Source organism: Rhopalosiphum maidis, chromosome 3 (genome assembly GCF_003676215.2).
Source record: "Rhopalosiphum maidis isolate BTI-1 chromosome 3, ASM367621v3, whole genome shotgun sequence".
Taxonomy (NCBI): Eukaryota; Metazoa; Arthropoda; class Insecta; order Hemiptera; family Aphididae; genus Rhopalosiphum; species Rhopalosiphum maidis.
In genome coordinates, this window is record NC_040879.1 from 43,519,119 (window position 1) to 43,591,207 (window position 72,089).

The 72,089-nt window shown below is 26.9% G+C and overlaps 7 protein-coding genes and 1 non-coding gene across 12 annotated transcripts; 3 read left to right on the forward strand and 5 right to left on the reverse strand.

Moving 5' to 3' along the window:
- The first annotated feature begins 4,330 nt into the window (after positions 1–4,330).
- LOC113558152 lies at positions 4,331–6,831 on the forward strand. Its single transcript, XM_026963659.1, has 2 exons — positions 4,331–4,559; positions 5,762–6,831. Exons 1-2 carry the CDS (start codon positions 4,548–4,550, stop codon positions 6,431–6,433), a joined length of 684 nt encoding a protein of 227 aa, XP_026819460.1. The 5' UTR covers positions 4,331–4,547; the 3' UTR covers positions 6,434–6,831.
- A 2,891-nt stretch (positions 6,832–9,722) lies between these two features.
- LOC113557238 (tubulin polyglutamylase TTLL4-like) lies at positions 9,723–18,747 on the reverse strand. Its single transcript, XM_026962648.1, has 17 exons — positions 18,387–18,747; positions 17,594–17,814; positions 17,110–17,525; positions 17,005–17,042; positions 16,820–16,930; positions 16,639–16,743; positions 16,460–16,570; positions 15,920–16,188; positions 15,641–15,848; positions 15,456–15,582; positions 15,140–15,359; positions 14,946–15,071; positions 14,728–14,856; positions 14,581–14,666; positions 14,366–14,487; positions 14,197–14,273; positions 9,723–9,842 (listed from the first exon to the last, which is right to left on the reverse strand). The coding sequence occupies exons 1-17, from the start codon at positions 18,745–18,747 to the stop codon at positions 9,741–9,743; spliced, it is 2,829 nt and encodes a 942-aa protein (XP_026818449.1). The 3' UTR covers positions 9,723–9,740.
- A 4,718-nt stretch (positions 18,748–23,465) lies between these two features.
- Positions 23,466–31,083, reverse strand: LOC113556270. The gene is made up of 3 exons (XM_026961119.2): positions 30,776–31,083; positions 24,928–24,993; positions 23,466–24,838 (listed from the first exon to the last, which is right to left on the reverse strand). The coding sequence occupies exon 3, from the start codon at positions 24,813–24,815 to the stop codon at positions 23,628–23,630; it is 1,188 nt and encodes a 395-aa protein (XP_026816920.1). The 5' UTR covers positions 24,816–24,838; positions 24,928–24,993; positions 30,776–31,083; the 3' UTR covers positions 23,466–23,627.
- A 2,278-nt stretch (positions 31,084–33,361) lies between these two features.
- LOC113557494 lies at positions 33,362–40,580 on the reverse strand. 2 transcript variants are annotated; one of them, XM_026963048.1, is made up of 14 exons: positions 40,419–40,580; positions 39,130–39,181; positions 38,923–39,026; positions 37,909–38,100; positions 37,555–37,704; positions 37,301–37,495; positions 36,977–37,205; positions 36,629–36,905; positions 35,772–35,965; positions 35,360–35,467; positions 35,160–35,292; positions 33,884–34,114; positions 33,643–33,807; positions 33,362–33,563 (listed from the first exon to the last, which is right to left on the reverse strand). In XM_026963048.1, exons 1-14 carry the CDS (start codon positions 40,424–40,426, stop codon positions 33,418–33,420), a joined length of 2,184 nt encoding a protein of 727 aa, XP_026818849.1. In that variant the 5' UTR covers positions 40,427–40,580; the 3' UTR covers positions 33,362–33,417. The 2 variants fall into 2 exon arrangements, with proteins under 2 accessions (XP_026818849.1, XP_026818850.1); XM_026963049.1 differs by lacking the exons at positions 39,130–39,181; positions 40,419–40,580 and having other exon boundaries at positions 33,418–33,563; positions 37,909–38,047; positions 38,923–38,982.
- A 3,964-nt stretch (positions 40,581–44,544) lies between these two features.
- Positions 44,545–45,039, forward strand: LOC113555731. The gene is made up of 2 exons (XM_026960252.1): positions 44,545–44,928; positions 45,012–45,039. The coding sequence occupies exon 1, from the start codon at positions 44,545–44,547 to the stop codon at positions 44,875–44,877; it is 333 nt and encodes a 110-aa protein (XP_026816053.1). The 3' UTR covers positions 44,878–44,928; positions 45,012–45,039.
- A 1,895-nt stretch (positions 45,040–46,934) lies between these two features.
- LOC113558501 (cysteine protease ATG4B-like) lies at positions 46,935–59,182 on the reverse strand. Of its 4 annotated transcripts, none has more exons than XM_026963982.1 (10): positions 58,927–59,182; positions 54,704–54,884; positions 53,722–53,886; positions 52,770–52,947; positions 52,623–52,702; positions 52,409–52,533; positions 51,819–51,897; positions 51,341–51,495; positions 47,852–48,041; positions 47,532–47,593 (listed from the first exon to the last, which is right to left on the reverse strand). In XM_026963982.1, exons 2-10 carry the CDS (start codon positions 54,876–54,878, stop codon positions 47,532–47,534), a joined length of 1,209 nt encoding a protein of 402 aa, XP_026819783.1. In that variant the 5' UTR covers positions 54,879–54,884; positions 58,927–59,182. The 4 variants fall into 4 exon arrangements, with proteins under 4 accessions (XP_026819779.1, XP_026819783.1, XP_026819782.1 ...); XM_026963981.2 differs by having other exon boundaries at positions 58,938–59,181; XM_026963979.1 differs by having other exon boundaries at positions 58,705–59,181.
- Positions 59,183–64,966: 5,784 nt separating this feature from the next.
- Positions 64,967–65,866, forward strand: LOC113555727 (salivary glue protein Sgs-3-like). The gene has a single exon (XM_026960249.1). The coding sequence runs from the start codon at positions 64,967–64,969 to the stop codon at positions 65,864–65,866; it is 900 nt and encodes a 299-aa protein (XP_026816050.1).
- Positions 65,867–67,100: 1,234 nt separating this feature from the next.
- Positions 67,101–67,219, reverse strand: LOC113559478. Its single transcript, XR_003405980.1, has one exon. It is a non-coding gene; the product is annotated as a 5S ribosomal RNA (ribosomal RNA).
- Positions 67,220–72,089: the final 4,870 nt, after the last annotated feature.

Genomic DNA, 72,089 nt, shown 5'->3' on the forward strand with positions numbered 1-72,089 from the left:
ACATACTGTTAAATTTTATCGTTCAAATTGAACTTAAAATATCTATAAGAAATAATCATCTTTATATATTTTTTAAATTTTGTCATATAATGAAAATGATAAATATAAATATTTAAGGAAAATTACAAATATATATACATTTTTTTTTTTTAATACAATAAAATATCAAAAATATCTTTTAAGAAGAAATAATTATTTTACGAATGAATATCCAATAGTGAATACCGTAAAAATTTGAATTTCAAATACTCGTAAAAAATTAATTTGACTCTCCGGTAGAACTTTTTGTTTATCCTCGAGTTACACCAAAAACACAAAATCAATTTCGTAAAAAATGGGATTTGTGCAAAACTTGTTTTTCATTAATTTTTTTTTTTGTTTTGTTTTTCCCGAATATTTTGAAAAATATTAGGAATAATTTTCAATTTTGATTTCTCAAAAGTACAAACTAGATCCTATTTTCTTTTATCCAAAATCACCTTCAGAATTGAAAATCGAAGCATTTTATAAGCTATACTTACCGTGTACACAGACACAAAAAAACATACATTATAAGATCAATACATTCATTGATCCGATCAGAATATAAAATGATTTGTTGTAGATTCACACCGGAAACGTTAAAACGAGATCTACCTGTATTCATACATATTAATATATTTATTAGATATTATTAGAAAAATACCTAACTCATAAGAATATACCTATAAGTACATATTAACTCTATGCTTTCGTAGGTTTCATACTATATACTCGTATATTTTATTACGTGCAGCGACGTAATACCATCTATTCTTCGAAAACTGTCAAGAATAATAAAATTATAATACATATAATTTTATAATATGATTACGGAAATTATGATTTTTATGCTCTGACGATTCAACGTCGTCCGGTTATAATAGATGTTTGGTACAGCGGTGAATGTGAACGATAATATAATAACAACTGCGTGTGGATACCTAGGTAATAAGTGTTTTAGTGCTTATAATTTAAACATAATAATCATAATACTATAATTAAAACAATAATAAGGTATTATGCCATTATGGTCGTTATATATTTGCCGTTAATGTTATCACTATGATATACTACACCGTTTTAATGATGTAAAAACACGTGTTTAATGTTTAATCCGTGAACTGCAATTAATATACAGGTTTGTTTACTCGCCGCACGCATTGCTCTCAAAGTGCATATCCGTCCGCCGGATAAGTATATACAATATACATACCTATAATATTATATCTTCCATTATTTAACTATACAGACGCACTGCAAATAAAGGTAAATCTTTAAATGAGAGAAAGGGACACCTGCGTCTTGCACACATAATATGCACTCATAGAAGATAAATATTATTTAATTCCCGTACTCTTTAAAACAATTAATAAGAGCTGGAATTATATGCAAAAAAAATGCCTGCATTAATTATGCACTTATTATTATGCTATAAATACATTACATAAAAATATTCATGTAAATTTGGTTATATACACTATTGAAATTAATTAATTTTAATTACCTGTAGTCTGCAACTAGTGTTTGATAACGAATATTATGTTGAACTGTTTTGTAATTTAACTGTATTCGTTCATCAAAAATAAACAAATAAATCTGAAGTTGGATTGAGATGGTATAGCCAATAAAAAAAATACTAAATTATAAACAAATTATTATTCATACATACTTTTAATTTTTATATCTTAATAATAATATAATAATTATAATTGTAGTTTTATTACAAACGTTTAACATTTTTTCATACATATTTTACCTAATTCAATAGTTGAATATGACTAAGAGCTTTTCCTGCAAAACCATGAATGATCTAGTTATAAAGTGATAATTTTCTGATTTTAATGAGATAAAATTTTTCTTCACTATTCTATTTTGTTTTAAATGATTACCATTTTCAAAAAAATAAATGTACTTTTTATCTTTCTTCATTTTTCTTATTTTTTGTGCTATAAATTAGAATCATATCTACTTCCTCCAAATACTAAAATATTAAAATAATACGAGTATAATATTAAATATAATAATTAATTTATGTTAGTAACATTATATATTTGATATATTTCCAATATTTAAGTCGCTAACGTCGGCCTTAACTGTTTATTTAGCCTTAATTGTATAAAATTTTCAACAAACAACATTTTTCTAAAAATTAAGTTATATAATATAGTCAAGTTTATACTAGTATGTCCACATAAATTTTTTTTTAATATTTTAAATTAGTTATTAAATTTCAAAAAGGGGTGAGCCTTGAATACGAGTACGAAGCCCTCAGGGGTTGGATAATAAAACGAACTTGGAGCAAAACTACCTAATTTTAAATAAAAAAAACTTCTAATGCATACAATAAAAGTTATTTCATATATATCATATGTCAGATCTTTGTGTTACATCCGCGATCCACGTATTTGTATAAATAAATTGCTGATATTTGTTTTCTTTATAAAATATGTGTAAGGAATTATTAATTTGTAGTTATAATTACAAAAAAAATATTAAATACATATATCGGAAAAAATAATTTAAAATTTAAAATATTCTAAAAAGACATATTAAATCAAAAATTTCAAGATAAAAGTTTTAAAACTATATTCATTAGCACCTGTACCTATATAATTCTATCTGTGTTAAGAAAGCTATGTTTTACATTTACAAACGCACATACCTATATGGCCATATGGGTTATATGCATATTGTATAATTAATATTGACAGTACTAAATCAAATACTATAAGTAATCTAATTATTTGCTGTCGTAATATGATGATTATTTTTATAATACATTTTTGTTAATTATATTATGCAAAATGCAATCGCGGTGAAAAATGTATTTTGTTTTTATGCGAGTACTCACGTGATCATTGCATTTGTACACTAAGCTTATATGCTATTACATTTGAAAACAATACTAGCAAAAACGTCTTTACTCTTTTCACAAAAATACATTTTTGCTAAAAAAGAAACTTACCTTTTTTGTTGTCGGCAGACAACAGTAAAGAGCTAAGCGTAAAACAGGATAAAAAATAAAATCATATACTTATAATATTATTTATTATTATAAAAATATAAGTACCACTCAACATTATTATATAATCATTAGTAAAATGTTTTTATGTTTTATATTTTTTAAATATAATGCTTTGGTTTCGACTCAGTAAAACGAACGATATAAACGATAATGCACATAATAGCAGATGATTTTATAGGCGTTTATATAAGTCTACATATTATGACGAACATTTCATGTATCAGTCCGTTGTGAAGCTTTCATGCAATGCTTTCTGTCTGCTACATATTACGTATAGGTACTTAATAAAAATAATGTGCAATATCGATTTATTTATTTTATTTTTATGGGAATAATTTTTTAAGCTAAATGTTGATCAATAATGTTATCTATTCATATAGAATATAGGTACGAAAATATGTTAAGTTATTTGATAGAATAAAATATAATAAAATATGTAAATATTTCGTGAATGTTGTGATCAAAAAAGAATGGTTTAGCCGGTTTAGGGGAAAAATGTAATTTGCATTTAAATCCACGCTCTATAGTCAATAGTCATGGTCCAGCTGACTGCTGTAAGTGCGTCCATATAACATGCTTGACATTACGTGCACGTACATGTATACACAGACATAAGTACTATAATAACAGATTAAGCGGGCATTGTTCTAAAGATTTCTCCTTTGCACCCAAAGTGAGGAAAACAATTGTCATAGGTCCATCAACTATATAGGATCGACAATTTTGGGTTGGTAAAACCGACTATCCTTAGCCCCCTAACAATTATGGCCGTATCTATGGTTCGTCAAGTCAACCATCCATTTGAAACCATTTTCCAATAGGTACTGACCGTTGGAATGAAGTGCCCATGAAGTCATAAGATTGTCCGATGTATAATATCATAATATATCTGCGGTGATGGTGACGAAGCGGATGTAATTAATTAATTTTTCCGTCATACGGTGCACGCGCAGCGTAACATAATATAAACTAAAAAAACCACGTAGGCCGGTTACTGTCCGTGTGGCCCGCAGTATTATAACAGTAATATTATAATAATAGCCGCGTTGTTATAGACGTTATAGACGAGTGACTAACTAACGATATTATAATGACATGATATTATTATTACATATATAGCGGTCGACTTGGAGCGCGCGATTGCCGCTACGGCGTGTGCCCGCCGTCATCATCTCGTCTGCGGAAAAAAATACATCTTCTCCGATCCGGTTACGTCGACATGTGGTATGTGCCCGCAGATGGGGATTTGCATTCGCTGCCGTATAAATGGCACGCCGAGCTGAAGACCTCCGTCAGATCACAACACCGACCCTCAGTTGCAACTGCTGAATCGAAGTCGACCGGATCGCAATGTACACATAATACCACTAAAATAATAATACAGCAAATAGTATCACAAAAGTAATAGGTATAATCATTGTTATTGCAGTGCGAAGTCCGAATAAGAATAATTTCGTAAAATTATATTCAGAAAGAAAACCCACTTACACGAGACATCGTCATGGCTGCTGAGGTGAGTAGGATTCAGCTGTATACTTATATCAACATGAACGTATAATAATATCATATGTACGATGTACCTCTGTCGACAGAGCTGTGAATTTTACAAATCATTGGTGATATTTTAATAACCTACCTAAGAAAACTTAAAAATTATATATAATCTAATAAGACGTAACAGTTAAAAACTAAATTAAGTCCATGTAAACTTGATTTTATCTATATTGGTTTATAATATATATTTTTTAAAACGTGTAAATAACCTATAGATAGTTTGAAATAAAAGCCAGGTACCATTATGGTTTCAAAAATAATATATACGTACTGAACAGTTCTGGATAACTGCAAGAATAATTCAATTTAAGAAACATATTTTTAATTCCCTATTGTGTAGGCATTATATATAATGTTATAATTATAGCCATTGTATTATATTTAATAATATCTAAGTATACCTATGTGTAAATATACATAGCTTGGATTTGATTGAAACTTTCTCGTTATGTTTGTTAAGTTAATACAATTAAATGCAAAAAGTTAAATCTATCAAGAGTAAAACTTAACTTAACTTTAACTTTTTAATTCGTTTATTTAAATACGTTTTATTTTATACTCAACGTTGGGCCTTGATGCATTTTCTTGTCTTTTTTTCCTGTTCTTTATTCTATTTTTCCTATATTATTATGTATTGGACTTAAATTAAATCGAAAGTTGTTTATATTTTTAAAATTACTCGCATGGATCTATGATACAAATGATACAATATAAATATTGGCTATAGTCCATAAGCGCAAAAACAAAATACCTTTTTAACAAACCATAAACGCAAATAAATTTTACCAAAATAAAGTGTATTTTATCAAAATCATATATATATAGTTATATTAATTAAGCGTTTACACTTTATAGTGATATTAATAAATAAGTTAGACACCACAATATAAGTATATCTCGATACAGTGGCTATAAAAATAAAAATCTATCCAGGTAAATCGTTCTCACACCGTATTTTTTTGAATTCTTACCACAAAATGTCTATTATGGGTATATTCCTACAGTGCATCTTATACATACTTTCGACGCACAGTCACGCGAATCCGTTCGGCGTCCGTAGTCGAATCACTGCAGGATTTCACTTTTTGATTTAACTCCGCCAAAAACGACTATAAATTAATTTCTTGATTGTCTGATATCGTCTATATTATAATATTATAGCGGCTGTTTTACGTGGCGATGGTGGCCGCGTGCTGTGCAATGACTTCGGGCAGGCCGTCCGCAACGCCGTTTCCCTACGCTCCGCCACCGTCCCCGTCGGAATTCGTGGTCACCGCGTCGGAAGCGCCTCTGCGCGGACACGACTTTGCACTCGACGACCACTTTGGTCATCACGTGAATCAACTGCAGCAGCAGTCATCCGAACAGGACAACGACCATCACTTCGGTAATCACGAGGACGACCGGAAGCAGCAGACCACGGACGATGTTCCGCCAGCGGTTGGTTCATCGTATCACTTCGCGTACGCGGTTGAAGACCCGCTGACCGGGGACGTGAAGAGCCAGAACGAAGTAAGCGATGGCCGCGGCACGGTCCGGGGCACGTACAGCCTGATCGAACCGGACGGTTCCACTCGGGTGGTCGAGTACTCGGCCGACGACGAGCACGGGTTCAACGCCGAAGTGAAGAGGATCGCGCCGCAGCACAGGTACGCGGCGATGACGTCCGTCGACTCTTCCGAAAGCCGACCGTCGCCCGACTCGGGATTCGGCCGACACGTCGACGGCGGTGCAGGCGGTGACTCGTCGGTGGAGATAATACGATCCACCAATCAGCAAAACATGCACTTCTACATACCCCAAGAATACGTCATCACATCGGTGCGACGATAAATTTTTCTCATTTTCTGTTTTTTCTATTTCTGGTCGCGATCGATTCCTCAGAAAGTGCCGTGACTGTATTGTATATACATATAGTAGGGAATACAATATTATGTTAATACACGACAATTATATGATATTATTAATATACTTATTATAGCATAGGATTTATTGTATTTTCTATAAATGTATAGGCGTCACAAATCGGGGGCACCTACTCTGCATTAAATTACAGGGTAGAAAACTCAGCGATGAGACTTAAACACCTATTTATTTTATTTTAAACTATAACTGCAACAATTATATAAGTAGGTGTATACTCATATGACCATCAAAGGCTTTGGAGTTCCTTCTCCACATGACTTAATATGACAATTTGTAGATTATTTAACATAATAAATGATTGTAGCCATAAACATAGTTTTTATTATTCTTTTATTGTAAATTATGACGATAATATATAATAATAAAATTACGTACCTACGCGAAAAAAATTGGTATGGTAAATAGTTGGATAATTTCTAGTTGATGTGATAAATATTTAAGTTGTGTCAAACAATGTGCTTAATTAAAAGTACTAAAATGAATTGGTTAACAATTATAGTCACAGGGCCGGCGAAAGCTATGGGCTACCTGTGCGACTGCCCAGGGCGCCAGTATGGAAGGGGCGCCAAACTGAAAATTATTTTTATATTATTTATCTTTTAATACACATTAACAATATATACAATTTGAAATATTCTAATGTTGTTTTAATTGAAGATGCAATTATCTCATATTTGATATTTATATAGTTCTAATAATTATTTTCATATAATATTTATCCATCATTTATAAATAAATTCATATAATTAACTAGACGATTACGTCTAGATTCGTTACGTAATGCAGTAATTTTATACGCTAATAAAATATTATGTATAACCTTATTACAATATTCTATGATTAGGTTCAGGTAATAAAGTTTAAAGTTATATGATATAAACTGCATACTAATTTTATTTAATTTTACTACTACTCAAACTAGGGGGAGGGGTTATTAAGGGCGCCAAAACATGGTTTTGCCCAGGGTGCCAATACTTCTTACGCCGACCATGTACAGTCAAACCAACTTACCTACTTCATAGTAAGTTATTGCAACTAAACAAACTAGTATGTAATTCAAATATAACTATATGAATTGGTTGATGTACAAATATTAAACAGTCATAGAAATCATAACGTCTGTAACCATGGCGCAACTGTCCCGTCTAATTCATAAGTAATATGAATTGTAAATTATCAAATGATTAAAATCTGGTTTAAATACAATTTATTAAAAACATATAGACACATCGGATAACTTTAGTCACATTATACGCACGATAACTAGTTCAAAGAAGGATATAGTCTACATACACCCAGTGGCGTATATAGGAGGGGTTTAGGAGTTTAAACCTCCACCGAAATGTATGATTTGTACGGGCATTGATTTTGATTGCATAATTAATTGGAAATTAAGAAAGGAAATTTTTTTTAACCCCACTTAAAATTAATTTCTATATACTCCACGGTGTGTACCTCGTACATAAAGTTAAACCTGGCATATAATATTAATTTGCACTTATAATGTTTTGTATGTTATATAATTCCAATTAAACAATATTCGCGAAAAGAGTTAATCGTTTACACGTGCGGATAATATGATCTCAAATAATTTAGCTGAGTACTCGCTATTAAATCAAATTCCATGATTTTACATTATTCCCAATAATTGAGATTTTTGGGTTTGTATAAACATAAATGACGTGTTTAAAAATATTCCAAGACATATCTACATTAGTACATTATTATAAATTTATAACTTATAATATAAGCATTCTTGTTTTAAGTTTACAATATTGTCATCGTCATATTCGTTAGCGACCTGTGTCTGCGTCTGCAATTCTGCATCTGCTTTTGCGATCTGATGCATAATTTGTTTTTTTCGTCTATATTCTATAATAAGTATATTAGTAATTTTAATCATTGTTATCAATTTAATATATATATCACCCCACCCATCCTATGTATTATTTATTAAACCTTGCAAATCACATTAACATTATGAGGAAAATGAAAATATATAGTATTAAAAAATAATTAATCGTGTGATTCTGCATATAGCAACCGCTTTCATCACCAACATACTCATACCATCGACCTGCCAATCTTCCGGACGCTAATTGTTTTATTTCTTTAACTTGTATTTGGTACTAATGGCAAATACTTGATACTAGTGGCAAGTACTATTGGTGCTGGTAGTTAGTTAATCAATGTTATAGGTCGAATAAAAATCCACACTAGACAGTGGACTGTTCTTACAAACTTCCAAACTTTCAAACATATTGGAGCTATAATAATTATAGTGTCGTATTGTAGAGGCAATATCAGTGGTATACTAGCTGGTATATCTATTAAACGATATAATTATTTTAAAGTATTGAAATAATTTTTTCCCCTAGTATCTAGGTACATACTATAAGCCATAGGCATAATCTTAAGTAAATTATTAGGAGGGTGACACTATTTCCCATACTTAGACATCTGAGGGGGCAGACAGAAATGTTACAGACATATAAAAATATACAAAATATACTGAAACACCAAGATAATTATACGACAAATAAGGCACTAAACCAAGGTATATTGATACACTTTTCACCGAACTATTTCAACTTTGAAATGATTACCTAGGTTTAAAAATATTTTAATACCTACCTACTTATATAAACAATGTTTATAAATTAAATAACCTATACTGACATACTGTACCTATATTATCAAAACAAGCAGGCACCTACTGAATAATTTTCTAACACAATTTTTAATTAACAAATATATATAAATCTACAGATATAAATAATAATTTATTGACATAAATAGTTAATTCGTAGACAAATTTAATGAATAAAAAATTAATTCACATCATAACATTTATATTATATAATACTATAAAAGTAGTGTGAGATGGGTGTTGTTGGTATTGAAAAATCAATTATTCATTCAGAAATACTTTTTAGTTTTGAATTAGTATTCTTATTACTGAAAACTACATTAAAAAAATTTTAATTGTTGAATAACTAACAAACAAAAGACATATGAAATTTACGAGTTACCTTTATTTACAAAGTCCAAAAATCTAAAATATGAATATAAAAGGTGTATGTAAATCAAATAAGTAATAAAAATAAACAATTAAATAAATTTGTATGGTATTAATAATATTTTTGAACATAATAGTTATAAAAACCAAAATAAAATAATATATTTAAGTATACCTACGAGACCAGTTATCAGATTACCTAATAGCTGTTTGATGACGGTCACTTATTTTATCAACACATGATTTTCCCAACATTTTTTCAACTTCAATTTGTGCATTTTGGTGGATGCTGCAAATCTAACAAATGAAAAAAAGTACATAAAATTTAATATTTATACAAAATATTAACTAAAATACTGTATACATCAGAAATAATATAATAAAATATATTATTAAAATATTAATAATTTAGTAATTTATTTATCAACTTATACTCAATCAATTATTGTGATATTAGTTATAAAATAATTACAATTATTAAATAAATAAAATTAATTTTACTATGAAATCAATATTTATTCAATACCTACCGCCTAAAAATTGATTAAACAACATTAAAATCAACTAACTTAATAACTTAACTAAAAAACTAAAATGATATTTATAGATTATTTAAGAGTTAACAAGTACTTAAAAAAATTCATTGTTTTGAATTTTAAATGTAAATTATATTACTAAGAATTGAAATAATTAAAAAAAAATTAAGACTCATATCACTAACATGTATTTGTATTTACTGTCTGATTTTGTATAAGTAGAATTTATTATAACAATAATCATAATATTTTATGAATAAATAAGACTTAAATCAATCTAATAAGAAACTTAATATTAAATTATACAACATTAAAAATAATTAAAGCATTTAAATATATTGAAATAGCTTAATTATATGATAATTGATACATGATATTATAAAAATATACTTAAAATAATACTGGAAATGAAAACATTTGTTTGAATTATAACTACTAATAGCTTGAACTTTATAAAATAAAAAAAATATATGATTAAAATACTACCCATATCTTTAGTGCACACTCAAAAATTAAAATTGTAATATTTTATTTTATTTTATTTAAATCTAATGTGCCAAAACAAAAAAAAATTAAAAAAAGAAATATGATTTTTCAACATTGTTACTAAAATCTTAAAGCAGTTTTCTTTGCAATCAAACAATAAAAAAATAACTATTGTATTCAAGTACAATTAGTTTCTTTTTTTATGAATATATTTTAATTTATACATTTTAATTGCTACAAAAAACATTTTTTTACTAAACTAATAATAGTAATTAATTTATAAAATATGTATATTAACAACAATTACATCAGATATCAGATATTAATGATATTATTCATAAATTATATTTTATAAATTCATTATAAATATTGACATACTGTTTATTATTCTAAGAACATCTAAATATCTAAGTTTTACAATTATTGTAACTCTTAACACTTAAAATACTGATACAAAAAAAATGTATTATTTTTATCCATAGGTAATGAAATGAATCAAGTATAGTGAAAACAATATATTTATAATTAAATATGGTAAAAATTAAAATGAAACATAATCAGAACCATTTTTTATAATTTCCATATTCTATTTAAAAGATATATTAGCAAAATACACATTTCAGAAGAACCATAGGATTGGCTCGGGATATAAAATTAATTAATTAAATAATTAATTTATATAATAACGAGTGAAAAAGGAATTAAATTTTTTATAAACCAATATTTGTAGAAAAATATTAATTAAAATTGAAATTGTTGAAATATTGATTTTTAAAATAATTATAATTGTATTTAAAAAAATGTATTTTAAGGCTTTTAACAAAATGGTCAATTTTTCTTTCAAAATTATTTTACATATTTAAATTTGCATTTTACAAACAATATTAATATATTTTTTTAACTAAATATACAATTTTAATTTTAAATATTACAGTAATATTAGTATATTATGTAATAACTTATAAGCTATAATTATAGGTATTCAATCAGTTATAAAATCTTTACTTACATTTATTTTTATATAAACTGAAATATTTTATAAAAAAAACTAAAGTAAAAAAGAAATATCTGCTTATATATACATATTATTTTTGTCTTGTAGAAACAAGAAAAATACTGATATATTCAACTTTAATGGTAGTGTTGAAAGAAAATTAAATCAGTTGATATTTAAGGTAATATTTACACAGCTGTAAGTTACAAAAAATAAATGAACGTATGTAGATACTTGAAATATTCATCCAACTTTTTTTTATTATTACTAAAATTAAAACTACAAAAATAACTTAATACTATAAACTAACGCAGCATTAATTAGCAGAGTTATATAGCATTTGCTAATTATTATAATATAGGCTATAGATAAAAACAGACAACATTAGAGTGAGCTATAAATTTGTTTTAGTACTAAGGAAACCAAATATTGGAATGTGAAATTTTATTTTGCTATTTTTTGCATATTTTAAGTATTTTAGAATTTTAGTGCTATTTTTAAGTTTTGGTACTATTTTTTTGCTTATATGCATAATATAATACTTTGTTTTGTATTTTCATAAATCATATCTCATAATAAATGCCATTTATATTAAATAATAAAAAGGTAGGCAAGTGGATATAGCTCTGCTGTATAGTAGAGATGGAGAGTAGGTCACTATACTTGATGTGTTAAATTTGAATGCAATAACATGTATCATTGTATACGAAAAACGATTCTGGATGGAGATAATTTGTCAGTCTGGGATAATTAGTAGGATATATTATATTATTACCAATATTTAAATTGTAATATATCGTTATTTTACTAGACTTTGTAGAAAAATAAATTTCATACGCCCATAAAATTTTTTCTGTATTGACGCTGGAATTTTTTTTTTACCGGTACTTGAAGAAAAACTTATGGATAACCTTGTATTGGGCTTTTTAACTTAAGGTATAAATTCAAAATTCCTTGCAAATTTTCGTGATTTTGATATATTTTGTAAACAATTGAACTTTAAATGCTTATAAACAAAAAGTGTGACTAACGGTTTTTGATTTTTTTTTACTACGATAAGTACAATTTATAATAAACCTTGTATTCAATTTTAAAGATATTTTGGATAGTCAATTTTTTTTTATAGTCATTCCAAAAATAAAACTTAGAAAAATCGAAAATTTTAATTGTCTATAAATAGTTGAAAAAAGGTCAAAATATTTTGAAAATTTAATCGTAAATAGATAACGCTATATAAACATTTGGTAAAATTTTCAAGTGTTTACAATGATTCGTTTTGGAGTTATAGCAAAATCAAAAAATCAATTTTGTTGATTATTCGTAAAAATTCCATTTTTTCGTTACTTTTTTAGGGTCTTTCCTGACACTTTTGAAAACTACTAATTTTTACTTTTGACCCCCCAAAGTACCAACGAGAGGCTGAAGTCAAAAATCCAAACATTATTTCTACTCTAAAACGTGATGACAGACAAAAAAAAACATACATTGTAAAATTCCTCACTTCGTTCAGAATCAATAAAATTAAATAGTATTATACCTACATACAATTCTCACATTTTCGTTACATATCAAACGATATCGTATTAATATACTCGTACATTTATGACTTCTCATCTGTTTCTTTTAAATTATTGTTTACTCTCTGGAATAGTAGAAATGTAGAATATACTGTCTTAGTGTCATACGCATTTCATCAAAGTCAGCCAGTTCTCTGAATCGTTTGAATTAACGTAAAATTCCGAAAGATAAAATATCACACGATTCAAAACAAATGAATTTTTTCCGATCGACGTAAGTATTCTGTTTTTAAAATTAAGCAAATGTTAAATAGAAAAAAAAGGGCAAAAAAATTTAACGTTACTTAACACATAGGTAAATAACTTGTTATAGCTATTTTTTTGATGTTTTTAGGGTATATTATAACGTACCTATATTTTTAAAGGACATGATGCGTTGTCTGTTGTCTCCGTTTTACAAACATACTACTTACTAAGTTAAACTTAGTAAAAACCGTTTCACGCGGTCAAGGAACCAATTTTTAAAACTAGAAAGAGATAATATTGTGCAACATCGTTCTTATTTTTTTAATATCAAAACTACAAAAAAGTTATTGAAGTTCGAAAAAATAGATTTTGAAACGAAAATAATTTTTTTCGGATTAGTGATCTTAATGTCAAAGATTTAAAAACGACATTGCATAGCCAATGATTTCCTTTTTATAGTATTAAAATAAAGTTGTTTAACTAATACAGCCCTAGTGGTTCTTCCCTGCGTGAAACGGCTTTTAGTGTTTTTACTGTTTTATGTGTTTAAGACAGAGATAACACAATGCTGCTAAAGCGTCCTCATAAGGTTATTTTGATCATATTATAGCGAATATTTCAGTATTCTCCAGTGCTATAAAATCCGAACCATGTTAATTAGTTTACATAGTTAATGTGCATTAAATTTAAAAGTAATTACAAATAAGACTTGTTGCATTTTTAATTTATAGGCAATAGAACTAAAAAATTCCTGTTTTTTGATAATTTAAAAAAATATAAATATTTAGGTACTTTTAAATCATTTACATGACTCATAAGTGCTCAATTATTATTTTTTTATATAAATATTTCTTAATAATTTAATAAGTTACTTTTGATTCTTTTTCATCGTTGTCTGGAACTTCCAAGTGTACTTTTGAGTGACATAACTTTTTTAGCACAATGATACCTTAAAAATAAAATAAATATTGTATACTTAATACTTTTGAAGTGAATTAATATCTACTTTAAGTTTTGATAATTTTTAATAATAGTCCTTACCTTCTTCTCTGTTGTTACCATATTTATATTCCCATGCATCAAAAAGCATATTATAATATCTGAAGCCAAAAAAGTATTGATGATATTTAAATGATGAAGTGGTTGGAAATATTTTTTGAAAACTAAAATCATAAAAATCTTAATAGTATATTTTAGTCTCAAATATAAAGTTATATAAATAACTAAAAATAATGTTGTATTAATAAAATACATACGAGCCAATTTGTGTAAGTTCGTCTTCATAAATAATAAGATGCCGAATATCATCTGGTAATAGATTATCTAATATACTATCAATATACTAAAAAAAATTTAAGTCTATAATAAATTGATCATTTTAATTGTAATCAATAGTTTAATACTTCTTCTCTAGATTTAATATGTTTATAATATTCTTGTTTTTCTTTTTCTTTTGCAGATAAATTAAATGTATATATTCTTTTATCATAACATAGTGGTGATTTGACACCTAATGTCTTGAGTAAAGTATTCTATACAAACATTTTAATTTAATAAAAATATTTATTGAAGGCTGATTATTGAATCAAATTTATATTTGTCTAAACTAATTAAAACTCACATGTGTACTACGAGACATTTTGTTTGGAATATGATAGCCAGCCATATTCATTAAGTCTTTGACTAATGGTCCTTTGACAGCCAAATCAAGTGGAGAAGATGAATGTAATGAAGGAGATATATTTACCTAATATTTTATAAAAAAAAAAAAAACTGTACAATAATTCAATGTTACAATTAAACAATTTTAATTACCTCTAATATCCAAGGTTTAAGATATTCATCGAACAAAACATCTATTCCAAATAACTCATATGCGTTATATCTACTACTTAGATTTGAACGACATATTTTATTCATAGGTAATTCACCACTAATGATAGTTTTTACAACCAAATCTTTTAAACTCTCCCATAAATCTTTAACGTCAATATTGCGTTCTTTCTTCATATAAGTCCATAATGATCGTAATGTCCTAAGTTATTGTTACTAATTAATAATCATTGTACTTTAAAATCCTGACATTAAATCTAAAATAAATTTATTTAATACGATATAATATATTGCTTACCATTTATGACCTTGGCATGCATTAGCATCTTCATTTTCAGTAAACTGGCTACTAAGTCTATTTATACTGTAATTTGTCAAATGCATATATCGATCACATATAGTAGTAAGATCAGATGAATATTTAACTGAAATATCAAAAATAAATAAGTAATGGTCTCAATCATACATCAAAAATGATTGTACCTGAAGCAAATCGTACAAGCCCGTTATCATAAAGATATAGACGAAGTGGATTAATTGAAGTGATGAGTATATAGAGTCTTAAATCAAATTTAGTATCATTGATTAAATATGGATTATCTATGTACCTTTGTACAACTATAGGTACTTTCTTTGGTATTTGACCCCATTTTGATATAACACGAATTCCAGTTCCTCTATATGATGCTGGCTGTTGGTTTAAAAATAAATTCAAGACATATATTTTATCATTAATTTAAGGAACAATTTAAAATATAATACTGGTTTAACAATCCATTTATTTTCATCATTTTTCTCCCAAACTTGTCGTAAAATGTGGGCTTCCTGAGGTAATATATATGATGTGGGTACAAAGCCAAATTGTTCTTTACCATATTTTATTATTAATCTATTCAAATTTTTCCACAATCGATCTTTGCGACCAATTTCATAAGTACCCGGAAAATGGTTAAGCTTTTGCTGTTCCCGAAGTTTTTTGAAACAAAATGATTTCATATGCTTGCCCCAAGTTCCAACCCAATCATTAGATTCTTAAATATAATATGAAGAAAATCCAAAAAGTAATTATTATTATTAATTTTGAATAATACAAAAATAAATGTAAAAAAGTACAGATGCACTCACGGGATTGAGGTAACAGTGGTAACATCATTAATTCATTAGGGGAAGGAACTACACCACAGAAAGCATCAATAATAGGTGGTGTAACACCATAGTGATTTTGTAAAGAAATGGTATTTTGATTGGTTTGTTCAGATATGACAGAAAGATCAGTTGCATTTTGAACTAAACAATGCTCACTCCTAACGAGTTTAAAACCACTATTTTGAATAGTTCGCCGTACAACAATTGGAGTTATAGAACTTAATTTCCACTTTAATATACTTTGCAAAGATAATGGAAATGACTCACCTACAATAATAATTATTGAAAAAATAATAATTGTTATCTAAATAATTACTAAATAAAAATACTGATACCTTTAATATCATGTGAATAAAATCTTATGTATGGTGGCATATAAGAAAATAAACTAGGTCTTAAGGCTGAATGATATTCAGGATTATCATTTTGGTTTTGAGGACCTGTAATTTTTAATGTTTTCAAAATTATCATTACTATATGGGTATACATTAAATTTGCATTTGAAACATATAATACCTGAAAAAAAATCATTAAAAACTATTTTATTTGGTTCTTCAGTTAATAAGACTTTTTCTATACCCTTGTTAATGGTTTGCACTACTGGAGATTCTATGTTTTTTTGAGCAACTGTTATAGAAATAGAATATAATTTAATATTAACAAATACCTAAGTATTAAAACAAATTTTAATCGGTATTTACTTTCTGATGTACTTAAGTCTACGTGTGTTTTTAATGAACTGAAATAAAATATTTCAAGAATTAGATTTAAAAATAAAATTCATTTTTAATTAATTTTATCCTTACTTAAATGGAAGCACAGATATGTCATTTATATTATCAATTTGACTTAGAGTTTTATTATTTTTATTGGGTAATTTTGATTTTGATTTTTCATAGATATCAATATTAAGTTCTAATTCTGGTTTTGGACTTATTTGTTCTAGAATTTGTTTGTCTCTTTTAGTAATCATCGATGACTCTTTTACTATAGGGGTATCTTTAATATTTTTAATAGATATAAATGTTTCTTTTGATTCTACAGGCACAAATGTAGCTCTCCGTGCATGGTTGACAAGCGTTTTATGATTTGAAATATTAATCAGATCTTTATTCTTTGGATTTGTATAATTAAAATGACTATCTGTGTTTAAAGAAAAGCATCCTACATTCTGAATACAATTTGTAGAAATAGAAGTCTTAGGAGGAACCATTGGTGGTACCTAAAAAATAATTATTTATGATTTAAAATATAGATAAATAAAAAAGTTATTTTTACTTTAATACTTACCATACACTTACAATAGGCAGGAGGTTGTCTTGTATGCATATCATATTTTTTAATTGATGTATAATTAAATTGATCGTTATTTTTGAATTCTTCTTGATCTTCACAGTCCTCATTTTCTTCCCATTGTCTTGGATTATTGTAATATTGAAAAACATTATTATGCCTATCATTCTGTTTAATTTCATGATTAGAAAGTGTTATATAATTTTTCTTTTTCTTTCCTTGAAAAAAGTTGGCATTTTATTATGTAGGTATTTGTATACTAAATAGATATTAATTTTGAAAAATGTAATCTTTTCTTTGTAGAATAGCAAATACATATGACAGATTATTGATAAATAACATCAATTTTGATTTTGAAAAAGAATCTTTAAATAAAGTAATTAAAAATTATTTATCTTACTTACCTAATGAATGAGGATATCTGTATAATGTATTTAAGTAGTTTAAATTGTTCAAAGTAGGATCAGTATCCAAAATTAGATAAGGATTTAATTTTAGTTGTCTTTCTGAACTATTATTTACTATTTTATGTATGTTGTTATTAAGAGTTTGTAAACGATCTATAGGACGCAAACATTCATTGGTCCTATCTGATAAAAATACATTATGTTCTTGGTAGGTATCAAATGTTTGAGATATTTTTATTCTATTCATTTGTGCATTGCATGCAGAACAAAAAAAAATGTCTGGTACAGTTCCTACATTTGGTAGATAATTAACCAATAGTATACATTTTGATTTTAAATAAAAAAAATTTGATAAAGTAATTAAAAATGAATTTCTCATTTACCTAATGAATGAGAATATCTAGATAATGCATTTGAGTTGCTTAAATTGTCCAATATAGGATCCGTATCCAAAATTAAATAGGGATTTAATTTTAGCTGTCTTTCTGAACTACAAGTATAATCCACTGTTGGATGTAAGTTGTTATGAAGAGTTTGTAAACGATCAATAGAATGCCAACATTCTTTAGTCCTATCTGATAAAAATACATTATGTTCTTGATGGGTATCAAATATTTGAGATCTTTTAATTCTATTCATATATACATTGCAAACAGAGCAAAAAACATTTTCTGGTAAATCTTTTTCATGTTTAGAATTATTGACAATTTGTTTGGTTAATATTGAGTATGATCTATTGTTCATCTCCTATTAACTTGTTTATTGTTACAAAGTAACCATTAGATTGGTCTGTAAAATTAATAACATAATTAAAAATCTAAAATATAAGCATTATAATAAAAATATATTAAAACACAGAACGATGTTATAATTATAAACAATAAACGAATAAAAAAAATACAATTATTTGAAAATATGTTATTGAATAATAGAAGAGAGTAGGTAAGGTAAAATATTTATAAATAAATAGTACACTGGGCACAATGTTAAGATACTTTGACATAAATATACCTATGAATATCTACTCTTATCATTTATTATAGAATAACGTTAAAAGATGCTTAAGTTACATATTCCTCGAAATTTGGACTTATATTTGAAAAATAAAAATTGACTTATTATTGAATTTAAAGGTAGGTAAGAACATTATCTGTATTCTGTGTTAACTCATGACTTGTTTACGATTTTCGAATCATGACAATTTTTAAATTGTAATATTTTAAATATGTAAGTAGTACTCATGGTTTGCTTAAAAATTAAAATATTAGGCAAATTACACGTGAAAATGATGTTTTTAACAATAGGTCAATTATTGTTAGATAGTACAAAAAAACTGGATTTGCCGAACATAAATTTGCTATGTTAAACGTTTGAAAAGCAAAGACATTCAGACAACACAAGTGAATATGACAATTTATCACTTTAATAGTTGTTGATTATTATCTAGGTATTGTATTTTACGGTCTTTACTTATGTATTGATATGTGTTGTTAATTTTTGTTCGAAATTAAAAATCGCTTCTTACATTAATATTATATTTTATGATATTAATATTATATATGACCACGTCATGGTCATACATAATAATATGTGCGACGTGGCCGTGGTGTATTTATGAACATATTATTTGAAATTTTTGGGGTAGGTTAGGTATTTAAAAAAAACTTATTCCATCAGCCGTGCAAATCTAATGAAATTTACTGGTTAGAGAACAAGAGATTTTCAAAATAAATGTCTTTTTTGAGAAAAATGAGATTCAACTAATGGGTAAATCTATAAAAAGTCTTAGATCAGAAAACTGCCGATAGATCCAATGATTTTTTTAAAACAAATTTAAATAAAACTTAATGTCAAAACATGTTCTAACTAATTAAAATATAGTTGGTTTAGTATAGCTGCACGAACAATTATATATCATACAGGAATAAAATCAACAAAAATGATTGTAACGAGTACCTTTACTTGTCTACTTACAATATAGTACGACGTGCAGATATTATAGCAGGCACCCACTGTGTACTCGCAATCGATGTAAAAACCAACTTCAAGATTGAAGAATTTAGTTTATTCAAACATACCTACTGTAACTCGTAAAAAACTTGAATTTAATTTAAACAAGCGTACATCGTAAAAATTTATAATTATATTAAATCGGAAATAAACTGAGGGAAACATATGAAAAAAAACTCACCTTGGATACAGTTACGATGGTAATATGAAATAATAATAATATTGTATAACTAAACTATAACGAATACGAATGTCGATGATGAGCTATGGATACGAGTTTTGAGTTTACACGCAGTTGGTTAATAATATAATTAAAATTCCTAATAGTTTTTAGATACGATGACCGCGTTTTCTGCAAGTCAAACAAGGAACAACAGACATTTCATATTATAACGACAATGAGCGGTCAAAAATATTATTGATTCGAACATGATAGCCGGAAAGGGCGAAAAACGTTGAAGTGATATAACTACAGTTCCTTTAATTTATTAGTTTTCATTATCCATCTTATAAATGATCAGAAAAGATTACACTATAAGAGAATTTGAATTTTCTTGTGTTGAAGTAATTCTGTAATTGTTTTTTATCTGGCCAGTTTAGAAAACACTCTTTTATCAATTAATTGATAAACTAATTTTTTTAGTGCAGTTACTTTTTTTTTTAGTATTTAATACATTGTTTTGGAAAAATATAATTTTTATAAAATATTATTTGATGAAACTATAAATCTTAAAAAATTTTATTTTCATGATTTTAAGCACATATAAATCTAGTAACTAGTTAATAACTTAAAATATCTTTTTTAACATTTATCAATAATCATAGCTCTTAATAATATTATACATAAATGATTAAAATTGTAGTTTAGTAGTATAGTATGTTACTAACAGCAAGACTAGAAACAATACAAAATAGAGTACATAATAGACAACTTTTCAACTATGAGATCCCACTAATACTTTCTTATGATCACGTGTAGAACCTAATATTAACGTATGGATTGGTATGGTACCTACTACACTGCATCATGAAGATAAAAATAAATATTAGAGCCATGGGAAAACAAAACCTAAACAAAGTAATCATTAAACTTAGTTTTAATTTGAATCTTAGAATTAATGCAAGTGTTAGATAACATTTTGTACACTATTATTAATTTAAAATATCTGCTAGTAATTTTATATTTGATCTGAAATCTGTGCATTGTGATAACTGGTTCTGTTTAATAAATTAAAATACTATTTTTTAATCACATCGTCTTAAGATTTTGTAGTCCATATTTTACAATATTCTTTATGTCAGATTGTCTGTAATCTAATTTAAGGTGTGTACACACCTATCTGATGCTGAAGTAATGTCAAAATACACAAATTGTCCACCTATTTTCAAGCACATTTAATATTTTATTTGATCTCAATTCATCTTATTCTTTTAGATCACATGATAATATATTAATACCTAATTAATATTAAAATATGTATGTTTAATGTTGTCATAATAAAGTACTAAAATGTAGACTATTTACAAACTTATTTTAGCAATAATTTTTTTCTTTGCGGTTATACTTACCCTAGTATTAAGATATAGTATATAGATATAGTATTAAAATTTATAGTATTAACATATACCAAGAGATAAGTATTAATGTTGCCTTAACTAATAAATTATCTAAGAAAAAAATTATAAGTCATAAAATAATGATAATATTATTACTAATAATATAATACAATACAAAATTACAATAGACCAATCATACATCATAATGATAATTTATAACAAACTATCATAACTGAAACATTAATATATATTAACTCAAGTTGTTAAATCACCATCAAAAACCAGAATGTGTAACATTACTGCATGAGTGCATTACTTACACAAAAACCACGGATATAGATACTATATACCACGGGTCACCAAATGGCATACAGCCCCCAAACACATTTTATCCGGCCCGCAGACAAATAATAAATAACACATTATTACGACAATATTATATGTGTTATTATTGTAAATTATTATTAGTTTTTAAATAATGTAAATATGTACTTAGAATTTTGATGGCCCAAGAAAAATGTTCAAATCCCTAATGTGACCCTTCAAAAATATTAATTGGAGACCCCTGATATATACTATAGCATCTAAATTTGTGACAAAAACTAACAATATAAAAAGATTTATTTATCAATACTACAATATATAATACACATTCAATAATATCAAATAATCAAATATATTAATAATAACAATCTTTTAACCAAACCAATTAATAACTTACAACCAAAGAACATAATCACATACCAAATTTGCATTCAGTAAACATAATTTTGTATTATTAGCTTTAATATTAGAGTGAGATGTCAATTTTTAAGGTAAGAACATAAAATGTGTGAAAGTCATTATATTACAGTATTAAAAATTAAAATCTAGGCTAAATATTTAATACAGAAGTAAATTATAGATCGGTTATGATGTAGATGAGAACAATTTAAAAGATTATAATTAAGTAATTATTATAATTATTTACTTGGTATACAGATATACAATGCATGAAACTGATTAACTAATGATTTTATAGGTTATAGTTCTTTAAAATAAAATAAAAAGGTTATAGCTTTATAGATTAATATTAATAATTCTAACTTAACTTTTTAAGAGGCAGCGTATTATAAATATTTTAAAATTCACAAATAATATTTAATTGTATTCTAATCATAGCTTTTTTTTTTTAATTAAAGTACAAAAAAAACTTATGAGATTCTCTGTTTTCTAAATAATAATCTTACATTTAAATAATAAGAAATAATAAGAATTTACTGTATTAACTATCAAGTATATAGGATTAAATGGATTCTTCAGAACAAGTAACATCTTATCAACGCTAAAAATAAGTAATGTGAATATAATATTTTAACATAATATTATGTAACTTATTTCGAAATCAAAACTTGTTGCTATTAATATATTATCTTTAAAGAGAACATAAAAGATTATTTTATCGAGCAGAAATATGTAATTCCTATTTACTATAACAATTACTCATTTAATAAAACTATATTATTATGTAAATAAAAAATAGTAGTTTAAAATTGCCCAAGTTATTTTAATACTTTTTCTCTTAATAAATAATACTGTGTGTGTAATTTATTACTCTTAATAATGGCTGATATTTTATCAAAAGCCCTTTTTTTTCTACATAATTACAGGAACAAATAGGTACTAAATAGTATACTTAAATTAACAATCTGCTTAATACATTTTTATAAATTATTTTGCACATAAGTTTGTATCTCAAATTAAGTGAAATGCTATTGATTTATTTAGATAAATAAATAAATAACAATAATAAAATATAAAAAAACAATTTAAACTTAAAAATTCAATATTATTATACTGATTTAAAATTTTAAAAAATATATTAAATAGTATAATAAATTAAAACTGTTAAGCATTTTTTTATAGTATTAATTAAAATTAATTTAAAATTATGTACGTACTATTCCTGATATCAATAAATTGATAATGGTACTCGTATACAAAATAAGTTTGAAAAATCTAGTTAATGAGTAAACTCAATATCATCCCATTTGGAAAATCATCTTTTCATAAATTAATTATAAACAGTCCTCAAATTGTCCATGATTAATAGCCCATTCACGTGTTCTATCATCCCATGGACAACCATTTTTTCGAGCATATCTTAAGCAATCAAAGTGCCCATTTACTGCAGCCATATAGCATGTATCTGAATGCCATGGACATCCATTTTCATGGGCATACTGGAGACAATCCATATGTCCATATTTTGCAGATCCATATGTCAAAAATGAATCCCAACTACATTTATTTTCATGCAGATACTTTAAACAATCCAAATGCCCATTTCTACCGGCGGCACTGGATGTTTTGTCATCACATCCACATCCATGAGTAAAAGCATAAATTAAGCAATCTAAATGTCCACTTTCGGCAGCACAAAAAGTTGTACATTCATCCCATGGACATCCATTTTCATAGGCATACATCAAAATATCTAAATGTCCATTAGTAGCAGCCATAGTGCATGTTTTTTTATCCCATTCACACCCGTTTTCGTGTGCATACTTCAAGCATTCCAAATGACCATTTGTAGCAGCTTTGGTGCATGTTTCAACAGTCCATGGACAACCATTACTATGAGCATACATCAAACACTGCAGTTGTCCACTACTTGCAGCCCATTTGCATGTGTCTTCAGCCCATGGACACCCATTTTCATGGGCAAATTTTAAACAATCAATATGTCCATTATGAGCAGCCAACATGCATGTTCTTTCATCCCATGGACATCCATTTTTGAATGCATATTCCAAACAGTCAAAGTTTCCAGAATTTGCAGCCCAGTTGGATGTATATTTGTCCCAAGGGCACTTGTTTTCATAAGCATATTTTAAGCAATGCAAATGACCATGTTTCGCAGCAGTATAACATATGCTTCTATCCCATGGACAACCACTTTCATGGGCATATTTTAAACATTCTAAATCACCATTTTTTGCAGCAGCCATGCAAACATCTTTGTTCCATGCAAACCCTAGTCTGCGAGCCGATTCTAAACAGTCTAAATGTCCAACATCTGCAGCAGTAGCACATACCTTAGTATCCAACCGAGGTTTAATTTTTTTTTCTCCCTTTATGTATAGTATTAAAGTTTCGCAACACGGATGAATAATAATTTTGATTACATTATTTGGTGTAGTATTATACCAATGCTTTTGAAATTCGTTACATTCAAAATATGCTAGTTTTGACAAGGCAAGCATTGTTAAATTTTAGTTTTCACAACCTAAAACATAAATCATTATTAATTAATAAAACATACAAACTATTATGAATACAATTTACATTTAAGTTACCTATAATAAGGCTACTTACTTATGAATTACTGCTATTTATCAGCTAGCTTAAAATCAAATTGATTTTCACGTCACACTGTATAATCTATAAACAAATACAAAAAAGTTAGGTTAGATATTGCATTAATTAAAGGAAAATAGTTGCTATACTTAAAATTAGATAAAAATTCTGCCTCTTTTATTGAGACACTTCATTAAGAACTAACAACAAACTGGTAGTTGGTATAATTAAAATTGGTTTATTTAATAGCGTGCTTAATTATACAAGTATTACAAGACTATTTATAGTATAGACATCTGTGAATTATATGTATAATTATAAATAAATAAACATAATACATAAACACTAAATATATTATGAAATAATAAATTAAAGTGAATACTTAAAATAATTAATTTATTTAAAAAGGATTATAATTTATAATGAATCAAAAAAAAAAATATAATAAAATAAAGCATAGAAAAATTACCAAATTTTATTTTTTGGGGGTTTTTACATTGGTGGGTAATTTATAAATATATTGTTTGAATTAATTCTTATAATCAATAAGAAATAAGCACACAGTAACAAATTACAAATAAATTTTAACAATACCAACTCTTATAAGTTGTTAGTCCTCAATCATTTTATTATATCATATACGATAATATGCAAATTTTATTGTTTCATTATCACTGGACATAACATAATATAATTATTTCTTAGTTACTATATTTATATTATTTCATTCATTTAAAATGACCCAATTATGGTGTATATGTAAAAAAAGCACTGAAGATATTAATAGTTTTGCAGTGACTAGTAAGAAACTAGAAACTTGGATAAATGTTTTCCAGGGATTAAGTGTCGGACAGAGAATCTGTGAAAAACATTTTTCACCAGCAAATATTGTAAGAGAAAAAATTGTGAAAGATTCTGCAGGCAATATTTTGATCAAGGTGATAAATTCTTAAATTGGTATGTATTTGGTAGAAAAATGTATTGATTTTTTTTAAAAATCTTAGGAAAAATATAAACATGCTATTATTAAGGAAGCAGCTATTCCCTGTATGAATAATGTATTTTCTTTTTTCAAAAAATTGTATCAAAATACGGATTATGACATATTGACTACTCCACTTGTTATACCTACAATAGTAATTAAATTGATTGATTTAAATAAGTTATTAGTTAAGATTACCTAAGTAAATTACTTCAGTGAATTTTGGCAAGATTTCAGAATATCAAGTTTTATACTTAATTATCCAATGTAGGTCCACAAATAATTATTTGAGCTTAAAATAATTTGTTTTATATTATTTATTTATTTGAAAAAAAAATTCAAAGTAATTGAAGGAAATTTATCATTTAACTTTATTAAGGACTCTTATTACTAGTGTACCTTGTAGTATTTGAAAAATTTTAACTTAAAACATATAATTTCACATTTTTTCTAGAAACAATACACAAATATAAGGCTAGCAATTCCTTCTCAGATTATATTCTATCTGTACACAAGAGTAATGTATCAACTCCAACTGCAAATGTGTTTGATCAAGTTTATTATGATATAAATAGTGTAGCTATGCCACCAAATTGGTCAAAAATACTGCCTGCTAATAAAAAATTGTTATTTTTAGCCAAACACATCAATATTTTTTTTTGATAATAGGTTATTAAAACTTTATACATTTCTAACTACTTTGATATAGGTATTACTTTATATTAATTTTCCTTTCACACTTGATCTACATACCATATACAATGAAGTCAATGTATTGTATGTTCCATTCATAGACCTTATACTAGTATAAGTAAGGCTCTAAATATTGTATATCTAGAGCCCTAGTATAAGGTCTATGGTTTCATTTCAACTGACAACCTCCCATATATTATAAAAATGTTTAACTATATCTGCACAGGAAATATTTGGCTGAAAAAACCAGTAACTCTTCTTTTAGAATAAATATTCTTAACACCACATTATCAATTTGATTGCTTATTATGAACGAGTATGGAAAACCTTTACTCATGTCATCATGAACGACATGAACTAAAATGGTTGTTAAATTAAAATGATTAAGTTTATTTCATGTGCCATAAATACAAATTACATTGTCTATAAATTTTTAAAGCTTTAATGTATGATTATCATTCATGATTAATAAAAGAATTAAGAAAGTTTTCTTTTTTTAGTTTCACATAATTTCCATCAATTTTACCTTCCTAATTGTCATAGGTATAAAAGATTAAATTCACATATAACATCATTTGAATGACATACAGCCTTATTACGTAGCTTACAAGATGCTTCAATGTTGTATAAATTGTTTTTACTTAATAAATGGGATGTTTCTAAAAAGGTATCTAATTTATCATTTAAAATGTTATCGAAAAACTGACTAAATAGAATACTGTTATGAAATTTTGTATGGTATTAATTTCTTGCAACTTTGTCTAATAGGAAGTGTGCTATTTCACTTTCATTGAACTTTATTGAGCTTAATAGTATATTTTAACTTTTAAGTCAATTTTGTTAAATTTTTGATATTTTACATATTGACTTTAATAATAGTTATAAATTTGATTTTCAACGTTGTAAGAATCACTGTTTTTAATAACATATTATGATTTACAAAAATAGAGTGATTTTTCTTTGTATGAGTCCTTAGGTTTTTTTTTAAAAATACTATTTTGTTTTATATTTAATAAGCGTAAATAGTTTTATAGTTTTAAAATGTAGCTATATCACATATTATTATATTATCATAAATAAATAAACATTAAATTTGTAGTTACTGACTATTGTTTGCTTGAATTAATTATAATTTATCATAAGATTTTGATGTTTTAGTATATTTTTGTTGAGACTATGCAGCTCCAATCGGATAAGCTTTCTCAACAGTTCATTTTTTTATGAACTTATAAACAACATTTTTTAGCGCATAAAAAGCTTATTTCATGGTAAAAGAATATTTTGTACGAAATAACATGTTTTAGGACTATATTGCCATATTGGGATTTAATTTGAATTCTTTATAAAAAAAAAATATGCAAAAATAATTTTTGACAGAAGTCAGTCTAATCTTACTGAAAAAATTAGTTTTAATTTTTATTATTTAAAACAATATGTTATTATTATTGTTTTTTTTTAGTTCAAAAATATGAATTTTAGGTAAATTATTACTATGTATGTACTACAATTACACACATAAAATATAATTAAGCGATGTTTAACAGTATACAAATATAACCATAGTATACACTAGATATGACTGTTTAAATCAGTTTTTAAACATTAGGATTAATTTAACTATTTTATAATTTTTATAAACTGTTACTTTAATTTGTTTTCCAGTATTTAATATGTTTTATAAATAATCATATTTTTGAATGCATATAAAAAATTATTTTGATGAAATTATAATGCATAAAAACATCTTATTTTTAAGATTAAAGGTGTATATAAACCCAGTCTGTAGTGATCATCGATAACATATTAAGTAAATGAACCTTAACAGCTGCACATAATGTTTGCAAAATACATTATAAATATACATATTTAAAATTGTCAATAGTTTAATAATTATGTTTAAAAATATTTTTCATATACTAATTGCACTCAAAACATTTAAGGTTGATAGACAATTTACATTTCATTATTAATAATAGCTATTAGTTATTTTTAAATATAAAATAGTAAAAATAATATATTTTACTATATTGAAGTTAAGTTTAGTTATTTAATTTGAAAAATAAAATCATACAATATTTAATATTTATTATACATAAAATAAAAATATATTATGACAATTGTACACAGCAAAGTATCAAGTATCTAATAGTACTGTCATTCTGATTGTTATTGAGTTACTTACCCCCATATCATAACAAACTTTATTATGCAGTGCAATGAACTGATTAGGCCAATACAAATATTTATAGCTAGTAACAATGAAAACTTGATTTGGTCTATAGGCATTTATAACAATTATTAATTTAATTTAATCCTAGTTTATTATGATTGTATTTATTAAATATGTAACATATGTTATAATATTGTATTTATATTATGAAATATGGTATTAGGTATTTAGGTAAACTAAATTAATGATATATTTTTATTTAGATATTTAAAAATATTCCAAAGTACATCTCTACTTACCGAAAATCCTAGCAATGTCTTGGAAAATTTTGATAATAATTTTCTATTGTAATCTCTACTTAAGCAGAAAAAAATATTGTTAAATTATGTAACAATAAAAAAAAAAAAAGAAAATGAAAGGAGCCTATAGGAATTTTATCAATGAACCGAAGAGCAACAGGTAAACCACTAGTCAATTTTTTGTATACTAGACTTCTAACCATATGTACTTCCATATATTTCTAAGTACTTCTATAAACTTCCAAAATAATTTCTAATATGTTTACACCTACTTCCACTAGTGGTTTAAAATTTACCCCTCTAGAGCAACTTACTGTCACTCATTATTTAGAGTACGGACTATGGTATTTCTTATTTAATTTGATAAATTTTAAGGCATAATAAGACAAAATATTTAAATTAAATTAAAACATCATTTTTCGTCAATTTAGATATGTCAGAGGCAGATAAGCAAAAAAAAAAAGTAGTTTCTACAGATTCTGAATTTATTATTTATTTATTTATTTATTATTATTTATTATGTTATTAGTGTCTTTCACTTTTAGCTCGACTATTAATTATATTTAAAAAAAAATATAAGTATTGAGTTTTTTTTTTTCTAATTAAAAATCATCTCACTTTATAATAGACAGCACAATCAACATTTTTGGAATTACAGGGCCCAAGGAGCAAACTTTTCTCAATTTATTCACATCCATGGGCTATAGGCAAAATCAATAAGTAAAACAAAAAAGGTTTAAAACAAACTATACAATTCTATGATGGTCAGATACTAACTTTATTGGGACATGCAGTCGTGTGAAAAATAATCTTTCTAAGTACTTCTCCCTTACAGTGGCGTAATTACAGAGGGAGATATGGGTGTCATCCTTCTCCGTGACTTTTTTTTTTTATAAATTTATACAATATAGTGCATGGGTAGTATTTTATAGATTTTTACCTATTTTATTTCATTATAGCACAAAATTGAAAAGTAATATAATTTATAATGTTTAATTTTCATAATCTAATATAATTTAATATTACTATATATAACTTGTTAACCTTCTATTACCAGCATTACCGACAACTACATTAATAAAAGTTATAATAAATACAATAGTCTGCAAAAAATAATATTGAAGCGATGTACATACATTATTTTAATAAAATACATTTAAGATAAGTTAATTAAATTGTTAATTAGGGATACCTAGCTATATTATTTTTTTTAATAGATATTACTATACTATTATGGTTTTGTATGTGGCCTGAAGACGATGGTCAAAAGCTGTCAATTAATCTCAATATTTCATACTTTCGTTGTGATTGGACAAAATATATAGTATACTTACTTTATTTTTATTAAAATTTCACATTGTTAGATATTTATTTATTATAATGTATAATTTAGATGTATTTTACTGCATTTGTAGTATACATTTTTAAGTAATTATTTTTATGGAAATCCATCCCCAAACACAGTCTTAGTTACGCCACTGTTGCCACTACTCCCTTATACCTAAATCATACACACACAAGCACGCCTTTCCTATACGAAACTTGTAAAAAAAAAACCACAACCACTCAATCACAAAATGAAATAATAAATATTAATAATTATTATAATCATTAATCGCACGCGAGAGACACTGAGATATTGTACACCATTTACGAGGTGCGACACTTACGCTGGACGACGATGAAACGGAGAAACGCGAGATCAACGGTGTTAATACTTACTACGTATAATGTTGTCGACGATGTCGAGATGGACCGTACGAATACTGAAAGCTGGTCGATTAGATGTCACAGACTGACAAAGTGACAAAAATCTCGTTGACGACGACGAAACGAATGCAATTTCAGGATCGACTACACAAGATCTCCGGGCAATATCACGATGTCTGTCACCGACAGTCAAAAATACCCCGAAAGAGTGATGTGTACACAGTGTAAACTGATGCGGATCGATGATGATGTCGTATTGTCGTCGTTCGGCGTCTCCAACCGCGTTCTCGGCGACCGGCGATCGGTGTATACTCGGAAGGTAATCATTGATATCAGTAGACGCGCCGTTTCGACCAACGATAAGCAGCGTCGTTATTATGATTTCGTTCTGGTACGACTGCGCTAAACTCCGGGACAACAACTCTCGTCGTACGGCGACAGACGTCCCGAAGTCTAAATATCCGAAAGTCAAAACGTACTACGAAACGTTCAAACGTCTCCCTCGTTAGCACTCGATTACCAGTTGTCCAGTTGTGTTCTATGTGATCATTATGATCAAATGCCGTAGTTAAATCGTTTTGTGACACAGTATATTGGTTTGAATAGGAACTAAACAAGAATACTTACACGTTACACGATAATTTATTGTATTATACACTATCAATATTAAATAAGTTTGGAAACGGTCATTAGACCTATTGGAACTGATAAACGCATAGACATATAGATTAATTTATATGTCTATGGACAAACGATAATTTATTAAAATTATATTATTACGAAGTTATAAAGTATATATGATTATATTATACCAATAAACTTATTTAAGTTCATAACTGTTTTGTTCACTAATTTATCAAGGTATCTACTATTTTAATTTATAATGCGTAATGTCCAATTCATAGTATCGTCCATCTTAATTCGTGATTTTTATACAAATAATTTGTAATTTGTAATTAATAAATTACACATTTTGCTCGTGGACCACTAAAAATACCTGTCGATTATATCGTTAATAATCCAAATGATAAACATGCGACGAGTAACCTCACGCATGCCCAAATCAAGGACCTAATAAAGAGACTCGTCGCTGATATCGATAACAACTTTTTGTATGGATACAAATATACAATACGCCGTGGCTCTATCCATAGTTCATTAGTATATTATTATGATCTAAGTTATAAATACACAGCAGTGTACACGCAGTCATGTACAGCATCTGTAATTGCTTCGTATAAGCATTAAAATATGCATAATAAGAATTTCCAAATTTATTGAACACCAGGAATTGGTGTAAATGTATCCCTACTATAAATTTAAGGTCTATACTCTATACAATTGTATTGATTGTGTAAATTGTATTTTATATTCAATGTGGAGTATTTATATCTAACATACCATTCCGACTTCCATAAAATATATTATATACTCAATAATGGATCGATATGTATCAATATTTAATACAGTAATTTTTTTGTTAAAAATCATAATTTCTCCTAGTTACGCGGAGGCAAGTTTGGAATTTGGAATGGAATCTTAAATTATCATGATACAAACCTCGACTTTCAAGAAGTTTTTTATTTTTAAGATCATTTTGTTCTTCAATTGATAAATAAAATGATTTCTTAAAAGAATAATTTACAGAATCATTATCAAGTGAGATATCTTTATTGTAAAGTTTTTAGACGTTGACAAATTCATAATTATGAATAAGTAATCTGTTATGCGATAAATTCTAAAGAATCTAAAGTGTATATCGTCTATATCAAGCCCAGATTATGAAGGGAAGTCCAGTAGGAAATGACTAAATTTGAGATAATTTAGCTTTTTATTTTGCACTAAGTATTTTTTAATATTTTAATTATTACTATGTCTAATGCTTGTATACCTTATTATGAATAAAATTATTTATTTTAAAAACAAATTTAAGTATTGAAAATAAAACACTTGATACTTCTTTATTTCTTTTTTGGGATTTAATATAATTAATAGACTATTAAGAAATGTATGCAATAATATGATACAAACATTTATTCATCAACAACTAAGAAAAAAGTTAAAATTAAATACTTCTATGAGATATTATTGTTTTATGAAAATAAAATATCACATACCTATTAACAAGATTATAAATTATTGTAGTTATGTATTTTGTTATAAAATATTCTAATTTATACAATTTGAATGGATCTAAAATCAAAATTTTTGTATGTTACGGAGTATAATAACTACGCTCAGTCTGTCCCATTTATTACAGTAATACATGTAATCTTACTTATGATTAAAAAAAAATTAAAGATTTAATCAAATATAATATGCTTGAGGCTTACCTACCCTAATGAATATAAAATAAATATCAATTTTACAACTTACTTGTTATTATGCCAAGTTAAATATTTAATATATTTGATTTGAGAATTAGATTTGAACGCTTACTAACTTACATTCAACTTATAACAAAAATTATCAATCCAAAAATTAGGAAAAAAAAATTAATTTATATAACAATGTACAATTAAAAATTGTTACTAAAAAGTAAATATTAAATGTAGCTTATAATAGATACAAATTCTTTTGATTATATATGTTGTCCATATAGATTATCTTAAATTAAGATATTAAAACTATTCTTATAACTAATATCTAAGAAGTTATTGAAGAATCTCTTCAAAGAATGGACAGTTGATTAAGTAATGATTTTTACCACCTAAACTTTTCAAAACAGTTACTTCGCAATCGGTATTTTCATATTTTTGCAATATTTCTATATTTTTTTCATTTATCTGAATGGAAGAATCTAAAAAAACCAACATAATACTGTGTAATCAAACTTATGACATTTATATAATTTGAAATATGAATAATTCAAAATTTACCTAAAATGCACAGAGAAACATGAGTTGGATGAAAAAGTAATTCTAATGGGAGTTTTTTTAAATTTCTAGTATTCAAATATGCAATGTTTCCCAAATCTATAGAATGTACTTTTACCAATGAACCCGGTTTCATTTGATCACATATTACTCTGTACCACATACCATCTAAAATAATAAAATAATAGATGCATATTATCAAATTAATATATAAACAGTGAGTAGACTAAAGTGTAATAAATACCTGGAAATTGACCTAAGCATACTTCATCAATATGTGGTAAATAAGGATTTAAATTCAAACCACTATACTCTTTAATCATGTCAGATAAAATTGAAAAAGACTTTCCAAACAATTTGTCTCTCATATAAAATACTCCATCATGATACACAACAAACGTCATGTTCACCACAGATTTCTCAACCAATTCATTCCTTAATAAATCCATGTATTTACAATAGCTTCCATCACTACCTATATTTTAAATATTATGAAAAAAAAAATTAAAATTAAAAATAATAATATTTTTTAATTAGAATAATTGTATAAGTTTTGTAATGTTGTAATTTAATATCTAATATTATTACTGTTTAAAAATTATAAAAGTTTTTTTTACAGCTAATAAAAGAAAATGTTGGTACTTTTTTACATTATTAAAATCCCAATTATACTGATCATAATTACAGAAAAAAAGATAATAAATTAGATGTACATAAAATATTTGATAAGGTTATATTAACACTTTGAACACATTAAATGATGAAAATCACACCGATTACTTAATAAAGTATTGTATATAAATAAAAATCATAAAATGGTAAATGCAAATAGAATTCTCACCAATTTCAAAATAATTTATGCCTAATAAAGGTTAATATTATTTTAAGGAATTAATAATAAATATAATTGATTTGAATATAAAAGATTAAAACTAGAAAATTCCAATTTGACATAGTTGAAGTTTAGCTATTACATGATTTAAAATTGTTTTCTTTTGAAACCTATGTAAAATTGATATTTGTTTTTATATAATGCATCAATCTTATTTTCAAAATTGTAATTCTAGAACTATAGCTATTTGAAGTTTCCTAATTAACATATAACTTATATGATTTACTTACTAAGTATTCAACAAAAAGTTTTAAAAATACACGAAGGGATAGGGAACGACTTGTTAACTACTACAAGACATGTTTATACTACAAGTATGACTACTTGTTATAATTAACTAACAAGATTACACCCATTAGGTTTCCCATCTACGATAGCCAAACTATAATTGTTCATTCATTTTTATAAAACAATTTCCACGGAAAAGCATTGTGTACATAAGCTCACTTAACGATTAATACAAATTAATATTTTGAAACCATAATGAACTGAATAAAAACTTCCTCACACTAAATGAATCCAAAATTAAAAATACCTACTAGGATCTTATAAATTATATTAAATACATTATTTTATACTTTATACTATGTTAAAAATAAACAATTAACATATAAAATTGTATACATACTATCTGTAATAGCATCATCTTTCAGCCACAATGGTTCGACTAAATTATATAATATAGAATTCATATTTTCTTTTACGGGTATAATAGTTAAATCTACATGTTTCCATCCTTCTACTTTTGATTCATCAAAATGCTAATAAAATTATTTTTCTGTAATTAAAATTACTGTACATTTTTCTTAATTTGAAGTGTCAACTTACCACAGAAAGGCGAACACCTATAACATGTTTGACTAAAAATTCAGCATCAAACTGGATAGGATACGGTAAAGCATTTTTCAGTCCTACTTTTATAAAACTTACAGGTATCTATAACAAATATAAATTACTTAAAAATAATCACACATAATGTAATTGGTGTTACACAATTTTCGTAGCACACATTTAAATATAATATATATAATATTTAGCCTTATTAAAATACTTTAAATTATCAAACAATAATATTTAAATTCCGAACTTGTGTGTCCATTGACACAGTGACAAATATTGTTATTTTACCATTTTCTCCAGAGACAATAGTTCACAATAATATTAAGATAAAAAAACAAATGAAGTAAAAAATTTTTAATTATGTCTGCTATCATTCATGAAAGTAAACAAAAATACATACACTTTTATGTTCAAACTGTAGTTCAATCATTTCAGACAACTTGATCTTTTCTTTTATGGGATTATCCATATGCTTCACAGAATAAATGTCGTCTCCAAAAAATTTATGAACTCTACCTCTGACATAATTATTGGTTATAGTAGATTTAAATCCTACAATTTCGCCATAAACTGGTTCTCTTTTTAAAGGCTGAGCTAAAAAAAATAAAATAATTTTTAAATACTTTAACATAAAAAGATAATATGCTTTGCAAACTGTAAATTTTAATTTGGTAATAATGCAAAAATAACAGGTTATTTCATGCAGTGGTTTAATGATAATCGAGAGATAACCTCTGAGCATGGTTTAGGGATGGTGGTAGGTGAGTTATGATTAACGTATAATAATTTAGTATTAGCTATATTAACTAGTTAGAACTATGAAAGTAAATGCCTTTATTAGGTTTTCGGTAGGATGGAATATTAGACTATAACTTTTGCCACACCACTGATTCCAGACTGATGCACACAATGAAATTTTATTAAATTTACTTTACTTTTTCTTTAAAAAGACTTTTTAATTAATATAAAATATCTGTTAGTGACAATTGTATCAAATAGAAATAAAATACATTTTAAATTTTAAAAATAGTAAAGTAACTTTTTTTCTAAAATAATAAAATGATGAAATAATAATTTTGTTGTGGTGTATAAAAATATTAAAGTAAATATTTACATATGTTTTTGATTAGTGAATACTTAAAATAAAGTGTAGCATATTTTCAAAATATTTAAAATTAATTTACTGTGTACCATATTAGTTAATGTGTTATTTGATTATTAAATACATATAGAATCAAATATAAAAATAATAATTACAATTTTTATAGCAATAAGCTGCCAAATTGTTCCAGGATGAAAAAAGAAATTCAAAATGGTGCTTTTCTTTTGATCTAATAAATGCTGAGTTCATATAATTTAATTTTAGCAGTTCTACTGAGCTATTGTTCTTAAGATCAATATATGGAACACCCGATTCTTCTATAGTAGGCTGCCATTTTTTCAATTGGGCTTTAATTTCTTTATTTTCATCAAATATAATCAATACGATTCTTGTTGGACAAACACTGCCCACTTTAAAAATATAAGATGTTTTCTAAAACATAAAAATAAATAAGAAATTAAGAAGTTTCTGAGGATTAGAACTAGGAATAATTTTGATCTTACTTTTAACTGTGGAACATAGTCACCTTTGGTATGCACTTTAAATGAATAGGCCGGTACCTGATTATATTTTTCAGGTACTTCTCTAATTTTTATTGTATTGATTACTCTACCATAATCGCTCAAAGCAACATTAACACTATTTCCAGCTACTAAAGTCACATATCCACGACCATACAAATTAGTTACATTATCAAATGCACCCACTAACATTCCATACTTCAGATTGTTTCTAAATTGTTTATTTCATAACATTAACAAATAATTATTAATTTAATATTATAATAATATTAACTATTTGCAAGTTACAACAAATTGATCACTTACATATTTAGAAGATCAGAACTTTCAATATCATTGCTAATAGTCTTTAATTTGTCTTGTACATTTTCACCGTCATTAAAAATCGTGGTCAAAGCAGTAAACATGCTTGGACTTAACTTTTTTACAATTTTAATTTCACCGCCCGTACAATTTTCAAAACGATTATAGAAATCAAGATTATTAATTTTAAATTCAGGCCTGCAATTTAATCAATAATATTTTGTAAAAATGTATTAATTTCGATATATTATAAATACTTTTCTATTTTTTCCCATTGTGTATTAAGAGGCCTTCCAAAAAGATCATCATTTCCTAGATTATAAGGTATTTTGTTATTTGCTTTAAATTCTTTGCATTCCTCAACTAAATTTTTCCCCGAAACATTAGGACCGATATAAAATAAATCCCTGGAAATAATACAAACAACAATAATATTAATCTATGATAGGAAAGACTATACATTATTTATTAATTGTTAAAATAAAATAAGTGTATGAAATTAAATGTAAGAAATATATTATGTGGATTTTAAATACATGATTAACAGCATAAATTGTCTCTAATATTATTTTTATAACAAAAAAACAATAAATTTATTATTAAAAACTAACCAAGCTATCGATTCATCTTTTGCGTCTTCATTAATAATTGTTTTTGTATTTTCATCAGATTCACATTTCTCTTCATCTTCATCATTTTCATTCCCAATTTTAATATTTATCATTTTTTGTGTTCGATTGGAAAGATCTACTGATATGAAAGATGGAAAATATGATTTCTCATTTAACATTTTATATGCAGAACTATAAAAATAATAGTTGGTTAATAAAATAATTATTTTTGCAAACTCCATTTAGGTAAAAAATAAACTAATTATGTTATATTAGTTTATATAATTGATAATAAGAATTATTTACACACTGTGTCTAAATACAATTTTGCAACCAAATATGGTTCTTAACTATAATAAAGTATAAAGCAAAACTACTTTTCATAGTTTTCATTTTTTTTAAATTGAGCTTAGTAAAATTATACCCTATTGTGAATTTTACCAAGAAAATTTCGATTTAATATTTATTTTAATAAATAGTTTTATATAAAGTATCTTTAATACTAGAAGTATTAAAATGGCCTATAACAGACATTAGGTTAATATTTCCATAGCAATATATGTATTGAGTACTCATATGAAATGCCATTGTTAAATTGTATTAAATAATAAATAAAATGTTTTTAACACATAACTGCTTGGTGTCCACATCACACTTTAAGGTTCGATACGCCTCACATATTTTTTTATGTTATTTCTAGTTTGCTAAACTATTATATTTAAAAAAATAAATAATAATAATATTTTTATTACATCAAATGAATCATAAGTGTTCCCACAATGCCACTGGACTTTTTCATTATTGTATTACCACAGAAAAATAAATAATTTAAAACTATATTTATTTACAATAAATGATGATCATGTTACATAGTACTCAAAGTAGCAATGATCAACTGTGGACGCCAGCAGTTATGAAAACATAAAATTTAAGAATTATAAATGACCGTTAACAGTTACATGGCAATAATATATTTGAAAAAATTTTTCTTTTATAAAGAGTAAAATTACTAACTCATTATCTTCAAACTGAATAAATGCTTGATTTTCAAATTTGGTTTTATGAAGAGTAAAATTTTTAACTGTACCATATTTTTGACATAAATTAATAAAACCTTCCTGCAATCATAAATAAAAGTAAATCAATTGTTTACACAATAATTATTTTAGGTTTAAATTAAAATACATTTTTAAATTATAATAGTTATAATTATTAACCAACCTTCAGTAATTCCTTTGACGAATCAACCATACATATCTCATAAGCACAATTCCTGAAAAAAAAACCAAAAAACTTTTTAAATTATAAGAACCTAATCATAAATACTCAATGTACTTATAAGTAATTAGCATTAAGAAAACATTATATCTGCATGTGCTATCTCATTATAAAATATTACAACTTTAAAATTATAATATCAATAAAAAAATATGACATGTCCTAGATAATATTCTTACCTTTAAGTTTGATACTAAGTCAGTTGACTCCAATATTAAAGCTTATAATATACAATATGTTTTGCTGAACGTAAATTTGCTATGATGTACATTAGTAAGATAGAGACAACACATACGGGTATAACGTCTTCTTAATTAAAATTTAAGTCACATTTTAATGTGAAATAAAAATATTCATATTTTTAATTTTTTTTTTTTGCTTTTATTATTTACAACTGTTAACATAAATTAACAATTATTATTCATACTATGAATACATAAAGACAATGTCTATATGTTTATCACTTGTAGAACCAAAAACTACTCAACTGATTTTGACGTAAGATTCAAAGATTGTTCTTAAAAATATCAATAGGAAGTTATCATATATATATGTATATATTTATTACATGCAAGTTGCCTATAAATTCATTCACAAAGTGAAGTACATCAATTTCCCATGAACTGAGATATACCTACATAGCGCCATATTTTATATTTATTCATTCTATTCTGGGCTATGGGTTATACAGTTAGTTATAAAGTAATTATCAGAATTTAGTTTATATTATAGCACTTACTGTGAGCATATACCTATACTAGGTATGTTTTAAATTATTTATTCTACAAGCAAATATAATGGAAAAAATGTGCAGTAATTTTAAATGAAACAAAAGTGTTGAAGCCCTAACTGTTTTTTGTGTACTAATACAAACTTTAAAATTAAATTATATGTTTGATAAAAGTAGATATTATAGTTTTAATGTAGTAAATTAGTACATGCAATCATTAGATAGTAGTTATAATAAAACATTATAGATGTTTAGCTTGTGTGTAGTCAGTTATTGTAAATAAATATTGACCAGGGTACTGCAAAACTTAATATCGACTTAATTACTATGCATTAAGCCATACATATTTTATATTTTATCAGCAAATTAGGTTTGTTTATTTACAGATTGAATATATGATAAAAAATACAACTACCTATAGCTATAAGTATAACTTTTAGCTGTAAGTATATTTAATAAGATATATTATAATAAAAATAACAAAAATCAGATTCCGACTCACTCGTCCATTTTTGATCAAGACGTGCGCTTATATTAATGTTTAATTTATACTGTTCCACGCCGCCAGCTATTGACGTTGAAGTTTTAAATCTAAATAACTCAAATATTTAAACAAACAACTCAGTAATTTATCGTGACCGGTGAAGTAATGTAACTCGTAAGTCACGACTATACCACATGGAGTTCGGCACAGAATAACTGATAAGTGATAAGACAATATACCTGAAGTCGTCGTCTCGGTTGTAGATAGTAAACAACAACCATGGTCCACATCGAAAAAACAGGTGGCTGATCGTTATTCCAAGTTCCGTGACACTCGTCGTGTTCAATAACTATACGATTTGACGTACTTTTTCATGTATGTAAACCACGGCTATAGTTACTATATGTAAACCGACAATATTGGATGTGTCGATGTGTTACTGTAACCGTAATGTCCGTAACGACTAACGAATGATCTCAGATTGACGATTGTCTTAAAAAAAAAAGCTTGTAATTAAACAACAGCGTCAGTATGCAGTAAGTATGCGCCGCAGTCCTTCAATCAGTAAGATACAACTGTTTAGTGTTTTCTCGGTGGTTAAGGTACGTAGTATGCGGTTGCCGGTGGCGCTAACCACCGTGTTTTTCATAGCATGAGCAATAGTTCCTCCATACATGGGTGAATAGGCATTTCCCGGTGGGTCCTCCTTCGTATTTCGGTAATGGGGCCCTTTTTATCCTTTTTTTTTCATATGGGGGCCCCTTTTTAAAATTTTCCGGTAGGCCAAAAATGGCCTATCCGCCCACGCCTACAGCACTTCCTAGAAAATTAAATTCTAATACAAGTGCACATTGGAACAATTATTACACTTGTTGACAGTGAGAATAATGGTTATCTATCTACCTATATTATTATTTAATATATTTATAAACATTATTGGTTAGGTTTATTATAAATTAATTATAATATATTATTATTATATATAAATATATTGGTCATTAGTTAGGTGGTACAGACTGATTTAGGTGACTCAGGAAATTGTTTTGCGAAATGTACAAAAATTCAAAAATATAACAACAACTGACCATAATAACATCAGGGCCGCTAGTATAAGTAAAAAATAATTAAGCACCTCAGATTAGAAAATTATTATTAAACATTACAACATACTGATAATTGGACTATTAAAACAAGTATAATATGTAATACAAATATATTAAAACTTTTTTTTTCAATCAAAAATAATTAAACCACTTTAAATTCAAAATACTTTTTTGATAGTTTATAGTAAACTTTATACTAAAATACTTTAAATGTTCAAATATAGTTCAATAAAAATATATCTATGGCTACAACAAGAATAGAAATTCAATTAATAACATTTAACATATAAACTAGGATTAAAACAAAGTATTATTATTAGCGTAAAAACAATTGTATTTTATTTTCAATAACAAATCTGTAAATGTAAAGTATAAAAATCATTTATGTGGGATTCAGTTACATGCCCTTAAATCCCGAAAATTACGCCCTCGAAGTCACTATAAAATAACACAATTTAATAATTATGCGAGATTTATAGTATGATTATTGATTACGAACAAATAGGTGTTGATCAGTTGACAGTTGTTTACATATATTAAATTACACATTTTCACTAATAACACTGATCTAGTTTAAGAATTTTCAGATTTACAAACATTTTTGGGGTCTCATGAATTTACGAATTGTCAAAACCTTTTAGTTTTTAAAATTTTAGTGTTGGAATTTTTGTTGTTATTGAATAATTTTTATTTGTCTTAGCCCTTCACAAAGTTTAATAAAATGATGCATCACATCAACTACAGAGTGCTTGTTACCTTACAATATTCAAGAACATTGATTGGCGTACTTAAAGGTATTTCGATTGAACGCAATCAAAATAGTTAAGCATTTGATAATTTTGCTTACACCTATAATATATTATGTTTGTTCATATTTTGCAGCCTTCGATAAGTATATGAATGTCATTGTGGCCGATTGCGAAGAATATCGAAAACTTGGCAGCTATGGGTACGCTGAACAAAAGCGTATACTTGGTTTCATTATTTTACGAGGGCAAAACGTTGTATCTATAACTACTGAAAATTCTCCTTCACTCGGAAATTTGTTCCTAAATTACCTACCACAGTACCACATATTATAGAGATAGTGTTGGATCAAAATATTTTGCCAGACGAGGAGTGAAATCTATCATGCGTTATGATTTTGGAACTTTGATATCCAGTAGGTAATATACTAATATCTTTAAACTAGGTACCTATACATTTGTATACTACAAATAATTAATAATGTTTTAATAATAGTAACAACATATTATGTTATTGATAGTTGATCAACATTTTAATTATTTATTTTTGTATTATTATGATAGTTATTTAGATAGGTATATAATTTATAATCATATATACATCTAACTTATTACCTACATTTTGTATTATGTTTATTTAAAATATTTAATTACCAGAGTAATTTTTATTTCCAACAAAATAATTTAAAATGGTAACTTTCCAATACCTAGGTATTTTAATAATTAAGCTATTTAAGTGTATACCTATTCTACACAGTGACGGGTTAAGAGTTAAAGACACCGATGGCAAAATAAATTTTCTAAACAATAGGTTATTGGTATTAAAAACAGCTGACGTTGTTCTTAACATATGGAAAGTATGATGCAGGGGGTCCCTTTGCCTCCCTCAACGTTAGACACAGCTCTGATTCTACATTAGTTTTACTTTTAGTCACAAATTAGAGGGAGGCTTCAGCGTATTTATTTTGCTTTAAAATTATAATAAAGAAGCTTATAACATTTTTTTTATTTATACTTTAAAAACACAATTGTGTCATTAATGGTTTATAGGACATGTATTAAGTTCTAAAATTCTCAAAATTTACTTCGTATATTATATATTATGAAACCAAAAAAGCTTTATCGCCTTAATTGACTGTCTAAAAATGTGCACAGTATATTACGATACAATTTAAAAATATGTGATAGGAACTTAAATATTCTGTCAGTTGGTTTTAAGTAAAACTTCAGTGGTATAGTGATTTATAGGAACATTAATTTAATCTGTAAGTTTTGATTTTCAATTAATATAGAGTGATTAACAGATTAACTATTGTTTTCTGAAACAATTTTTCTGTGTATATGATATATATATATTAACTGATTTTTTTGTAATAATTCGATAACAGTGCAATGAATCTCTTATTATAACCATTTCAGTTTTTTGAAAAATAATAGAAGTAATGGGATTACAGGAAATAAACTTCGTGTGTGGTAAACATTAAAAAAAAATGTTTTCAAAGAATTTATATTTGATGCACTTTTTAATATTATTCTATAGATTGTAGATATAAGATCAGATTATTGAAAAGAAAAATGTAAATACCTAATGATAACCAAAAACAAGTTATTTATTCTACATTATTTTAATTTTAAATTGTTAAATATTTAACTAAAAAAATAGTAATTAAAAATGTATTTTACCAAGAAGCAAAAAGTAAAATGTAACGAGTTACAATCCAAAAACTTATTTATTTTATCTTGTTTCAATTTTTTTTTATTTTTTATTAATTTATTATTAATATATTTAATAACGATATAATTATATTTTGTTTTTATTTATGTTTAAATGATGAATTTTTACGAAGTTTAATTAATACAAAAAAGTTTAATTAATGAAATGTTAAAAGCAGTATAAGTTTATTTTTTTTTTTTGTAGGTTACAATATAAGTAAAAAATAATTAAAATAATTAATACCATAACAGCCTATGGGTCATTGCTCATTACAGTCACTCACTCAATATCTCGAAAATTAGTGTTGGGAAATGTATGAAAATGTATTTATAGGTATACTAATTAGGAGGTAATAGGTACTAAGTAAGGAAAAACAAAATAAAATTTTTTCATCCAATTAAATAATTACGGTTTTGAAAGGGTTAAATGGTAACAAAATGTTTTCAAAAATATTATTTTTGAATTATTAAAATATACTATAGTTTATTTTATTTGTAATAATAGGTTTACAAAAGCCAATTCGATATATTTGAGGTCCTTCGCTTGCTTCTATGGTTAATATTAATATATTTCCATCAAAAATGAACTTATTTTCACCTATTGCTACCTCCGCTCCCGCTGCCTCCACCAACCATAAAAGATATATTTTAGATGGACAGCCACTAATGCTTACTATAGGTCAAGATGGGCCACCACCAATTCCTACTATGGGTATACGTGGACTAGTAACAAAGTTTGGCATGGGTCGAAAAGGACAGCTACCAATGCCTACTATAGGTAAAGGTGGATCACCAACAAAGCCTGGTATGGATCATCGAAATGGACCACCACCAATGCCTGATATGGGTAAAGGTAGATCATTGCTAATACCTGAAATGGCTGAAATGAGTCTGCAAATAAAAGTGTCTATGTAAATTCTATCCATACCAATCAGTAAAAAACGTCATCCTCTACATAAATGAAAGGTAAATATTAAGTATTATATATAAATTTTAGTACTTCAATTGATCAACATAATATTTTGTTAAACAATTATTTATTTTTTAAGCTGCAAGGATAGTCAAAAAGTTGGTGAGTACAGATTTTTATTAGTAATTTTTGTGAAATATGTAGCTATGTTCAACTGTTTAATTAATTTAATATAGTATAGAATATAATATGTGTTGTTTAATAGCATTATTGGTTAATAAAGAACTAGTATAACAAAATTAATTATTTAACTAATATATATGTTTTAATCAATATTCATTTTTCAATAAACTTGTTTAAGGTAGGTAACTAATTTTATACTTACCTATTTGCATTTTTTTTTTTACAAAAAGTAATTGATTTAACAAAATAAAATAATTTCTAAATTAAAAGCTTATTGAATCTGTGTCTTTGTAAAAAAATAAGTAAAGTTAATATTTAATTGTATTGTTTCAAAAAACAAAATTAAAAGTCCTCATATTAAATATAACAAATATTTTGTAGAACGTATTAAAATAAAACTGAATTCGTGAGTATACGTTAAACATCTTTTAGGTACAGAAATTCAGGTAAAAGAAACAATTTAAACTTTAGTTCTAGACATAAGGTTAGCTGGTAAGTTAGTTCTATACATAATATTTATAATGGTAAGTCAGTACCAGTTAAATGATAGATTATAAATTTACTGTACTATAACTGCAAGACTGGTAAATGTCTGGTATAGGTATATTTATTTTTAAACATCTATTATGTGTTATAAAATTAAAAATATTTTAAATCACAATCTACAATTAATATGAAAAACATTTCTCCTTAAAAAAAAAATTCATCTTCAACCAAAACTTGAATTAGTAAATATCATAAGTAATAAGATAGATGTTTGAACTAATTACATTAGACTGTCGGTAATCCAATAAATATCAGACTGGAAAACTGCCAGATTAATGAAGGTTAACATAAAAATGCATTTTTGCTTATTGAAAACCTTATTTTATTTTATTCAAACATTTATAACTTATAAATGATACATAGATACATACTAATTCATTTCTGTATTGGATCAATGTTTTGATGCGAAAGTTCTAAAAAAATTATCATTTTTTGTTTGAAACGATGCTTTTAAGACTTTGTTGTAATAGCTTAAGTAAAAATAGAAAAAATAAAATATTTATTCATTAACACCCTCAAGGGGCAAGATACAGTGATGATTAATATTTATTATATAATAATTTTATATGGTAATAGATATACAGATAACAATAAGATACAATTAATATTTGACTACGTATGATTTTAATTTAGATAGGTAGGTACAGGATCAAAATTACAGTTGAAATTGAAATTTGTAATACATGGCTCAGCCAGGTAGCATATTGGACTGTTAATTATAAAATTTTGAGTACTGGGAGAAACATAAAAACTTAATATATTTCTAAATTTAATAGCAGGGACATATATCCATGACAAAATTATGCTTCAGTAATGGGTAAAAATAATTAACTTGTATCGAACCTTCAAGGTAAGCAGCATGGTATGCATGAATTAAACAAACTGTTCTGATGATAAATAGACAAGAAATAATTGGTCACATACCAAAGATTAGATAAGGGACAAGCATTAACGTACAATATACTCAAACAAAGATCAAAACTGTACTGCTGAATTACTGGACAAGAGTTCTTAATAATTTAACAATCAATACCTAATTCTAACAACAAACATCTTTTTAATCATGTAATAGATTTAATATTTTTTCTAAATAAAACACTATTTTTCAATATAATCGTGAAGCCTAAATAATAAGTGTTATTACATACACATAAATTCCTGTATACAGAATATTATATTTCTAAGTTTTTATAAATGAAAGTATATACAAAGAATAAATAAAATATATTTATTTTAATTTGGTTTCTTTTCATATACATTTACAAATTAAATTATTTATTTGTATTACACAATTTAACAATTGCTATTAACACATTTTATTGCAAATATTTTATTGCTATACAGGAGCCAAATTAAACAATGATTGATTGTATAGTAACCAAACATATAACATACAAATAATAAAGTAAGGTTATTTGGGACAAAATAATAATAAATTTAACCTAATCTTGTTTTTTTTTCTTTTGTGTAGTTTAGTATACATATATATGAGAAATTAAACATAACAGACTAGTTTAACATTAAGGGCTTTTAAACTGTAATAGTTTCCTATATAAATTATATGAAAATTAAATAACAAAATCAATGATCATTTAAAAAATCTTAAAATAAAGATTTGCACATCACCGGTCTTTCAACAAGTTTAATAATTACTTAGTAATTTATATTATTTCAAGTGTTATACAACAAAATATTTAATAAAACATAACTGATACTAATAATAAATTAATAATAATAATAATAAAAATAATAAAAGAACATTTAATTGGAAGGGTAACCAAATCATTCATTGAGACCCCAACCAGAAATTGTACTGATCATAATCTCTTTAAAAGTACATAATATTATTTTTCGATGTTTGTGTGTATATCTTCCATATGTAAATACAGATATTTAGAATTATTAAGAATCCTATTGGTTCATATAAATATCACAATAGTTCAAAGTCATCATCTGAATCAGTTAACAATTTTTTATCGTTTAGTTCCAAATCTGAAAAAAAAATAAGTATTTTAATATAATATAATTTAACAGCAAGTGACTGCATAAATTATATCAACCATCCTCAGATATTAAGAAAATATCTACTATTACATACTTTGAAATTTTTTAATATATATGCAATATACATGTAAACAATTTAACCTTCAACTTTTTAGTTTGATAGATCAATTTTAAGTTGGTTGTGCTAATATTTTTATAATTTGTCACGTTCTATGGAACAGAATGAATTTTGAAGATGTGACCTACCTGATAATGACACGGCAACATTTTCAGATGATGTGGATAGATTTCCAGAAGTATCCAACATCCAATCGGATGGTCGGTCATCACATATAGTAATAAGTGATTGTGACGGTGATTGATCAGATTGCACTAGATGTACTTTTAGCTCATTACATAGTGCATTAAAATCGTTTTCAGTCTTGCACATGAAACACTAAAATTACCATAGATATGATTATAATATATTATAATATTAGAGCCAGTTGTATCATCTCCGATTAAAGTTAATCATAGTTTAATCGGCCAAATTAGGCCGGTTAAAAAATGTATTATCAGTGATTAAGCGTAATCGGAGTTTAATTGGAGATGGTACAACTGGCTCTTAGATAGTTAAGTTTGCAACTCTAATGTTTGTCCAAGAAAATAATGACTTATCACTATATCGCCCGTGTTAAAAATTTTATTTTAATTTATACAATGAAATAACATAAACTATACTGCGTATAAAACAGAATAAACCAAACAAAAATTAGACATTTACACATTGCTGTAAATTCTAACAAAAAAAAAAAAAATCTTTCTATTCAATAATTTCATAGAGAGTAAAACCATAGGTAAGTATATGAGTTATTGATCATTAAGTTAGGTACTACATACATACTTTTTCAATTATTTGTACTTATAGTTTTAGGTAAGATAGATTTTTAGTATATTTATATTTAACTAGAATATATTAAAGAATATTAAAGTTTATAAAAATCAATTGGACAAAAAATAACAATAAACTTTATAATAATCACTAATATATATTTTATCAAAATAAAAGAATGTAAAACATGATTTAAGTAAAAAGGATAAACTTGCTATTTAATATTTACATTTAGTATGTGCATAATGATATTGTAAGTACAATATAAATATTTTCCTAATCATTAAATAAATTGTCTATATAATTAGCATTGATTTGTTTAATAATTTTTTTTAACTAAGGTCTAAGACTATGATATTAAAAATATTTATTTATATTTAATTATAATTATATACTATTTTTATTTTTTATGATTTTTAATAAGTAGGTAAATTACATATAACCATATATATAATTATCATTATATTATAAGAAAAAATTATTCGAGGGATACTTGCATATTTTATAAAATTGAAATAAAAAATTGTGGGTAAAACACGATTACGTATCGGCAATACTTTTTCAAGCTACGATTCCGTACGATTTTACCGGATTTTTAACTACACGTACAAAATGTTTAAGCGTTGTTGCCAATTTTGATACCAGTATTATATACGTGACTATACGAGTGAACTAGAAAAAGGTTAACATACATTGCGTTTTTGTAATAACTTTTATCGCTTTTACTACCTACGTTTATTGTTATTGATATCAAATATTATATAAAATACACGGACTAAGATACTTATATAGATAAAATATAACGAAATTTCGCTATCTCCGTGATAGTATATGATATTTTCTGGTTTCAGTCGATCGTAGTTGGTTGTAGTGCGTTGAGTGTATATATATTATACCGACGTTTTGTAATATGGAAAATGCAATTAAACTTATTCAATCCGAAAAAGAAAACAGTTAGTTCTTTTAAATTTCAATAAGTATAGGCATGTAAGAACACATAAAGACGGAATGCATAATTGGCTTTGTACAGTTAAAACGTGTTACGCAAGCATAGTTTCTGATGCGCATAAGACTTCAACTGTAAGTATTATTGGTGAACACAAATATGAACCTACCTTATTCTGATGTAAAAATAGAATGTCAAATATTGCGAGAAAATTGTTAAAGACAAGTAGATGCAATTTCAACACGACCTTTCAAAATTATAAGAAAAGAACTAATGAATAATGTAAGTTGTGATTTCGAAAAGAAAGACATTAATTCAGTTCAAAAAGTGAAGTGAAGAAAATCGTATCCCCTATTTCTGAGTTCATATATGATACCTACACCAGTTATAGAATATGAAAAATGATAATTGTTGTATGCTGTTTTTTATGATGAATTGTTCAGTTACTCGCAGATTGTACATTTCAATACACACTTGCCTTAAACACTTCTATCAACTTTATACTATCCACTACAATTTTTTTTATGAATTATTATAGAACTGTACAAGTATTCAATATTTATTCGGTATAAATGTATAATACGATTAAATTAGTAAATTTGACAACGTTGCATATAATTGTTAATTTGAAAAAATGTTAATTTATTTTACTTTGAACCCATCTACAAATATACGCAATCTTGTTACCAAAAAGGATAAACGTGTTCTACCCAAAATTGTCTGTATCACGATTATTGATATTATCAATACATATTTTAATTGGCACGCTGCTGCATACTACACATGATCAACATAGCACACATATGATGGTAATGGATCCTACTAGTAATTAATTACTGAAAATAATTGTTATTAATTATAATGACTTTTTTGTCTTATAGTTATCTTTTAATTTCTTAAGTTTAGTTTTAATATATATATTTGAATGATTATTACTAGTGCTGACAACAGTCTAATATGAGAATGAAAATGTAAATTCTGTATTAAATTATTTTAGATTATGATTGAGACTAAACTTAAATCATATTTTATTAATTCATAGTTTAAAGTAATAAATTTAATATTCCGTAATCAATTTTCTGAAAAATAGAATTATACTTTATTTGAGTTGAGTTAACTTAACTGAGAACTAATTTTTGTCTGGTAACAATCAAGTAACACCTCAATGGACAAGCTGGTTGCTGAGTCATCTACTGATCTACTTAACTTGAATACAGTATATATGTTATATTCTTAACAAAATTAATCTTTTTATAAGTGTATAAAAGGACCTTACAGCAATTGAAACAATCGAAGATAATGTTTTATTAATTTTTAGTAAGATCAATTCTAAGATAAATACTTTCATTAAATTAAATTTTTTCATTTTAACTTTATGGCAAATATATTAAAAATTGAGCATCATTCACATAATAATTATCATCATTTACAAAATATTTTAAGATGTTATAGAATTAAATATTCCTTAATCCCTAAAATATTCACAAATATTAAAAAAAAAATTTCTGTCTACTTTAAGTTAAACATATTATCTATATTTTTACTTTTATTATATAGATATTATACTCCGTAATAATTTGCAAAAATAAGATCTGGACCCTAGTTGTAACATTTAAAGCTTTATAACACATATGACGTCATCTGTTTAATTCCTTTCCATCAAACATATTAAAACTATAAATATACTATTCATTGAATTATAATAAAAAATGCCAATATTGATCTACTTTTCCTAAGTAAGAGATATTAACTTTAAATACATTTATCTAAAATTTATAAATTAATTAGTAATAAATTAAAATACATAAGCAGCACACAGTTACTATAAATAAAGAAGTTATTTCATTTAGTTAAGGTAATTTTAGGCAATACATATTTATCAAACATATGATATCCATAAGAGTAAAAAACCACTTACGGCAGCAAGTGATGGGTCCATGTTAAGGATTGGTAATCGGTTAATTTGTTGGCAGTGATACGAATGATCAATTTTATGTTCGGTTTCTATATCTTTGTTCGGCAGCATTCCTATTTGCTGTGTCGTATGTGGATCCAAAAATATTACATCATTGCCTAATTTACAACAATCAAATAAAACTTATATATTATATTACTGCTAAATGTTGGTGTAAAAAAAACCAATAGTTAAGGAGCCTGTATATGATTTTTAATAACAGCTATTAACTGGTACTTTCGGATTAATCGTAAATGATTATTACAACAAAGTGTGAGTATAAGTAATTGATAACGGTTGACACGGAAGCTATATAACACAACACAAGCACATATTATCAGTACAGCCAGACAGAAAACCACAGGAGTGTTTTTGAGCAAAGAACAATTTATGCACGGGCTCTTTAACAAAATTATAAATTCATTAAAAATGTTTTGTATACCTACGAAACCTATAAAATATAAAGCGTGGTTTGGTCTTCCACCAATCACACCCAACGACTGAGGGAAAGTGAAACACATCTGAAATAATTAAAATAATTGTTAAAATTCCTAAAACGACATTCATAACACTTAAATATTTATCTATTTCCATTTTAAATTTATAACTAGATTCTGTGTTTATTTACATTCCTGTATGTTAATGATTGAAAAATTAATTTTCAATATAAAGCTGGATCACAAGTCATCATAAAAGTTTTTAACATAAAAGGCAAAATTATGTAAGAGAAAAATAATATTCAAACTAAAATAAGAAATGATATTAACATTTTTATTACAATTGTAACTAACATTTAACAACGTAGACATCGATTTATATTTTTAGAGATTATTAACACTAATTCAACAAATACTACAATACATTTTAGTATATATTGACAAAACTGAATTTAAGTTTACTAATTAAATATATTAAGAAATAAAATTAGCTATTAATTTAATCCAAAATGTACACAGAACATTTCTAAATTTCTAAATACAATATATTTAGTATTGATGTTTCATAATAATAAAACATCATAATATTACCCACCTTAACACCTTGAACATAAGCAGGGTTTATTGAACTTATACCTAAACGTAGAGGTATTACTAGTACCAAAGGTTTCCAAATTTGTTTACTAGAATTAGTTTGTTCCATCACAGTACATAATTTTTCTAAAATAATAAACAGATAAATAATTAAAAATATATATATTATAATCAACTAGAAAATTAGATTTTAATATACAATACTGTATACTCACTGACTTCATTAATGACTAGTGTGTTGTCTAATGCTACATGAAAAACAAGAGAACTTAATTCATCCATAGTGGCTAGTTTTCTGCATAATAATGAAACACATATAAAATCTGTTTAATTAGATATTTTGTCAAATAAAAAAAACTCACTTTAACACTTGAGCGATTGTATTTGGACCAAACCATTCACCAACTTGCTTACCATGAGATACACCCATAAGAGCTATTTGGTGAATTGAATAGGGTGCAGATCGCTTATCTTCAAACATTCTTAAAATTTTTAAGTAATCTATATCCCTCTTATCTGGGTCCCAACGCCAATCTCTTCCTAAAAACTTGTTTTTCTTAATACATTTATAAGTAAGTATTACACATTTTTATGTAGTATAAAAACATTATATATTAATACAGTACTTTATTTATTTCTATTAATAATAATATAAGTAATTTTATTTTTTTTATTATCTTTATTGATATGTTACGATTATATTTAAATTTCAATTGCAGTTTGTAATATTTTTCATTCAATTAAAAAAAAAATACCTTAAATAGAAGTATTAATGATATGATTAAAAAATAATTATTCTAAATGTCGAATCATTTATTTGAGAAAGTATCAAAAAAAAATTTTACTTTCACATAATGTATAATTAGTTTTAAAAAAAATGTCACTTATTTTTTTAATCCATAGGTATTTATATATATTTATTTGTATATATTTTAAATTCAGAAATGTTTGTTCTTAAAGCATGCTAACTTTCTTCTTTTTATGAGTTACTTATCATTTTCAAATTTAATATAATTAAAAATAAATGTTGTGTAAAAACAAAATACTTTAAATTTTAGCCTTAACTGTTTATTTCAATAATATGTTAATATAATCACAACAAATTATTTGTTGATGTATTTTTTTGGGTTTTAGAAAATCTTAAATACGCATATCAAAATATAAAATAGGCACACTGCTGCATAAAGCATACTCTGTGTTAATTTAGATATTTTTAGAAATCAAACATTATTAATTAAAAAACACTTTGCTCCATATACCATGATATTGTGTATTGTGAATATTGAGTTACATTTAAATAATTAGATTACTCACCAAGGTGTAAAAAAATTAAAGCTTGACCAATAACCATCTGTCCACAGCGTAACATACATCCCCAACCTCTGTCAGAGGTGAAATTTGTATTACCAATTTGAAGAAAACCTTTCCGATAAGTAAACCATAATCTGGATTGGATATCATTCCGAATTTGTTGTATATCTACACACAATAAATAATATTATATAAATACTAAATAATTTTAGTTTAATGATTTTAAAATGATTTTAAATAATTCTTGCAGACTTATTTTCCCATTAAATATACAAAAACAAATTTAGAAAATAAAGGATATCAAGAATCAAGATTATCTCATTTTTTAAATAGCTGTGAAGTGTGTTTTTTTTAAATAATAAGTCATAATTTGAATAAAAACATTATTTTGTAGTTAATTTTTTGTTTTGATTCTGTCAAAAAAATAACAGTAATATCAAATACTAATCAAATAAAAACTAATTATGAATAGGAATATTTAACTTCAGTTTATGTACATTAAAAATTTAAACGTACAAAATATTTGAAAAATAATTGATTTTAGTATATTAAGAGGTATAGTCTAAAATATTTAAATTTGCTCTAATATTAACTATAAATAAGTTGTAGTAAGAACTAAAAATCCTATACTTAGATTTTCTATGTTTCCCCTAATATTATTGCTTTCATAGAGATTTAATGTATCATGATAATAATGTAATAGCAAACCGGATGTAGAAGAAACAAAAAAAAAAACTGAATTTGATGAAGTTCCTATTTAAAAACTAAAATTGTAATGTTTCATAGTTTTTTAATTAATATTTGATTTAACAAAATAATTTAAATTTGTGAAAATAGCATTAATAAGAAAAATATTTTTAGTATTATTTAGGTACTAGGTAATATGGTAACATTTTTGTAACAAGTAATGATTTAAATAAAAACATATTAATATAAATTCCCAAAGAAAACAATTTTTTTTAAATATAATAAATCTCTTAATTACCAATAACTGTACTATATTTTTTTCCCAGTATCCATACAGGATCAACTGTCTGTGGTATATCTTCTAAATCCATGAGGCTTGATTCGTGAGTCAAGTATGCTTCTAACATCAAGTCCATACTTATTCTATTCAAGATCTTACGACTATGTTTTTGAATTATTTGCTTCCAATCCATGCATGTCTAGATTAAAAATACAATGTTATGTAACAACTTTAAAAACATATAAACAGTATAACAATTAAAAATAAATTTTTCTTTAAAGACATTATTAGCAAAACAATATAATTACTAAATGGAAGATAATAAATCATCTGAGCGTCACCGGTTCCTCTACTTTAGTAAAAAAACATTCTATTTTTCTCGCACTAATAAATTATAGGCTTTTACATTTTGAAAATCAATTTGTTTAATATTATAATTTAATATTTCTAATTATCTTCTTAATGCTTTCTACTTGTATATAAATTTAAGTTTCAGTATATATACAAATATTGAAAAATATAACTTTTATGGTATTTAATGTAAATAAAATAAACTTTATCAGTATTATCAGTTATTACATAAATACAAAAGTTGAGTAAATGAATTACTAAAATCTGAAAACCTATAAAGGTTATTTATAAGAGGTAGAAAAAAATGTTTTTTTAATTAGCTGGGAACTGATGGCTCTTTAATCATTAAATTATTATGATAAAATATTTTGTGGAAAAAATATCAAAATAAACATTAGTAAATAGCATCAATTTATTATTGATTTCTTTGATTTTTAATAGCTAGGTATATTATTTTTTTTATTATTTTTGATACAAAAGGTTAAGTTAAAAATTTAAATAATAAGTTTCTATTTTAAGCATAAAATCATTTTTATACAATACTTCAATAAAAGGGACAATTAGTAAAAGTTTTGTAGTTATATTCTATTATTATATTTTTCATTAAAATAAATAGATACCTTTCTAATAACTAATAACTAAATAACTGTTATTTATTCAGTATAAATTAATAACTTGGAGAAAATTATTATATCATGATATAATTTACTAAATGTAGATGGTTAAAATCTAGGGATTTAAAATAGTTTATAATATATTATTTTAACACATAATACAATTGTTATTCAGTGATAAAATCGATTAGGTTAAGCTCCTCAGATTTATTTTACTTTAAAAACTTAATACTTGATAATATAAAGTTATATTATAACTTAATTATATTAGTTATCATTATAAATATTTACTTAATGGATGGGCAATTATTTTAAAATTTATCGATAATAAAGATAAGGCATACATTTAAATTAATTTCAGTTGTTTATTTTAGTTTAATAAATTTAATAACATAATATTGAAAACAAATTATAAAAATGCCAGTAGTTAGATTTTTCAAAGATCAAAGTTTGATTAAGAGGAACAAAATGTCACAATATATTAGGACTTACATTAGTACCTAATGAGCAATTATATTTTCAATTTATAATTAATGTGTTAAAACCATTTCTGAAGCACACCTTAAATGTACTTTTAAGAGAATTGGTAGTGGCAATTTTCTGTCTTTCTCTAACACACGTGAAATTTAGAAATTAAGGTGTGTTCTACTTTTAGATTTAATGAAGCATTAAGAATTCTAGAAACAAATTTTAAGTAAACTTTAAATTAATTTTCCCATAGATTTCAGAAGAAGTTAATATCAAAGTCATGAATATGGGAAAGACAGTTTCAAGTAGATTTGACAAAAAATTAAAATCTATTTTCAGAATTATTATTCCTTAACTAAAATCAATCGATATGATGAAAATAGTTCTAGCAAACCTGCGTGAATAACAAAACCGCGGATAACGAGACCATAAATCAATGTAAAAAGGGAGGTTAGGTTGAACTTCTTTTAATTTTAAAAATCAATTATTAATCAATTAATAATTGTTTAATTTATACAACTTAAGCATTTATAGTGGAGGGTTGAATTTTGTCAAATGATTCTTTGATGTTGACAAGACATTCAGCGATGTTATAATTTTTCCATCTTTATGTGACAGTAAGTTGTAAGTACGTATAATGTATATGTGTTATACCTATAGTAATATAACAAAAATTATCTAGAATTGTCAAAAATAAATTTCTACTGTATTCATGTAATAACGGTAAAACATTATTGCAATCACAAGGTTAGGTTATACGCAATAATATGTTATCGTAGACCCTACCATGGGTAAAGAAAACGCCGAAAATGAGGGATTACTGTATAAATTCCTATACTGCGTACATGTTAGATAAAGACAGAAAATTATTACTTCTAAACCCTTTAACTTAATTAAAACAATATAATATATTATATACCTTATATGTTGATACATTGCTTTATATATTTCAAACATTTAACAATTAAATTATTCCATTAGTAATAATTCACTATATTTTTATTTTTAAATAATAAAACCTAAAAATTAGAAAAGTATTTAGAAATACAGATCTTTTATAGTAAGTTTTAAAGTTTTTCATAAAGTTACAAGTTCATATTTAAAATTAACAAATTGGTAAAAACAAAAATCAAATAAGAAAATTGATAACATGTATTTCAAAATATAATTACAAAGCTATGTATTTTAAAACACAGTTTGCACAATTTAATGTTGTAACAATTAAACATTTTACAAACTAGAAAGTGAAGTTTCATATGCAACTTTTATGTCTAGATATTAATTGACATTCAATGAAAAACACGCTTGTCATAGCAACACTTAGAAAGGTCTTATCTGATGTACTACTTAATAAATTATTTTAAAAATGTATGTATAAATAGTATCTAATTTTATGTTTATCAAATAGGGTACTGATATTTTACCAATTAAATATAATTGCATGCAAACCCATTAGAGTAAGTAATATTTTAGTTTAACCAAAACAAAATATATTTTAGTAAAAAGTGCACCTATGGATTAATTTCAAAAAAGTGGCCTTGAAATGGACTTTTATTATAACAAGAAGATATTTGTGGGATTGGGAGAGGGACTGATTTAGCCTCCCTAAATATTTTTCGATAAATTATATAAAATTCTCCCGAAAATCAAAAATACATAGTTTGTCATTAGTTTAATTGTTGGTATTAAACACTTGTGTAATTTGATATTTCAAAAAATTACAGCTAACATGTTTATAGATATTGAGATTTATAAAATTCAAATTATGAATTAAGTTTTTATAGGTATCTAGTAATACTTGTATATATACAAATCAACTATACCTACTATAATGTATAAACTATAAGTAGGTTTAACATTCTATGACATAAATATTTAATATTAATTGTGTAATATTTTATGCTTTTGGTAATTCCAATTTTTTATGCACCATGTTATTAATTTCAAAAAGAAAAAAAATAATGAAACAGGTGTCTTTTTTTTATGTTTTGGCCTAAAACAGTTATTTTCTTTGAATATGTACCCATATGGTTGAACGTTGGATTCTATGCATTGATGAAGATAATTCAATTAAACTATTGTATTTGTAAGTTGCTAGCTGAAACATAATATGTTGTTTTTACTTGTTAATATTTTAAGTAAGAACTATATTGTTAAGTCAGGTCTCAGCAGGTAGGAGAAGATTTATGAGAGGCTATGACTTCACATCTTATTTTTAATTTTTATTTATCAGGATTTACCCTGTTACAACAAAAACCTAGTTATGCTCATGGTCAGCAGTTAGGTAACATGATTTGGATGAATGTATAGATCAATTTTTTTTAGGTAACAATGGGACCAGCATTTTATTGCACACATTTAATTGTTAAACACTTTACTTTCAGAAAACTAATATAAACATAAAACTTCACAAGTTGTGTAAAAATAAAAATGCACAAAAATGTAATGACTTGAGTTACGTAACACAAGTTGCTCTGAGCAGGTATTAGTAACACACAAAGCAGCTAAGTTATTGGGCTTCATAGGGAGCAGCCACGATACAGACAAAAAAATAAAAAAATTAAGCTTGCATGTAGATGTACTTACAGCGAGTTGAGAATGTTTACGTCCAAATACGAGGGTCGCAATTATATAATAATAATATAGCAATGACAACAACAAAAAGCGATATTCATGCGACGTGTGATATATTTAATGTGCCCAGTGCGGTGACGAATACAGACGACCAGCCGTATATCCGTCGGTGACGATGGTCGCCGAGCGGCGGTCCGCAAGTCATAATACCCAATATACAAATTATGATATTACTTATGAGGTACCTAACAGGCGAACGGTCGACGAACAACGAGCTTTGTCTGCTGTCTACGGGACGCGATAGTATACGGCTTCCGCGTTCGGACATCGACGACAAACGTCCTTCTGAGCGGTGCGTAGGTACTAAAAAAACGTAGTTAGGTACCAGTACATCTGCCGGACGACGCAGACGAAAGTCGCCTAGAGTGAATCGACAATGACGACGACGACGATGACGATAATGTAATATTATTATCATACGAGCTACGAACAGTCGACGGTTTTTCGAGGTCGGTAGGGCGGGGAGGTGGTACACACGCACGATCGTGCAAATGATAAGAATACGACGCTGTTGTTATTATTATTAAATTATTTATTTATATATTTGTTTTTGGCAAATCGTCCGCTCGCCACGATAAAAATTTATAAAAATAATTACAATTTTTCTACGGATACACCAATAATAATATTGCGCCCGTGACCCGTTTATTATTATTGACCAACGACCGTTGTTTTCACGATCGTAAAGATAGGTTTTTTAGCTAGTGATAAGAACGCACTCGATTTGTCGTCAGCAGCGCAGAGTGCAGTTGTTGCAGTAGCAGCTGATGACGGAGAGAATAGCGACAGGACGCGCGTGCGATGCATTTTCGTTGCATTCTGAAAGACTGTCCACTGCGCACGCGTTATTGGTCATCTGTGCGGATATAATAGATACCTATTACTTACCAGCTTTGTGCGATTTTCGCGTTTTTTACCGCGGCGCCGACGGTATGCGGTTTTTATCCTTCTCTTTTACTTATAGCCTATAGGTACCCGTTTTATCGGTCGACCGCCTTGCAATACAACGCATATAGGCAGCGTTAATATATAATATAATATTTTATTTTATAAGGACATGACTTGGACCCTTGTAGGTCTCACAATTTGCAAGATAGGTACCTGATATTATTATAATACTTACTTACTATTATTATAATAATTTAAAATTTGTACCAATTGTCTTACACTTTTACTGGTAATACAACTTATCTACTTGTGATTACTGGCTATAAACTAAACCTACTTGTGTTATTGTGTTTTTAAAAAATATACACAAATTTAAAATATATTGATATACGTATAAGTATCTGAATCACTTTCACGATTTTCATCATTGCCGACTTCATCTTTTAAATAATTAATATAGTCTAAAACAGGGGCGGCCAAACTTTTTTTGGCCACGATCTACTAAAAATATACTTCACCTTTGAGGATCGACTTCCATAAAAAAGTTTTTATAGATAAAATTTATCGATAATATTGTTAACTACCACTATGATTAATTTTCGTGTGCGTAGCCTGAAAATAAATTCTAACACGATCGACTTTGAAATCGTTTGCGATCGACCGTTTGGCCACCCTTGGTCTAAAACACCCGCGATAGACATTTTACAAATAAAATACAAAATACAAATTTATAATTTTATAAAATGAAAATATTCAAAAGAGTAAACACAAGAACACAAATTATCAAATTATTTGAATTGATAACGTAATAATAGATTAAAAAGTAATTAATAAGGCTTTTTAAGTATTATTAGTTGAAAAATAAAGTACACACAAACTCATTGCCAACCAAAAACTTTAAAACGGATTGATTGAATAATATTTTATTTAACCACTCGGCATCGGCCGTTAAAATAACGGGAACATAATCGACCCTATTTTGTTTTGCAGAGCAATAAGTCGTAACTGCAAATCCGCCAAAATCGATGATTGTAATTCCGACCTTTACCAATTATAACCACGATTAAAGAATATATACCTAAGTATATCTTAAATTCTTAAATCATGATTATAACCTATAAGATAATTTATTAAAACATTTAAAACAAATATTTAGAAAAGCCGCTATGGTATTAAATTTTGGAAATTGGTACTTAAAATAATAATAATAATAAATACCTAGTCTAATTTATAATAATATAGTCAATATAGACACATAATCTAATAGTCAATTTTTTTTTTATATATACCATCCACTGCTTGCGTAAAGTTATACCTCATAGACCTTATACCTACCTTATAGTATAAGGTCTAAGAGTTACTAAGATATTTTAAAATACCAACTTTATATTCTTTATAATACATAAAGTATAGAGTGTAACAGAGAAATTTAAGAGATCTTAATAAATTATATTATAAAATCAATTTTTTTAAATTTAATTTAATAATTATTGTTAATTTATAAATAATATATAGGTATATAATTAAGTATCATCTACCAAGAATCTTGGTCCAAGATAGAATAAATGGATGTCTATCTATAAGTCTGTGAAAAGTACCAATAAAGGTTTGTGTTTTAAAATTACACTATAAGTTTATAAATAATATGAGCCTATAATATAGCTATATCTATACTCAAATACGTATATAGTACATCGATGAATAGATGATAGAATAAAATTTACATAATATACATGTGTTATAATTTAGTTTTTGACTTTTCAGTTTTATTATATTAAATATTATTAATGATTATATTATATAATAATTATAATAATATGAAATATATAATTTATATAGATATGTGCGTAAATGCGTAATTAAATTATATTATGTGAGTACTTATAATATTTAGATTGATAGATCAGTATAGGCAGTAGGTATATAGCTGTGTACAGGACATAGGTAGTCTTTACAGTACTGTATTATTTCTAATGAAAGTGACAAAACTAATTTTATTTAAATTGTGATATGACAAAAATTAATGAGTAATAAATAATTATTTATATAGGTAATACAGTTATGAATTTAAAATTGTAACATAAATTAATAAATTATATCCTCGTGTATAAAATGTATAATTCTTTCACTAGTTTCACTTATAGATGTATCATAACATATAGGTTAAGTATATTCACTATTCAAATTTACAAATTGGTATAAATACGTTTATTTATGAATATTGGACACTTTTGGATGTATAAATGTACAATATGTATAACTGCATAAGGCATAAAAATTTTTAAAGTAACAGTAATTTTAAACTATGAATTTATTGTACTTAGGTAATAGGCACAATAAAATTTATTGGATAGGCCAGCAGCCGACTTCGAGGTAATGTAGGTACAATCATTTAGAAAAAACATTAGCCTATATATAGTGCATTGAACACTATTATTTCAAACCACTGCAATACGATAAACTCTTTTACATAATATTATAGTAAATTATTATATTATAATCTATAAATACCTGATATTAGATTACATGATATAGTTGAGTAGTTCAACAATTCAAATAATTGTATTATACATTTATATTTGTAGGTATTGGTAAGGTATTCACTGTTCGCGAAATACCTATAATATGTTTTAACCGCTATACAATGCCACACCTAGAACCAGTGGCGTTGCCAGGATGTTTAATTTATTGGGAGGGGCCCCTGATGTTTTTATGTTATGCGCTTATATTATGTACATAATACACTTTACACTATATAGTGTTTGTATATAGTCGTAAAATCGTGAAATATCTAATTCATTTATTTTTCTTTATATATGTATAGACTATAGGTAATACTGGTAATATGTGTAAATATGCATCATGGTCGAATATATTAATGTTATAATAATTAATAATATAATATACCTCACATCATTTATTTTATGTATAGATATCTACAAAACAATACAATAGGACAAGTTGAAATCATCATTATAAACATGGTCGTTTCTATGTATAAGAGAGTAAAAGCATATAGAGAGTAGTGGTAGTCGGGGAGTTCAAATCGGCAACCAAGGATTGAAGGATAACTGCCCTCCTTCCATCACAATTCTATTATTGCTAAATTATTTGTTACTAAATACATTGAGCTAAATAAATCCTTTATAATAACCTTAAAGATAATAATCGTATATTGACAAAAATTGTCTACTATTTTAGTATAGTATTATATAGTAGTACCTATTATAGTTATTAGTTATTATTATTACATAATATCGTTTTCCGGTTCACGGTTCACATGTATCTTGCTGCAATGCACATGTATATTGTATATTAATAATAGATAATAGACTACAAGAAATAACATCTATTGAATGCACATTTTATAACTATAAACTATTATAACTATTGTGTAGCTATTACAAAACTTACCTACAAAAATAGTAAATATTAGTATCTAATATTCCTAAGTCTATATGACTTAAGTAAATATGGTAAATGGTTATATTATTTATTAATAAAAAATACAAAATAAATAAGGAAGAAACTACTAAGTAGGCAATTCGTAATTACTTCGATGTTCAATAATAGTTTCGAGTAAATTATATACTTCGTCATTGAGTAAATCACTGTAATCATTACAGAAGACAGTATGTCAGCAAATATTTTATATTTTTATGGTATATTTATAATATTTATATTGTTCTTAAAGTAATTTATTTTACTATAGTAAATAATTAATAATACATTAGATTGAATTAGATTTTACTGAAAACATTGCATTTGAAAATTCATTTGTGTACCTATATAAAATAAAATAATGTACATTAAAAAAAATCGAGTAACCAAGAATAATATTTTTAAATTACAACTAAAACTATTTAAAACCGTTATAATCTTATTCATTTAAATATCTGATTTCGTCCAATTTTTAATTTAAAATATTTAATGTAGTTTATATAAAAAAAATTCAAGTTTATATTTTTAAGATTTTTCTGGTCACTATATGAACAACTTTTGAGTAAAAAATATTAATTTAAATATTTGATAAACATTTCAAGTGTCTACGGACCTATCTACGGTTATTTGTTTTTTAGTTATAACAAAATATCAAAATCGATTGAGGATAAATAGTTATTTTACAAGTGAATATTTATTATCATAAAATTATAAAAAACTAACCTAATGTTAAACACTCATAACAAATGTGACTACGGTAAACTTTTTTTTATTGTAGTTGGAAAAGCTTATATCAAATCTTGCACCTTCTTATTTACATTTTCAAATTTTTTATTTAAATATAATCCCACGACTTAAAAATTTGATTTGAAATTACCCATAAATTGTTGTACTTATGAGTAATGAGGAATATATTTTCGAGATGTTTTACCGAGAAAATAAATGTATCATGATTCATAATGTATTAATGCATAGATAGTTAATTCTAAAACACATCTTTTATACGGTGATCTACTCAATGACGAATGACGATAGATATAAATATTAGGTACACTCAATACTAAAATCTATTAAACAGCAATACGACTTCCACCGTTTTTTATACTACTTATTAGTTATTAAATTATTATTTTAATCAAACATACTAAAGAAAAAAAAATTTGTACTGATTTATAGAGCATTTGAGCATTTCCTGCAGTTACTATGTAGACACATGGTACCTACGTAAAACAATTATTAACACCTATGTACCTATTTTTTCCTCATTTAATATTCAATTACTATGATTGTTTTTTAACTTTACTAGTTTCAGAGTACTACATTTATTATTTCAATCCTTCTCTTCTCCAAAAATAGTTCTAGGTAAGCCACTCGGTCTTTGTAAACACTAAACATATTGATAAAATAATTAAATAAATTGAGCTAACAGTTGATATATAGGGGACAATGACAGTGAATATTTGTATATAATGTATATTTTTTTTCGTTAACTCTTCGTATAAATGTATAATGTATATGCTTACAGTATAAATACTATAAATTATATTATACCCACAAAAAAATGTTGACAAGTTAGTACCTAGTACCTATATAATATAGTGGATTATAAACGTAAGCAATGCAAACTATTTTGAGCATGTTTCAATTTTGGATTGGGATGGAGGATAAATTATATTATCATATTGTTATTTGTGCCACACAATTATCTTAGTAACGTCGAGTTGTTGTAATCGTAGAAAAAAACAATAGTTTGTTTTTGGGAATATAATATATTATATAATATTTAAAAAAACAAGTGAATTACTAAAACCGATATTACATTAATAATCGAACAAAATTTAACCGTATAACACTAAAGCCCTAAACAAGTATAACAAACGAAACGATGAGACAAAATGATACAAACGAGCAGCCGTGCATGTCTGTCCGATGCTGTTGCAAGTTAATAGCGAAATGCGAGGAAAAACCGATCGTCGCAAAGGCAACTACGAAACCGCGAAATAATGACTGCGGCAAACACACCCAAATGAGCCTTTGTGATTTCTTAAAATCACAATCGATCCCAGACTGGATCAAAGTGAATGATACGCGCCCGCAACAACAACATCCCCGGGATGAGCAGTGTTCAACGAAACCTACGCCTGATGAACGGAAAGGAAATACTGTCCCGGAAGACATGCAATCGTCGCAGATCATCATTAACTTCGGAACGGTTGTAACCAACGGGGTATGCAAGAGAGACTCGTATCAACAGACCGATCCGGAAGTTAAAGACGTGACCGTTCCGGTGGAAAAGAAGCGAGTATGTCAGACCACCACCAGTCCACCGGTCGATAGATCAAGCTCCACGTATCCGTCAACCAATCGGCCGACCTCCGTTTGCCCACCAGTCAATCGGTCGACTTCCATCTGCCCAACACCAGATCAGTCGACCTCCACCTATCCACAAACCAACCGGCCGACGTCCAACTGTCCATCGACCAATAATAAACAAACCTCCACCGATCCACCAATTAATCGGCCAACCTCTATTTGCCCACCGAAAGATCATTCAACGTCCATTTGTCCGCCAACTAATCAATCGACTTCCACCTGTGCAAAAACCAATCGGCCAACGTCCAACTGTCCATCATTCAATCAGTCAATCTCCAACGGTGCGCCAACCAATCGACCTACCTCCACCTGCCCACCGGCCAATCGATCAACCTCCACTTGTCCTGCAGCCCGTCCCGAATCTGTAGTTAATAAGTCAACGTGTGGTTGCAACTGCCACACGAAGCTCTAGAATATTGCAACAGGAAAACATCAATACTCCCATCGTCGTCCCAGAAAAAAATCATTGTTACAAAGGGGTCTACGACCCGTCGAAAAGTGAAGAAATATAAACACTATTTAATAAAAATTAATACATTCGATTTTACAGTACACATGACGATGTTAATTTGCTGAATTGATCACTCCAGTCCATCATGACCCATCGGTATCTGTGTATCTGTATGGATCTTTTTCTATTAGTCTCATTGCGATATTCTTTTGGATTTTAATTTCTGGTACTTGCTTAACTCGAGGTACTTATCCGGATATAGTGAACAAGTTCAAAATGTCTCATCGTACCAATATAAGTTTTTATTTTGACTTTGAAGATATAATAAATTTTAATATACACCTTTTTATCGGTAAATTGGGTTACGCTGTTTACAGTGTGTTAGGCCGGAATTATATTATATTTTTTAGGGCATTTTTGTTTGTTTTTTAGGTCATTAACATCCTAACTCTACTTATACATAACATGTATATATAGTACTTGGTGTCTGAATTCTCAGTTCCGAAAAATTCAATCTGAAAAAATGTTACTTTCTATAATATATACTTGATATCCAGACATCCAGTACTCATTGGCTATATAGGTATACATTAGGTGAAAAGTTAAGGAGTGCTAAAATAATTTGTTCCATAGCCCCTCAGAATTTATCACTTACATTTTATATATTATATTGTATAAGTTATGTCATTATATTAAGTTATACACCTAAATATATTTGTATAATATATGCTTGTTTATATTTTTGAAAATAGGAGATTAATAAATAATAATTAATGAAAAAAATGTTAACACTTATGAAAATAATTTATTCAACTTCAAGATTCAGTTTTCGATTTGATAACAGATATTTGTTGTATAGGTAAATTAATTTTTTGTAAGCGATTAAATAAATAAAATAATTCCAAACCACAATAGTTTATAATCTGTAAAAAATTTTGCTGGAAAAAATTTGATTAATTTAAAATCTGAGGTGTTTAACAAACACAATATAATAAGTATAAAATACAAATTAAAGTTTTAAAAAAATTAAAATAAATTGATTAAGTATTAAGTATTTGAAACAAAAAAAAATAATGTCTGATTAAAATATTTTACACCACTTTTTTAAATCGCTTCTTACGTAATGATTTACAAACACAAAAATATTAAATATTGTTATTTGATTGATTAGGCGCATTTAAAAAGAAAAAAAAGATGCCAACGGCACGTAGTGTTCCCAAGCGGTCACCCATCCAAGTACTAACTACGCCCGACGTTGCTTAACTTCAGTGATCGGACGAGAACTGGTGTATTCAACGTGGTATGGTCGTTGGCGTAGGTGTTGAGTATTCGGACTGTACCTAGCCAGTGAAAATAATTAGTTATGTCAAAAGTTTAAAATTTTACTACTTAGTAATTATTGTATTCATAAATCATAATATTTATTGAATACCTATTGGCCATTGGGTATTGACGTATTATACACGGTTTTTCGATAATTTATTATTAGGTACCTACTACTATCGAATGAGTGTACCGATTATCAATCAACATACATCTATTACTGATTTATTTAACCGATTTACACACGAGTACCTAATACCTATGATTTACATATGTTATGTTTGTCTATTTGTGTATAATAATGTGATTTGAAATATTTAAAAATTAAAACAGTCTCAACTTCTAAAGTTAATTACGATTTACGTCATTTCAACGGTAATCTGGTTCACCGACCTCATTATTACATATGTTGTCGTGGTTCGTACAGTCACGATTTTATTTTCCGACGATTGCGTATTGCCTAGCCTAGCCTAGCCGATTTTGTTATAATTTTAGGAAATATCGTATCCATTTAGCGGCAAAATAAATAATTTATTGTTCGTGAATCATTAAAACATTAGCAAAATGACTCGTAAGACTAGTAAGATTATTCTGATTAGAGAGTCTATAATCATTAGATAGGCGACTAATTATTATTTAGTTAGTATTTCTTTATGCATAGTCTAGAATAGTTCTACACTACAATCGTAATGTTCCGTGCATATGGTGCGTGTGTATATTTTAATAATGTATAATAAATAATAATATACATAATACATTAGTACATTACATTATGTATATAATATATAATATATTATATTAATATATAGGTTAATGGTTAATAATGTTAATATATGCATATTGCAAAACATAAAACAAACATAATTCGTTGTTATTATTATTTGTTCGTGAATAATTATTATTTTCATTTCTTAATACTTGACATCATCGTAATCAATAGAAAGTTTATGATAAGCACATTCCAACTATTTAATAGTTTTTCAACTTTTGTTATCCTGTATTGAGTTTGAATTTTTGAAAATCCAGTGTTGAATGGCCCTTGTTTACAATAGATACCATTTTAATCATGTATTTATTGTTCATTCCGAGAATATATTGAATGTCAATGATGGCTGTATAGACGTACTGTGTATACACTATGGCGTGTCTTTAAAATAAGTTTAAATAGTATTGAGTTGACTTAGTTTAGCAAGTATTATTTTATTCAACTCGTCTGTTTTTTCTATATATTTTAATGATATTTCAGCTCTTATCATATACGCTGTTATTTCTATATGCGTTAATTTTAACTTTTCCGTTTGTTCTTCTTGTATTACCTACATTATCTATTTGAACAGATTTGTAAGTTTCTTCAATAAAGTTCTCAATTTTATCAAATTTATTTGAATGTTCAAGATTTGAAATAATTTTTTTTGTTTCACCAGCCTAAGAACTACAAAACACGTTCATCGTCAGAGCTCGACTAAGGTTATTTTCTAATGTCATACGTATATTTATCCAATTGTTGTGTGTATTATCAAACCCTATCCATTTTACAAATATTTGATTCCCTTTCCTACGAATAATTTTTTCGATTAAATATTCGTTTGGATAATTTGTTTTACATATTTCTTCCGAGTAAAAACAACCAGAAATTTTCCTGTATAATCTTGTAATTGATATGTAACGGGTATTGTTGGATTAATTTTAATTGTCACCACTAACTAGATAAATCATATTTGATATAATAACAATTTTTTCTTATTTAATTGTAAATTGCACATATTTAAATTTTCAATGTTTTTGCAGCATCTTGCTATTCTGTATACTTAATTTAATAAAATATAAAAACTATTTACGAGGAGAGCTTTAATGTCAGGAAAATAAGACACAAGAATATAATTCACAGGAATTATAAAACAGAAAACTGTTAAGACATTTTAAGAAATAATAATAAACAAAAAATAATTTGTTATCGAGAAATGTATTTCACGAGCATATATGTACAGCCAGTACAGGATATGGATTGCAAGGAATGTTAATGAACAAGAATATTTCCAGGTGAGATAACTGAAATATTTTACAAAAACATAAAAATTTAGAAAATAAAATTCAGAAAAATAATTCGGAAATGTATAGTTAAGGAACGATACAATTTGGGAAAGTTATACTTAAAAATACAAATTTTAGGAAAATAATTATTAGGATAGTATTTGTAGGAAAAATGGTAGTTAGTAGGTACACATAGAAAACGTCAATAGTCAATAACACATAATAAGTCCAAAGTAAATTGGCATCATGTTCTCATAACTCTAAAATATTTTAACTATTATATTTTAACTGATTTTTTATTTAAAAAACTAATATGTCAGGGCTTATGAATTATAAGACTCTTATTTATTGTAATACTCTTGATTTATGAAATTTTGTTTAAATGGCAATTAGCAAATTTTCGCCGTTTTTAAATAAAAAAAAAAATCTAACTTCAAACGCTTATAAAAATATAATTAATTTAGGTTTTAGGTTATTTTAATTTTTGATTCAGCTTCATTAACATTAATATAAAACTCATTTATTATTTTTATTATTCACAGTCATATATAATTAAGCATAAAAAAAAAAATATACTAATAGCTTACAAAAGTAAAATATTGTCTTTGATCACATGTACATATATTCACAAAATTATGATGATGTTTTGATGAACTCTAGTTTATATATTATATAGGTAATTGTAATATGTTGTTATTGGGTGGCAATCTCTTGGCAACGCAGTTAAATTTTTATATATCCTAATAACAAAAATACAAATTCAATAATGTCTAGGTATGATTAGAAAATTACTTAAGCAATACTATTCATAGATAAACAGTCGAAATTATATAATTATTAATAAAAACGAAATTTAAAAGTGAAACACTGACGCCACGAACATAAGTATTTTTCTACAGCCGACATTATTCCAACAATGGGCCAGAACGACGCGTGCAAGTCGGACCGATGCTGTTGCCAACTAATATCGAAATGCGAGGAAAAGCCGGTCGCCACGCCTCGGCCGCGAAATGCGTGCGACGGGCATGCAGAAAAGCCCGAAATGAGTATATGTGATTTCCTGAAATCGCAACCGACCCCGGAGTGGATCAAAGTGAGCGACGTGCGTCCACACCGCGGGAACAATCCGTGCGCCGAAGCTAAAAGTCCAAACGACTGCAAACAGCGTGATCCGTGCGAACAGGCGCCGACATCGGGCTGCTCCGGCAAAAACCGCTCTTCCAATCGATCGAAACCCCGACAGGAATGTATACGGCCGACGGAACAGGCGTGCATGCCGAACAACGGCGGACCACAACATTCTCAGCACCGTCACCGGAACGAGCATCAACGTGCGCCGAAACCACAGACAGACTGCGATCCGGAAGACCGGCAACTGTCGCAGATTATCATCAACTTCGGAACGGTGATGACAAGCGAAATGTGCAAACAGGATTCGAGTCAGCAGACTAATTTGGACGGGCATGACGTGCCGACGGAGAAAAAGCGACAAACCTGCAACACCACGGACCGTTCAAGCCATCATACACGCGCCCCGGCCGATCGTTCCATCTCCATCTGCCTGCCGACCGATCGTTCAAACTGTACATGCGCCCCAGTCAATCGATCGAACTCTACTTGTCCACCGGCAGATCGCTCGACATCCAACTGTCCACCAGCCGATCGCTCGAATTGTACACGTGCCCCAGCCGACCGTTCAACCTCCAACTGTCCACCGGCAGATCGCTCGACATCCAACTGTCCGCCGCAGGAACGTTCAAGCTGTGCACGCGCCCCGGCCAACCGTTCAACATCCACCTGTCCACCAGCCGATCGCTCAAGCTGTACACGTGCCCCAGCCGACCGTGCAACCTCCAACTGTCCGCGGTCTGATCGTTCAAATTCTAACTGTGAACCGGCCAATCGCTCAAGCTGTACACGTGCCCCAGCCGACCGTTCAACCTCCAACTGTCCGCGGGCTGATCGCTCAAATTTTAATTGTGAGCCGGCCGATCGCTCAAGCTGTACACGTGCCCCAGCCGACCGTTCAACCTCCAACTGTCCGCGGGCTGATCGCTCAAATTCTAACTGTGAGCCGGCCAATCGCTCAAGCCGTACACGTGTCTCAGCCGACCGTTCAACTTCCAACTGTCCGCGAGCGGATCGTTTAAATTCTAACTGTGAACCGGCCAATCGCTCGAGTTGTACACGTGCCCCAGCTAATTGTTCGTCCTCCACCGGTCCACCAACCGATCGTCGGAACGATAGTTCGTCCTTTGCACATCCGCTGGCATCTTCGACTTGTATACGTCCTGATCGTTCGACCATCACTTGTCCACAAGCCGACTGGTCGACGTCCAGTTGTCCACAGGCCGATCGGAACAACCGTTCGACTCGTTCCCGCTCGCCGGCGGACTGGTCGATGTCTACCTGTTCACCGGCAGATCGTTCGAACTCCGTCCGCCCACCCAACGTTCGTCCGCCAACCATCCGTCCACCCAATGTCCGTCCATACGAGATGGAATCTAATACGTCGGGGCGAAACTCTTGCGGACGATATCAGGGTAACGGTATCTCAAATACACAACGTAGTAGAACTCATTCTGAATCCGGGATGAAGTCAAAGGCCTGTTATTGCAATAATAACAACTCGGACTTCTAGACAGAACGACCAAATTTCGTTCAATTGAATGAAACATTTAAAATAAATCAATTATCGATGTACCAATGAATCATTGATCCTCGGAATTGTCAGAAAGTAAATTGTAATAAAAAGTTTAATAAATTTTATTATACAGCAAATACACCCGACCATATATTTTAGTTTATTTCATTATTGTTACGTAACGCC

Excerpts from the sequence above, each read along its gene's own strand:
- LOC113557238 (XM_026962648.1), bottom strand. The coding sequence starts at position 18,747 with ATGAACAATAGATCATACTCAATATTAACCAAACAAATTGTCAATAAT. Across the intron at positions 17,526-17,593 it reads CTGCCTATTGTAAGTGTATG|GTACCACCAATGGTTCCTCC; the intron begins GTAAGTATTAAA and ends ATTATTTTTTAG. Across the intron at positions 15,583-15,640 it reads GCTTGTACGATTTGCTTCAG|TTAAATATTCATCTGATCTT; the intron begins GTACAATCATTT and ends TTGATATTTCAG.
- LOC113556270 (XM_026961119.2), bottom strand. The coding sequence starts at position 24,815 with ATGCTTGCCTTGTCAAAACTAGCATATTTTGAATGTAACGAATTTCAA.
- LOC113557494 (XM_026963048.1), bottom strand. Across the intron at positions 39,027-39,129 it reads CGTCAAAGGAATTACTGAAG|GAAGGTTTTATTAATTTATG; the intron begins GTTGGTTAATAA and ends TTATGATTGCAG. Across the intron at positions 35,293-35,359 it reads TAGGTGTTCGCCTTTCTGTG|CATTTTGATGAATCAAAAGT; the intron begins GTAAGTTGACAC and ends TAATTTTATTAG.
- LOC113555731 (XM_026960252.1), top strand. The coding sequence starts at position 44,545 with ATGAACTTATTTTCACCTATTGCTACCTCCGCTCCCGCTGCCTCCACC.
- LOC113558501 (XM_026963978.1), bottom strand. The coding sequence starts at position 54,878 with ATGGATTGGAAGCAAATAATTCAAAAACATAGTCGTAAGATCTTGAAT. Across the intron at positions 52,534-52,622 it reads ACTAGTCATTAATGAAGTCA|AAAAATTATGTACTGTGATG; the intron begins GTGAGTATACAG and ends TTATTATTTTAG. Across the intron at positions 47,594-47,851 it reads TGTTGCCGTGTCATTATCAG|ATTTGGAACTAAACGATAAA; the intron begins GTAGGTCACATC and ends TTTTTTTTTCAG.
- LOC113555727 (XM_026960249.1), top strand. The coding sequence starts at position 64,967 with ATGAGACAAAATGATACAAACGAGCAGCCGTGCATGTCTGTCCGATGC.